The following is a 72089-nucleotide window of genomic DNA, read 5'->3' on the forward strand; positions in this document are numbered from 1 at the left end:
CTGCCACAATCTAAGCAAACCCTGTACAATACCTGAATCCCTTAGCAGGAAGAGGAAAGTAAAGAGGAAAAACCCAGAGATCAAGTAGAACTTCATGCCCGCTTCAATTTGCTGGAAATTCCGAGATCTCACAGAGGAGGGAACAGAAGGTGTTCCTCATTTATAGGTCACTGAACGACAGCAGCGCCTAGAGAGAAAGAGGAGGAGTTTGAGGTACATTCATGTAAAGCAAAGGTGGGGCCACATTTCCTTTTGAATGACTTTCTGGGGGCCAGAAGCCAGTGGTGTGTAGGGGCAGAAACCCTGTGGCCAAGTTGAATTATGTGCTTCAGGACTTGATTTATTTATTTTTTTTAAATATAATTTTATTGATTTTATAATAAAGAAAAGAAGTACAAAGAAATAGACAATCGTAGTTACACTCCTTCTTCCATCCCCCCCCCAAGAGTCCCCTCCTGCCACAAGAAAGACCCATGCTGAGCAAATAGTCGAAGGTGGTTCATTTTAAGTGGCTGGGTTTCTCCCCTACCCTTCCTCCCCTCCCCAACGCCCACCCCTGCCACCGGTGGGCCCCAGAGTAACAGGGGAAGACAGAGCCGGGTGTCCGCCCAGCCAACATTCCATACATTTATCATATGTGAAAAAATAAAAAGAAAAAATTAGAGAAAAATAGAATCCCTAGCCCCCCACCCCAAAACCCACAAAAGAAAAGAATAGAAAAAACCGAAAAAAGCATGAAAAAAAAGAAAAGAAAAAATACATGATTTTTCATTGTCCATAAACATTATTTTTAGGGGACTTCCCCAATCTCCCCCTTCTCCGATTTTCCTTATTTTAAATCATCTTAACAGTTTCATTTCTCCATATCTCCAATCATCTTTCCCAATTATACTAACCTTATTTGAAATAATGATAATTCCTTTCAATTTATCATACAACTTCTAAAATTTACTTTTATCACTTTCATAAAATATCTTACTCTAATATTATCACCAATTCTTTTTCCGCCCTAACCTGTTTTGCCCCTCACTAGACTTTTCTTTAACTTTTAAATCTTTGTTTCATGTCTCAGTTCCAATTTATATTATAATTATTCTCCAACTGCCCTCCCCTCCCTGTTAACTAACACCCCCTCCTTCCAGTGAAATCCAGTTCACAGTCCTGTTTCAAACCTGTTAAACCATCTTAACAATCTCATTTACATTCTCTTCATCCCACCCCTTTTTTCCCATGTCTCATCTTCCAAGCCTCATTAAGACCCCCCTGAGTTTCAGTTCTTCTTTGATTGCCTTTTTCCTTTCTCTTGTGGTAAATCTGAAGTTCTACCAACTCCTGTCGCCCCCTTCGAAGAAGGAGGACAATCCTCTTGTTGTTTTGCACTGAAAAAACTTCTTCTCTGTCGTGGTGGGCATCATTTTGTATTATAATCTCGCAGTTTTTGTCGCCATTTTCTCGAGCATTGTCTTTGTTATTCTCATTCAGTTCAAAGTCCGTATATTCCTCGTCTGCAGAGTCCTCTACAAGGTCCTTTTCACAGTCCACCACCTGAGTATACTGCGTTGAATCTTGTGATTGTAGATACTCTTCAATAATGTCACTCTTTAAACATTTCAAGAGTTCCAGAACAGTCTTTTGGAACTCGGGGGAATATCTTTTTGCTGGCATCGTTAAGTCCTGTCAAGGTCACCGCTTATCTTGCATGGTGGGAAATAGTTACTATTGTTTTTCTCATCCACTTTTAGGGCCAACTGGCTGTCTTTTACATATAAAATTCCAAATGATGTTAAAATGTCTATAATAAAATCCAACTTTCTTATTTTTTATAATCTCAATCCTCTCGCTGGGGCAAATGGGGTGCCGGTCCCCAGGGAGTAATAGGGTTTTTCCAATTTCTTTGCAGGGAATTTTTACTTTTTGTATGATCCGCTCCCCCTTTCACCCTGCTTCCAGGGGGGGTACTCTTTCGTCTTTGAGGTTTTCCTTATTAAAAAGTCTTTTTTTACCCCCGGTTAGGGAATTTGCTACTGTTTCTTCAAACCACCGGCGGGAGGAGATGGCTTCCGTTTTTTTTCTCTCTCTCTCCCAGTTCCGAATTGAAATTTAAAATTATATAGCCGAATTACTTACAGTCCAATTCTTTAATTTCTTATTTGGAAGAATCCAGCGCTCCCCGTCTCCGGCTCGGAGCTTTCCTTTGCTAGAGCAACGATGGCGCTCAAAATGGCCCCCGCGACTTCGACCCTTCTCGCCCCGGTGCACTTACTAGCGCTGCCAGGGGGTCTGGGGAGTCCGGATTTGGGGCTCCGCTGAGCAATTCGCCCCCGGGACTCTCGACCCGAGGTTCTATGGGGCGCAGCGTTGCTCCCGCTGCTCTCCCCCCCTCTAGCGAAGGCAGGCTGTCTCGGAACGAGACAAAACCCCGCCGATCGACGCTGGCGCTGGACCGGAAGTGCCCCTTCAGGACTTGATTTAAGGCGGCTTCCGGTCCGTCGCGCTGGCGGAATAGGACGCAGGGACTTCGCGCTCCGAAGTCCCTGGCATCGCGGAGGGGGGGGAAGTCCGTAGAGTGAGCGGACTCCCTGCAAAAACACCGGGAAGAGCGTCCCAGTGGCATAGTCGCCCAGCTGCTGCTCCGGACGCGATTCCTCCGCTGCCCGAGAGCTCAGTAGAGCGATCGAGAGCCAGCGGAGTGGAGTCGCGGGAGCCATTTTGGGAATCATCTTACCTCCTTGAAGCGAAGCTCTGAGTCCTTAGCCTGCAAGCGGTGGATTCTTCCAAGAAAATAAAAGATTTCTACAAAGTAAGTGAAATCTCCATTTGGACTCTAAAAATATTAATTTGGAAAATAGGGAGAGATTCCAAAAAAACGGAAGTCGATCTCTTCCTAATGGTTAATTAAGAGGTGCACTAAATATTCCAAAGCCGAAAGGAAATTTATTTGCTTTTGCAACCCAAGAGAAAGAATGACGCTTTACCCCTTCCCAAGCCCCGGAGCCGGCACCCCTTGAGGAACAGCAAGAGTGCAAAGGGAGAAAGAGCTTTGACAGCTGTCAAAGCTGTCAAAAGACAAGAAAAATTTACAAAGAGTTTTTGAAAGTTTAATTGGCTACATGAATATGCTAAAGGTAAAGCATTCGGACTTATGATATGGTTTATATGTGGAAAAGTTAAAGACAATGGAAGGATCAGCCAAGATGGAGGAGAGTGTGTGGTGAATGGAAATTTCCAGCGTGCTCTGTCCCCTAATCTCCTGCCTGCTTGTGGTTAAAAGAAGGAATGAAAACAATGTATTCACCAAACTTCCAGGAGGCGGTGTTGAACTATTTGGGAATTTTGAAGGATATTCACAGGACATTGCAACACTCCAGTTCAACATGGACAGAGACTTTGGTTCAAGATCAGAACTTAGAGGACAATGCTGAAAGCCAGTTTAAGATTAAAGAGCAAGAAATTGACACTGCTAAAATTGAGTTGGATTACAAAAAACAGGTTTTGGAGGAAGCACAACAAGGACTTGGAAAGAAAGAAGACGAGATCAAGGAGCAACAAAATGAAATAAAGATTCAAGAAAAGAAGACCCCTGGAGGGATTGAAATTTGGAGATGTGTAATAGAGGGAAAGGAAAGGCAGAAAGAGGGGGGGACAGAGGCCTGGATTGGGAAATGGGAAAGATGTGGGGTGGGGTGAAAATTTTTAGCTAAGAGATATTTAGGCTGAATGAACAATGGTTTCTGAAATCTTAAAGGAATTAAAGGAAATGCTGATCCGATTGGGGGGGAGGGGGGGTGAGTAAAAGTAAATTGTTAAGATCTAGATTAGAGAAAGGAGTAGATACAAAAATGGAGTTTTCTGGAGGGAGAGAATAATGGCTGGGGAAAGGAATTTTAGATTTGTATTAAATGCTTATGTTTTGATAGGTGTCTGGGCAGAGAGCCACCTTTCTTCCTCTCTTTACTCGGAAGCACCTGGTGGCAGGGGGTGCTCTGAGGGGGGGGAGGGGGGGGAGGGAAACCCAGACACAAAAACGGATCTCCTTTGGAAGGCCGCACCTCATGGGTTCCCCTCGTGGCAGGAGGGGACCCGTGGGGAGGGGGCATGAAGAAGGAGGAGGATAAAGTGAATATTTAAAGGAAAAGATTTTAGTCAAGAATAGAAAATCCGCCATAATTATGTTAAGAAGTTAAGAAGACCAGGAAGAAGAGATTCGAGGAACCCATAAGTACAATGTTAAGATGTAAGAATTGGAAAATTTATTTGTATGTTTTATATGTGTTTGTTCAAGGTACAGCTGGGGGAAACCCAAACCATGTTACTCTTCCGCACCTGGCCTCCTGGTGGCAGGGGGGGCTGGGGTGGAGGAGGGGGAGGAGGATGAACTCAGCCTTAAAATGGACCCCTTCAGCTCTCAACACCTACTGGTCCTACTGGTGGCAGAAGTGGACTGGTGGGGGGAGGGAGGATGGAGGGACAGATTATATACATAATGTTGTGTTTTGTTTTTGTCTATATAAAAAACTAATTGTTGTTGTTTAGTCGTTTAGTCGTGTCCGACTCTTCGTGACCCCATGGACCATAGCACGCCAGGCACTTCTGTCTTGCACTGCCTCCCGCAGTTTGGTCAAACTCATGTTGGTAGCTTCGAGAACACTGTCCAACCATCTCGTCCTCTGTCGTCCCCTTCTCCTAGTGCCCTCAATCTTTCCCAACATCAGGGTCTTTTCCAAGGATTCTTCTCTTCTCATGAGGTGGCCAAAGTATTGGAGCCTCAGCTTCACAATATGTCCTTCCAGGGAGCACTCAGGGCTGATTTCCTTAAGAATGGATAGGTTTGATCTACTTGCAGTCCATGGGACTCTCAAGAGTCTCCTCCAGCACCATAATTCAAAAGCATCAATTCTTCGGCGATCAGCCTTCTTTATGGTCCAGCTCTCACTTCCATACATCACTACTGGGAAAACCATAGCTTGAACTATACGGACCTTTGTCGGCAAGGTGATGTCTCTGCTTTTTAAGATGCTGTCTAGGTTTGTCATTGCTTTTCTCCCAAGAAGCAGGCGTCTTTTAATTTCGTGACTGCTGTCACCATCTGCAGTAATCAAGGAGCCCAAGAAAGTAAAATCTCTCACTGCCTCCATTTCTTCCCCTTCTATTTGCCAGGAGGTGATGGGACCAGTGGCCATGATCTTGGTTTTTTTGATGTTGAGCTTCAGACCATATTTTGCGCTCTCCTCTTTCACCCTCATTAAAAGGTTCTTTAATTCCTCCTCGCTTTCTGCCATCAAGGTTGTGTCATCTGCATATCTGAGGTTGTTGATATTTCTTCCGGCAATCTTAATTCCGGCTTGGGATTTAAAAAGTATTATAAAAAAAGGACTTGATTTAAGGCCCCTGCCCATAGATGGCAATCTGTAAACATCCCCTGAGGAAGCCATTACTAATAGACCATGACATTCAGGATAAAGCCTCAGAGATAAGGTGTTCGTTTAAATGTCTGCATATATATACCTATATATCTATATATATGCATGTGTGTGTATTCAAGCATGTTGTTCCTGATCAGTGGAAAGCATTTTGGGAGGGAGCCCATTTGCTAGATTTACCCATTTGGAATAAAACCCATTTGGCCTAAAGAGTTTGAGAAGGAGGCTGCAAGGGCTGGTGCTCTGGGCCCCCAGGGGAGGCACACTGGTCCATACAGTCTGAGGGGCCACTAGCCACCCTCCCTCACAGGACCACAACCAAACAGGTGGGCAAGCAGGGGACAAAAGCAGAGTTCACCTGCCTGGTTACTCACTCAGTAAGAGCAGCTCAAAAGGGAAACACTTGATGAGGTGGAAGAATGACCTGCCCCCATTCCTTCAAGAATTGCAGGGAAGAAAACATGCATGCTCCCGTGTACCATCTTGTGGTAGAATAGTGGGGAATGGTTGTACAGTCATAACTCGGTTTAAATATGCTTCAGTTTGAGTACTTTCAGTTTAAGTACTCTGCGGACCCGTCTGGAACAGATTAATCCACTTTCCATTACTTTCAATGGGAAAGTTTGCTTCAGGTTAAGTACGCTTCAATTTAAGTACTCCACGGACTGTCTGGAATGGATTAATCCACTTTCCATTAGAGTGGTGCCTCGATAGACGAATTTAATTCATTCCACGGGTCTTTTCTTATAACGAAAAATTTGTCTAGCGAATCCCATAGAAATGCATTGAATTTTTTTTGAATTTTTTTTGTCCATAAGAACGCATTAATTGAATTTCAATGCATTCCAATGGAAAACCGTGATTCGCTAGACGAATTTTTCATAAAACGAATTCATCTAGTGAGTCAACCTCCGCTAGAAAAAACCTTTCGTTAAGCGGAAATTTCGTTAAGCAGGGCATTCGTTAAGCGAGGCACCACTGTACTTTCAATGGGAAAGTTCGCTTCAGGGTAAGTATGCTTCAGGTTAAGTACAGACTTCCAGAACCAATTGTGTACTTAAACCGAGGTACCACTGTATAGCTGAAATGGGTTTTAAGCAGGGCCACACTTCAGTGGTAGAGTACAATGTTTGTAAGAGTGAAAGGTGCTAAGTTCGCCCTCTGCGTCTGCAGGTAGTGGTCAGATGAGACTCCTGTTTGAAAATCTGAAGAGTTGACACTATTCCAAGTAAGACAATACTTGTTAGAAATGATAAAGTCGCCTTTTCACTCAAATCTGCAGCTGCTAAAAACCTCAGGCATAATGTCCCTGTCAGTTAAGTCCAGCCAAAGGCGACTATGGGGTTGCAGAGCTCATCTCATTTTCAGGCTGAGGGAGCTGGCGTTTGTCCACAGACAGCTTATTGGGTCGTGTGGCCAGCATGAATAAACTGCTTCTGACACAATGGGACACCGTGATGGAAACCAGAGTGCATGGTAACGCCGTCTACCTTCCCTCCGCAGCGGTACCTATTTATCTACTTGCACTGGCGTGCTTTCAAACTTGGCAGGAGCTGGGGCAGAGCAATGGGAACTCACCCCGTCACAGGGATTCGAACCACCGGCCTTCTGATCGGCAAGCCCACGGCGCCCTGTGATAAAGATACAAGGCTACAGTGACTAGGCAGCCTCAGACATGTAGGGTTGCGTTGGGGGGGGCGCTGCATCAAAGTTCCAGCACCTTCCCCCCCGACTCCTGTCCTGGATCTGGTTGCTCTTAGCAGTACTTCACTTTTCTTTGCCCTTGCTTCCTCTTCTGACAGTCCCTTGGCACCCTGTGCTCCTGTAGTCTCTGCTGCACCTTCACCCAGCAAAGTTAGCTCCATCCGCCTCTGTGCTCCAACATCTCCAGAAAACTTTCTTGTATCTTGCGCTGAACTTCCTCAAGTCAGCCTTTCCCCATCCAGTTTCATAAGGGGAGCATGCAGGATCAGGACAATGCCCCACCTAGTCTAGCATTCTTTTTTTTGTTTTTGTTTTTAAAAATACCTTTATTTCGAATAAGGATTTAAAAGTTATTTACATCAGATCTTTCCAAATGTAAACAAATAAAATATATAACAAAATACATCAAACCAAATTCTCAAAACTGAAATTATACATACCAAAATCATATCTCAAGATGTCTTCCACTTACACAAATAAACAAAACTTCCAACCCTTCTCCATCATATCTGGGTTTTTTTGTTGTTGTTATTGTTATTTCCCACAAGTTGGTTTATGTCGACTTTACGCTAGAATTTTTCCTCTCTTTTCTTGATTTCACTTTTTATATTTTGTAGGGTTGCGTTGCGGGGGGCGCTGCATCAAAGTTCCAGCACCTTCCCCCCCGACTCCTGTCTTGGATCTGGCTGCTCTTAGCAGTACTTCACTTTTCTTTGCCCTTGGTTCCTCTTGTGACAGTCCCTTGGCACCCTGTGCTCCTGTAGTCTCTGCAGCACCTTCACCCAGCGCAGTTAGCTCCATCCGCCTCTGTGCTCCAACATCTCCAGAAAGCTTCCTTGTGTCTTGCGCTGAACTTCCTCAAGTCAGCCTTTCCCCATCCAGTTTCATAAGGGGAGCCTGCAGGGTCAGGCCATTGGCCCACCTAGTCTAGCATTCTGTCCTCGCAGTGATCAACTAGGTGCCCATGGGAAGTCTGCAATATGGACATGAGCCCAACAGAACTCTGCTTCCCTACGATTCCCAGCTACTGGTATTCAGAGGCACAATACCTCTCACAGTGGAGGCACAACACAACCATCCTATTGGGTGCCCCACTGTTGCTAAAGGACCTACATTGGCTCCCAGTACATTGGCTCTGAGCACAATTCAGTGTTGGTGCTGACCTTTAAAGCCCTAAATGGCCTTGGCCCAGTATACCTGAAGGAGCATCTCCACCCCCTTTGTTCTGCCCGGACACTGAGATCCAGATCCGAGGGTCTTCTGGCATTTCCCTCCCTGCCAGAAGTGAGGTTACAGGGAGCCAGGCACAGGGACTTCTCAGTGGTGGCGCCCGCCCTGTGGAGCGCCATCCCATCAGATGTCAAGGAAATAAACAACAACAGTATCTGACCTTTAGAAGACACCTGAAGGCAGCCCTGTTTAGGGAAGTTTTTAATGTTTGATGTTTTACTGTGTTTTTAACATTCTGTTGGGAGCTGCCCAGCGTGGCTGGGGAAACCTAGCTGGATGGACGGAGTATAAGTAAGTAAGTAAGTAAATAAATAAATAAATAAATAAATGTTGGAATGACTTTCCCTCCACTCTATTTCACATATATACTGATGGGACTATGCTCCCTGCATGTAATCCAGATTGGAGTGGTTCTGGAGGAGGAGGAGGAGTTTGTATTCAATATCCCACTTTATCACTACCCAAAGGAGTCTCAAAGGGTCTAACAACCTCCTTACCCTCCCTCCCCCACAACAAACACTCTGTGAGGTGAGTGGGGCTGAGAGACTTCGGAGAAGTGTGACTAGCCCAAGCTCACCCAGCAGCTGCATGTGGAGGAGTGGAGATGCGAACCCGGTTCCCCAGATTACGAGTCTACCGCTCTTAACCACTGCACCACACTGGCTCACTGGAGAACTCAACCCAGTGTGCAATAACTTTGAAAAAATGGTAAAGTCGGGGATGGGGGAAAGGGGTTGAAAATATAATGGCTAAATGTTGCAACAATCACTTCAAATGCCTTTTTATTTTATTTTAATTTAGTTTAAAGATACTTATTTTTTTCAAATAAATCACAAGAAATGGCACAATGTACAGACTTGTGGGAATGCACTGCAAGGAAGGTAAAAAGAGGGGGCAAACCCTGTGTCTTTTTAAATTGGGTGAGCAGGACAGCAGGTGTGTTTTCTGCCTGAAATGTGAACAGGACATCTGTGTGGAAGAGTTTCTCCAGGGCACTTTGAAATAAAGTTGCTCATTCAGCTGTGGGACTGCACAGAGACACAGAGACACAAAGAACAGTAGGTGCTCAAATGCAAGATTTTTAATTAGCAGAAGAAGGAAAACATCCACCATAGAATCAGCTCCATTAAAAGCTCAAATGCATAGCGAAGGAGGCTGCAGAGGCCGGAAAATGTTCAGGCTATGGATGTCCATAATGCTCTGCCCTGACACCATCTGTGAGAGAGAGAAAACATTGTCAGATTCTGCAGTTTTTAATGTTGTATTACATAGAAAATCAGGAATAAAAAGCTGAACACATTCAGATGCAAAACACAAACACACATTTTAATATAAAGAAAAAGAGGAGAAATACATTGATACTTGGCTTATCCTTTAAATCATCCTGTGGCTCGCCAGATGTTTTTGGAGTCCACCTCCCATTGTCCCCAAGAGCCAGCATGGCAAGGGATCAAGGGTGAGGGAGACCTGTAGGCTGGCAACATCTGGAGAAATACAGATCAGCCTTTCCTGATCTGAATAGGTTCTGAGCAGGATAATTTGTTGTTTGCCTCTTAAAAACACTGACTAACTTTGTTGGGTGGTATATTGCAGGCATGGCCAACAGGTAGATCGGGATCTACCGGTGGATCCCAAGGACGTTTCTGGTAGATCCCGGGTAGATTGTGGGTTCTTTAGTGATCGCCAGTGATCACTAACTTTGTTGGGTGGTATATTGGATTGGATGTAGTCAATATATATATATATATATATACACACACATATATATATATGACGGATGAAGAATCAGAAGTTCATTCTTTTCTGAATCTTATTTTTTCTACCTTTGTCTTTTAACCCCTTTGCTACTCTATTTCTTTCTTTTTCTTTCTTTATGCATTTCCTTCCCCCTTTTTGTGTTTTTATTGTATTTAGATAAAGTCTTTGTGTGGTTAAAAAAAGGGAAAAGCATATTCAGTTATGTATTTTTCTCTGTGAATCTTAATAAAATTTATTAGAGAAAAATACAGGATAATTTGAAATACACCAGTGATTTGAATTCGCCTCTCCTCTTAACACAATACAGCATGTCAACATTAGAAGGCCAATTGGTTTTTTTTAAAACCCCCCCCCCTTCCAGTAGCACCTTAGAGACCAACTTACTTTGTCATAGGTATGAGCTTTTGTGTGCATGCACTTCTTCAGATTTTTTTAAGCTTCTCTGTGGCTCTGCTCTTGTCAAGCTTAGTAAGACCAATGCAATCCATTCTGATTGTTTTACTTCCACTACCCTTCACATAACCTAGGTTTTTTTTTTTTTGCAGAAAAACCCTCGATGTTAGCATGTGTTTCCCAAGGATAGTATTAACAACTGCAAATGCTGAGCCACAGCTGGACTTGGTAGAAAAACTAGAACAAAACTGGAGTTTAGAGATGTGAACTATCTCCTGGAAAAGTCCCAAAATGATCTGGACCATTTTGTCTTCCTCTTCTGTTACAGATCATAACTAGAAGAGCAGGAGAGAGAGTTGTCCAGGAGATTGGGTGGCCCACCCAGCCTTACGGCTCTATGCTGCAGCTCAGCACCAACATTTCAGAAAGCATCACCAACACACAGTGGGCCAAGTTCAAAGGCTCTTCCAGCATGGATGGAATTGAGGTGGAAACCTAACAGCCTATGCAGAAGTATAAGAAGTTCTGGATGAGTCATTTCTTTGCCCAAGCACATTCTACAGATCAGGCACATGGAACAGGCACAAGAAGTTGGCAAGCTAATTTTTCACTCTGGTCAGCAGCATTCCTACTTATTGTGCTCTGTATGCAGATATGGTATTCTTATTCTCCTGCCGGATACATTAATATGCCTTAAAAGCCAGCCCGGGTTTGGCTTTGGACTGGGACCTCTCCAAACTGGCTTAGATAAAAAGAACCAATGGACCAAGCAATCCTGACAACAGGGCAGGAGATTCATCTAGAATTCTTACCTATCTTCTGCAGCACCATCTTCTTGGGTTACCACAATGTCCCCTGTGATGTGTGCCTCCTGGGCAATAGCCATCATAGCAGCTGCCACCCATCTTGCGACATTCGCGCTCTGATGTCTGCGCAAGTGCTGTGCAAAAGAAAGAACAAGTTGTCTTCTCATTGTCCTTCCTGCTAATAGCAGACTCAGCTGGTGAGTGTCAACAGGACTGTAGCCAAACCAATGGAAGGGGCTGAGGCTGGAGCATTGGAGGCACCTTCCCCTACTGGAAACCACCCAAATAACAAGAGAATGATTTCCTGGTCTTCTTGGGCAGCCTCACATAAAGGACATTCCATTAACCCAGCTTTGAGGTTACCAATGCATGGAATATAATGGGTTGGCTTTCCGTGTCCAGGAATGACCATAGCTAACAAACCAGGTGAAATCGGTAAAATACACTCCTGGGCACAGGGGGGTATTTGGGGCTCTATTGAAAAAGATACATCCAGGAACATCCCATTCTACGCATTTCTCCTCCACAGGGACTGCACCATCCTGAACAGTTAACCTTTCTTTCTCCTGGACATGGGAATCACCCACCCAAATGAGCCTTCAAACAGCCTACAAAGAAAGTTTATTGCCCCCCCTCCATCCAACCACCATTGAAAGTTGGGTAAGCAAAAATTAGCAACTTGAAAATCGCCTCTGGGCTTCTAGGACTGATGGAATATTGAGTTATTTTGTTGTTTACTTGCACACTGTCCACAAAACTATGCTCTCTGGGTGGTGAATGGAACCATGAAAACACAAACATTCATCTACCGGTATGCAGGATGTTGAAACCATGGGCATTATTAAGTCTAAGGTACGCTTGCTCTTGAGAACGTTAGTCTCCTAGGAATTTTTTCATTGGATTATGGGCTTCCTATTTAGGAAGAGGAAGAATAATAATATTTGTTTGTTTGCCCTCCCCCCTCTGACTAGGTTGCCCCAGCAGCTTTCAACAAATTAAAAGACAGTAAGACATCCAATCTTGCTTAGCTGCCTGGTTCCTATAGAGCAAGTTTTAATAATAATAATAATAATAATAATAATAATAAAATTTTATTTATACCCCACCCTCCCCAGTCAAAACCGGGCTCAGGGCGGCCAACACCAATAAATTACAATAAAACATAAAAAGCAATTAATTAAAATACAATATTAAAATTTAAAATGCAGCCTCATTTTAAGTAGTCCATAAATCCAAGCCATGAGGGAGGAAAACACAGGGGTCAGACTAAGTCCAGCCCAAAGGCCAGGTGGAACAGCTCTGTCTTGCAGGAAATCTATGTCTGGACTACATCTCCAATCACACATGGTCAGTGGTCATGCTGGCTGAGCTTCAAGGGAATTGGAGCCTCAAAACATCCAAGGACTCATTGGTTGCTCACCATGCTACAGAGCATGATAGCAGGCAATTGCATATTCTCCCGAAGTTCCCATTTAGGGATCCACTGTAGAACTGCTTTGAGCTTTACTACAATCAAGTGGCATATAATTTTTTATGAAATAAATAAATAACCTTACCTGGAGCAGCCATCAGCACAAAGAAGAGAATAGCTGTAAGGAAGGCAAAGATCTTCATGACTGAAAGATTGGATGGTGTTTCAAGAGAGGGCGGGATGGAGAGATGCTCGAAATGTCCTTGTATTTATATGGCAAAGAGGAGCATGTTACACAATGGGTTGGACATCTTGTGGGTACTGTGCAATGTTTTGCTGCAGTTGCCTATTACCACAATTAAGATAAAGATTTCCCTAGATAAGTTGGGAAAGGATTCATAAGGAAGTTACAACCTGAAGACAACAGCCTGTTGCCTGGACATTACTTGTGATTACGGAATTGATGTTAATCAAATTATGTTAATTCCTAGTTTTATGTTTCTTTTCCAAGTCTTCCCCACCTTCCTCCACCCTAGAATGCTTAAAAATTGGCAGGCTAAAATTAATCAATTTCAAGGGATGTCCCAAAGAATCTCAATAGAGTTAAATCCTTAGCTAAAGACAATTATGCAAACCTGAAAGGGGGGGGGGTGCGTGCTATGGCAGAAACGACTGGCCCTGGGCTGCTTATCACTCAGCTCAATACAGTTTCATTTAAAAAAAAAATAAAATAAAAAAATAAAATCAATACAGTTTCATGAGAAAATACAAGATACTGCTGTAAAAGCTAAAATGGGATCATGGGAAAAGGCGGCCTATTACCACTTCATGGAATTTTGATAGAAATAATAAACTTGTGCCACTAGAGCAATTGTTGATAGATGTGGGGAATATATCCCTAAGTTGGTTCCAAAAAAGTACAATATATGTGCCTGTTAGAAGATTTAGTTATGAAAGCACGGGCAACCAGAGACCACTAATGAAAGCAAAACAAATTATGCTGAACAAGGGAAGTAGGGGCTCACATGCAATCACCCTAATACCATCATGAACACAAATCATTGTGAATGCCCAATAAAAAGGATACCTGGAGGGTTCAATACCTTTCCTTCACTGAGCATTCATTCTGATTTGTTAACATAGGGTTCATGGAACAATGCACATTGACATCTTGCAATCATCCTGATTTTCTTGAGACATCTTCACATACAGGGCCAGATTTAGGTCTGATGAGGCCCTAAGCTCCTGAAGGTAATGGGGCCCTTTATATGTCCAGCTGTCCTTTGTCAACAACAAATTGCCGCTGTTTTTTGTTGTTGTTGAATATATGCTGTATGGTAATCTATGGACCTAATAGGTATCTAAAGCCATATCGTATAACAAAATATGTATTTTATCAAAATAATTGTTGAACTGAAATACATAAGGAGCAATTGTTTTTTATCTTATATTTTGGAAATGTACATCTAGTTTTTTTTCCCTTTAATTTTTTTGGGGGCCCCCAAGAGAGTGGGGCCCTAAGCTATAGCTTGTTTAGCTTATACGTAAATCTGGCACTGTTCACATATCTTCCATTTTAGGCATTCATTGATACCACATTTTTAAATGCATTTTCCAATCAGTGACAGTCTCTAATCTTACAGTTCATCACATTTCAACATTGGCTTGCAAATTCCTTAAAAAAAAAAAAAGTTCTCATGAAAATTCCTCAACCTTTTCATGAACATTTTTTTCATACAGATAAGATACATTTTCGCATACAATCTGGAATAATAAACTTCCCAATTTGTCTATTGCTTGGTCTAAACATGGCACACGACAGGGGCCTTTTCTGCTTTCTGCTTTCATATGTCATGCCTGTACCTTGTATAGCAGGCATGTCCAACAGGTAGATTGTGATCTACCGGTAGATCACTGGGCGTCTGTGGTAGATCACTGGTAGATCAGTGGCTCCCCCCAAAGAAGCTAAAAAACTTTGGCTCCCCTAAAAAAAGCTCAACATCTTTGCCCTGCACCCCTAAAATGACCTGAACCACCCAAAACAGGGCTTTCCTTCCTAAAAAAAAGCTCAATGTAGCTTTCCTCTTCCCTAAAGAAGCTCAACAACTTTTACATGAACCCCCCAAAACAGGTCTTCCTTCCTAAAAAAAAAAGCTCAACAACTTTGACCTGAACCTCCCAAAAGGGGGTAGATCACTGCCAGTTTTTAACTCTGTGAGTAGATCGCAGTCTCTTGGAAGTTGGCTACCGCTGTTGTATAGGTTCAACAGAGAATGCATCTTCTGCATACAAATGAGATCTGTGGACCTTTGCGTGTGTAGACTTTTTAACCACCCCCCGAAATAAATTCAGACAAGACTCAAATTTTTGGCAGAATTTAGGTCACAACTTTATTGATTACATCAAGTGAGTGATTGCATAGGCTCTGGTTCGACTAGCTCCCTGAACCCTTGCAGGTAGTTCTGACCCAGGGCTCCAACCATAGATCAGCCTTGGGTGAACACCTGGGACAGTGGAAAGCAGGAGCCCTGCTAGTCCTCCACCCAGATGTCCTCTGGACTCAGGCTCAGGGCACAACCCCTCACAGGGAAGACCAACCAGTGAGTCCGTGGATTCCTTTAGTGGAATACCCATTATATAGGGTTGGCCAGAGCGCTCTGCCACTGCTATCACCTGAACCAGAGCCTATCTGCAACCTTACGAGTTGTGACGATTTGCTACGTGGCAGGCGAAACCCAAGTGGCACCAGCCAATCAGCCAAGTGGGGGAAATTCCTGCCGGGCCCCTGTCCCAACGACAGACGACACACGACGGCATAGCAAGGTCAAGCGCAAACCCTAAATATAGGGAGAGGTGGGTGAGTGTTCCGATGCACTGAGCCCAAAAGAGGAAGCTCAGGGACACGTGCATGGGCTTAAATAGAGGTCCCTCGATCGTTCTAGCTGACCTCCCATTGGTCAAATTGCACCCAGGACCGAGGGGCATCCAATAGGGTGTTGCGGTCATCCAAACATTCCCACCCACAACACAGGGTCTGGTTGCCAGGTTGCACTGCAACATGTGCCCTCTTGTTAGGGAGGACCCAATTTCCAGGACAGTTCTGATCCAATTGGGTGAGTTGACATTGGCATTTTTGTAAAATTCACTTCCCCGCTCCTCCACATGCAGCTGCTGGGTGACCTTGGGCTAGTCACACTTCTTTGAAGTCTCTCAGCCCCACCCACCCCACATTGGACGAAAACAACCATTTCTTCAGCTGGGGTACAAATCTTGTTTGGTCAGGATTTTGATGCAGACCTACCTGATCCCCACTTTCAGAAACATGCGTATACAGTATATAGTATTGGTGAAAATGGCATGTAAACATGCATTATTATAGGATATATTGCTTGTAAAAATGTTTGTGTCAGCAAAATTGCACACAGAACGGTGTAGATATATGGGGAGAAATTTGCACTAAAATATTGGTGAATCTTCATGAGGACATTTTCCATTTAAAGAAGAAGCCACAAATAGATTCAGAAATGTGGTGAGTAGAAACTTAAAACTGGAAAAAAATAAGAAACTGAGAGAAATGAAATTGAGAGATTCAGCCATCCTTCGCCTTCCCTAAGGCAGCCTTCCCCAGTGTGATAACTGCCAGATCAACCCTGGTCAGTATTGCCAATGGTCAAGGATGAGGGCAGATGCAATCCAAGATATCTGGAAGTCGCCAGTTTGGGGAAAACTCTCATAAGCAATGGGGTCATAATTGCAAAGCCTTTCCTTCAATGGGCAATAGATTCCACCCACTTGCTGTGTACTGATCAGGCATGACAGGAAGCCGTTGATCAATCTTAGGTGTGCCTGATTCTCATAACAGATTTGCATCCCTGCAGATATCTCACGCTTCCTTCCCAGAAGCAATGTGAAGCAGTGTTTTGAAACCAGCAAAATATCTGCTCTGTATGCCACAACAGTGGCAAGAGTCTTGTTAGCAGAAGGATGGAAGAATGAGGAAGTCCCAATGAAAGAACAATGGTAGAAAAAAATGATGAGTTGTGTGGAACTGGAAAAGGTAACACACAAACTCCTGCCATGGGGACGGAGATATAGAACTATGCAGGCAAGAACGAGCCGTCTCAGGAACAGTTTCTTCTCTAGAGCGATTTTGGCCTTAAATGGAAAGCCTTGACTTTGAAGTCATCTTATTTTACTTGTTATTTGTATTATATTTACTGTTTTTAATTAGGTTTTGTAATTTTGGATTATGCGGAATGCTTTATCTGAGTGGATGTAGCAACTGAGTAATTTCGTTGTTCCTGCAAGGGGACAATGACAATAAAGATATCTTATCTTAAAAAGAAGGACAATCGTGATTTTAAAGAAAAATGGGATATTTTTTTTTACAAACTATTTAAAAAGACAACAAAAGAACTTGGACTCCTTGGCAGGTTTTGAACAAACACCCACAATTTATTAGGAGAACATAGGCTAGACAAAGTAGAGATATGTACAATTTTACAACATGCAGAGAATAACATGTGCAATTAAACTAGAGGGGGGAGCTGAGGGAAGTCTCGGGAGGGTGGGAGGGGGAGGGAGGGGAGGAAAAAAAAGGGAAATGTAATTGGCTATACTGACTGATAATTTGTTCTGTTAAATTTGTTTAATATTTTTTTTTATTTTTTTAAAAATGCTGCTCTGTCAACAGACACAGCACGTGGCTGAAATCGATTGCCAGTCGAAGGAAAGGCTTTGCAAATATGACCCAATCATTTATGCATTGTTAAGTGTTGTTGTCCCCAATATATGAATTTGTATTTACATTTTTCTGTAATAAAGTCAAACCTCAGTTGTCGAATGTAAGCTGTTCCGGAAGTCCGTTTGGCATCTGAAATATTCGACAACTGAGGAACGTCTTCCGATTCATAGAATCATAGAATCATAGAGTTGGAAGAGACTACAAGGGCCATCCAGTCCAACCCCCTGCCAAGCAGGAAACACCATCAAAGCATTCCTGACAGATGGCTGTCAAGCCTCCGCTTAAAGACCTCCAAAGAAGGAGACTCCACCACACTCCTTAGCAGCAAATTCCACTGTCAAACAGCTCTTACTGTCAGGAAGTTCTTCCTAATGTTAGGTGGAATCTTCTTTCTTGTAGTTTGAATCCATTGCTCTGTGTCCGCTTCTCTGGAGCAGCAGAAAACAACCTTTCTCCCTCCCCTATATGACATCCTTTTATATATTTGAACATGGCTATCATATCACCCCTTAACCTTCTCTTCTCCAGGCTAAACATACCCAGCTCCCTAAGCCGTTCCTCATAAGGCATCATTTCCAGGCCTTTGACCATTTTGGTTGCCCTCCTCTGGACACGTTCCAGCTTGTCAGTATCCTTCTTGAACTGTGGTGCCCAGAACTGGACACAGTATTCCAGGTGAGGTCTGACCAGAGCAGAATACAGTGGTACTATTACTTCCCTTGATCTAGATGCGATACTCCTATTGATGCAGCCCAGAATTGCATTGGCTTTTTTAGCTGCTGCATCACACTGTTGACTCATGTCAAGTTTGTAGTCTACCAAGACTCCTAGATCCTTTTCACATGTACTGCTCTCAAGCCAGGTATCTCCCATCCTGTATTTGTGCCTTTCATTTTTTTTTGCCCAAGTGTAGTACTTTACATTTCTCCTTGTTAAAATTCATCTTGTTTGCTTTGCCCCAGTTGTCTAATCTGTTAAGGTCATTTTGAAGTGTGATCCTGTCCTCTGGGGCAGTGGTTCCCAACTGGTGGTCCGCGGACCCCCAGGGGTCCGCGAGCTATGCCAGAGGGGTCCGCAAGACTGGGACTTCCGGCGAGGCAAGATGGCGGCGCGGAGCTCCTAAACTCGACCAAGGGAGTTTACTCCGCTGGCTGTAAAGCAAAAAAAAAAAGCAGCAGCAGCAGCAGCCAGGAAAGCACGGAGGGAGAAACGTCCCTCAGTCAGCCGTCTCCCTCTGCTTGGAGCCCCGCACGCGCACATCGCTCAGAGGCAGCCTTTCTCTCTCTCTCTCCCTCTTTCCCTCCCCCCCTTGGGTTGAAAAAAGGGCAGGCGGCGGCAGAAGAGGAGCACGGGGTGGGGGAGGAGTGTTTGCAAATACTGTATCTCTCAAAAGATCACACTGATTGGGGCATTGGGGAAGCGTCCTGGCAGACCTCTGCAGCTCAGCTGCTTTAACGTGAGAGAGATCTCTCTCTCAAAAGATCACGCCGGCAGAGCTCTGCACCTCAGCTTCGTGTGTGTGTGTGTGTGTGTGTGTGTGTGTGTGTGTGTGTGAGAGAGAGAGAGAGAGAGAGAGAGAGAGAGAGAGAGAGAGAGAGAGAGAGAGATCAAAAGATGGTGGGCTGATTAGGGCAGTGGGAAAGTTTCCCAGACTTCACGTCAACACAGTGATAATGTTTTTACTTATTAAGCAAAATAGAAACATTATCACCCCACCCCACCCTCCCCCCATCTACTTTCCTTCCCCTCTCCTCACCAATGTCTCAACAAATGAAACTGATTTGTAAAAATGCTAAGAGAGACATTGCACATTTCTTTGTAAACCAAGAAAACCCTTAATAATAAAAAAACACAGACAGCCCTTGAGTTTATTCAACACCCCCACCCCTCTATTTGATGCCACAGTTGGTATTAAAGTGGTTCGTTAAAACGACAAAGGCCTACAGATGAAGAGGAAGATAATGCATTTGATGTTCAAGCAAGTAAGTCAGTGACTAAGCTTACTGGAAAAATTAGAAAATATAGCTCTGATTACTTGGAAATCGGTTTTACTTTTACTTTTACTTTTAATTTGGCTCTCACTTTTTAATTTTAGGATTAGGAATTAATGGGGGTCCTTGTCACAATAGCGGCTCGATGAGGGGTCCTCGAGAAAATTTTGTTGGGAACCCCTGCTCTGGGGTATTAGCCACCCCTCCCAATTTGGTGTCGTCTGCAAAGTTGCTCAGGATGCCCTCAAGCCCATCTTCCAAGTCATTGATAAACATGTTGAATAAGACTGGGCCCAAGACAGAACCCTGTGGCACCCCACTAGTAACTACTCTCCAGGATGAGGAGGAGCCATTGATGAGCACCCTTTGGGTTCGGTCAGTCAGCCAGTTACAAATCCACTGAATGGTAGCATTGTGTAGCCAACATTTTACCAGCTTCTTTACAAGAATATCATGGGGCACCTTGTCAAAGGCCTTGCTGAAATCAAGATAGGCTACATCCACAGTGTTCCCTTCATCTACCAGGCTTGTAATTCTTTCAAAAAATGAGATCAGATTAGTCTGACATGACTTATTTTTCAGAAACCCATGCTGACTTTTAGTGATCACAGCATTTCTTTCTAGGTGCTCACAGACCATTTGCTTAATGACCTGTTCTAGAATCTTTCCTGGTATTGATGTCAGGCTGACTGGGCGGTAATTGTTTGGGTCCTCTCTTTCCCCCTTTTTGAAAATAGGGACAACATTTGCCCTCCTCCAGTCTGCTGGAACTTTGCCTGTTCTCCAGGAATTTTCAAACATTATTGCCAGTGGTTCTGAAATCACCTCTGTCAGTTCTTTTAATACTCTTGGATGTATTTTAATACTCTTGGATTTTAATACTCTTGGATGTATTTGTTTGCCCAATGCTGCTGAATAATTCTCTTCTCGGTTTAACTGTTTGCAAGATTCGTTGCAAGAGCTTCCTGTACTCAAGCAAAAGCTGCGTCAGACTTTCGGTTTTGAAAAAGCGTTTGAAAACCAGAGCATCCAGGAGCCGAGGTTTGGCTGTATAATAATTTTTTGTAGACATTGCTTGGCTGATGAAAAGCATCACAAAATTCAGGTCAAGGCAGAAAAACTGCTGTATTTTGGTGGGATATTGTTTCTGAATCAGGTAGATGCGCATTAAAATCTTGGCCAAACCAGATTTGTACCCCCAAGTGAAGGAATGTTTGCACCCAGTGTGAGGTAGTGGATCTTTTGCCTTGTGGGAATGCCTGCTGTTTGCCTCCACTTATGTGCTGCCTGCATATTTGCAAAAAAGAAAGAAAAGAAAAAGCAATTTTATAAAAATGCCATAGGTTTCAAATGTCCTGTCATCCGAAAAAGCCAAAACCAAGTAATGATACTGTTGGAATTCTCACCAAAAGGAAGGGGTTAAAGAATCAACCAAGGCCTGCAAAACATGTTACAGTGGTATCTCATGTTACTGACAGGATCCATTCCGGAGGTCCGTTTGTAATGTGAAAAGCCCGCAACTTGAAGCGCCGTGTCTGTGCAGGTTAATGGCGAGATTTAGAATTTCTGCGCATGCGCGAAGCACGATTTAGAATTTCTGCGCATGCGTGAGTGGCAAAATCCAGAAGTAACCCATTCCGGTACTTCTGGGTTGCTGCGGGACGCAACCTGAAAAGACGCAACATGAAGCGGACGCAACACGAGCTATGACTGTACTAGTTTTTCTGCATAAGGTGAATCTTCCAAGGTTTTTGGACTCTCAAAGAGAAGAAAAGTAGCAGTTTGCAAGTGTTACTCATGGCCACTGGGTGCTGTTGACCAGATAAGTGGCTATTTGGAAGCTTGCATTGAATGTCTTGTTCAGAGTTTGAAATGATTGTAATCATTCATCTAGGCACGTTTTTAAAAAAGGCAAACAAGGTGCTATCCTTATCATATGGATAAAAATGTTTTTCTTTTTGTTATTGTTACGACTATTGCTACCCAGGGGCGGAGGAAGGGGGTGCGGTGGGGGCGGGGTGCCCCGAGTGCCACCACTGAGGGGGGTGACAAAATGCCGGGCGGCACTCACCACAGAGGCTGCAGCTGTCTGAGCCACGCGCATGGTGGTTTGGGCGTGTCCAGGCTCCACGCTGCGCAAACGGCCCGCCTGCTGCCTCCCCCCCAGCTGTAGGGCAGGTGAGTGGGAGGAGGCAGGCACTCTGAAGACCCTGCAGTGCGCCCTGCCCTCACCCTGCCCCTGGGCGCACAGCCCCAGGTGCCCAAGCGGCTTCCTCTGCTGCTGCTGCTACCGCTGCTATTGCTTACATGGTGGTGTCTTGCAAAGCTCAGAAGCAGGCATAGGCAAACTTTGCCCTCCAATGTGTTGGGACTACAGCTCCCATCATCCCTAGGAAACAATGTTCAGGGATGATGGGAATTGTACAGTGGTACCTCGCAAGATGAATTTAATTCGTTCCGCAAGTCAATTCGTTTTTCGAAAAATTCATCTTGCGATTCGCGGTTTCCCATAGGAATGCATTGAAATTTCTTTTTTTTTTTGCCCATAGGAACGCATTAATTAAATTTCAATGCATTCCTATGGGAAACCGCGATTCGCAAGACAAATTTTTCGCAAATTGAATTCGTCTTGCGAGTCACCATCAGATCTCAAGATGCATTCATCTTGCGAAAAATTCATCTTGCAGGGCATTCGTCTTGCGAGGTACCACTGTAGTTTCAAAACATCTGGAGGGCCGAGTTTGCCTATGCTTGCCCATAAGCATGGTGGGTCCATAACTTGAGAAACTTCCAATCTAAATGTCAACATGGGGAAGAAGAGATTTGTAGCTGCTTGGAGCAGCTGCTTGCTGGGGTCAAGAAAATGTTTTTAGCAAAAAACTATCTGGAAATGGTAGCAGTTTATGCAATGCCACCAGTTGTGGAGAGAAAATGCTGGTTTCCCCCTGTACCATTATGGGGCAGATTAGGCTGAAATAGCTCATGCTTGCTGCCCCAACCACACCTTTATTTGATGGTGGGTCAGTGGTGGGGTACATTCGTTGCACAGGGGAAAGGTCTTAAATTCAGTCCCTGGTTTCTGCAGGTAGGGTCTGAGAAGTCTCCTGTGTGGAAATCTGGACCGCTGATTTCAGTCCAACTAGGCAGTACTGAACTAATTGTAAGATCAACTAGGACGTAAGGCATCACCACCTGCTACCTCTTCCAGGTAATTACATGTAATATCTAGATAACAGGATGTTGTCTTTGGGCTGTAACTTCCTTATGAATCCTTTCCAAATCACAAACCACACCCCAGTAGAAGCTTCCCAGCCCTATACTTCCCCCTGCCAAGGAGGAAACACCATCAAAGCATTCTTGACATATGCCTGCCAAGCCTCTGCTTAAAGACCTCCAAAGAGGGAGACTCCACCACACTCCTTGGTAGCAAATTCCACTGCCGAACAGCTCTTACTGTCAGGAAGTTCTTCCTAATGTTTAGGTGGAATCTTCTTTCTTGTAGTTTGAATCCATTGCTCCATGTCCGCTTCTCTGGAGCAGCAGAAAACAATCTTTCTTCCTCCACTACGTGACATCCTTTTATATATTTGAACATGGCTATCATATCACCCCTTAACCTTCTATTCTCCAGGCTAAACATACCCAGCTCCCTAAGCCGTTCCTCATAAGGCATCGTTTCCAGGCCTTGGACCATTTTGCTTGCCCTCTTCTGGACACGTTCCAGCTTGTCTGTATCCTTCTTGAACTGTGGTGCCCAGAACTGAACACAGTACTCCAGGTGAGGTCTGACCAGAGCAGAATACAGTGGTACTATTACTTCCCTTGATCTAGATGCTATACTCCTATTGATGCAGCCCAGAATTGCATTGGCTTTTTTAGCTGCTGCATCACACTGCTGACTCATGTCAAGTTTGTGGTCTATCAAGACTCCTAGATGCTTTTCACATGTACTGCTCTCAAGCCAGGTGTCTCCCATCCTGTATTTGTACCTTTCATTTTTTTGCCCAAGTGTAGTACTTTACATTTCTCCTTGTTAAAATTCATCTTGTTTGCTTTGGCCCAGTTGTCTAATCTGTTGAGGTCATTTTGAAGTGTGATCCTGTCCTCTGGGGTATTAGCCACCCCTCCCAATTTGGTGTCATCTGCAAACTTGCTTTCATTTCACTTTAAATTTGTATGCCACCTTTCTATATTGCTATACAGAAGGCGATTCTGAAGTTGAAAAAACAACAAAATAGACAGCAAAGATCACCTGATAACGATCTGATCGAATTCAAAGAAGTCTTAATAAAAGCATAACTTTGAAATAAACAACTTCTATCAAATAAAGGAATATTCAACAATCCATTAGAATGTAATAGTAAATAGACACTGCCCTGCTCCAGAGAAATTTCCTGGCACAATGGTTCAGTCATAGCCTGAAGGTTTGCAGGGCGTTGTTTTTCTTCAGCTTGATTTCCAAATATGCAAAGCAATGCTCACTTTCCTGGCATATCCTCCCGCGGTGAAATGATTATGATTTTGAAACCATCCCATCAAATGCATTCAAGGGCAGGTTGAGCATTTCAATGGAGGGAGGAGAGCGATTCATGTTTTCCCCTCCTGTGTATCTTGTTTCCCTGCCTGACAGAAGCAAAGTCTAATGCCATAATCTTCTAATTAAAGCCCAAGCAGCCGTACACATCCGTATGACTCACCTAACATTTCATCCTCAACATCGATTTCCACTTATAAGAATTAATTCCCATGCTCTATCGTAACTCAGACTATAGCTAAGCCTAGGGATGTATGTACAGTCATACCTCGGTTTAAGTACGCTTTGGTTTGAATACGTTCAGTTTAAGTACTCCACGGACCTGTCTGGAATGGATTAATCCACTTTCCATTACTTTCAATAGGAAGTATTGTATTTTGTTTCAATAGGAAAGTTTGCTTCAGGTTAAGTACGCTTCAGGTAAAGTACGGACTTCCAGAACCAATTACACTCATACTTCGGGTTAAGTACGCTTCAGGTTGAGTACTCCTCGGACCCGTCTGGAACGGATTAATCCACTTTCCATTACTTTCAATGGGAAAGTTTGCTTCAGGTTAAGTACGCTTCACTTTAAGTACTCCACGGACTGTCTGGAATGGATTAATCCACTTTCCATTACTTTCAATGGGAAAGTTCGCTTCAGGTTAAGTACACTTCAGGTAAAGTATGGACTTCCAGAACCAATTGTGTACTTAAACCGAGGTACCACTGTATTTGTGTTGTGGTCCGGGGGGGGGGGGGTACAATGTGTACATGGCAGGGTATCTCCAGTTGCATAGACTACCTCTGTTAGAACATTTTGTTTCTCATAATCATTCAGACATGGATTTATTATTTATAGTTTTATGGGTGAATCAGAGTACAATTGGTATCAGAAAAGATTATGAGCAACAGTTACAGCAACAAGAAACCCGTTTTATCTTTATGTTTAAAACCATTCATCCAGGGGGACTTGTTTCTGAATTAGACCTCAATTGTTTTATTTGATTATCTGTATCTTTGTTGTTACTTTGTACTGTATCTTTAAACTCAGTTTCCTTGTTATTAGTAACACCTGGGGTCAGCTATTTATATTTTTCCAAAAGTGTTGTTTGTAACATAATCGCATGAGCACTGTTCCAGAGTATTTTCCATTCTCATGTATATTACATCTATTCGAAAAAAGATTGGGTATGTAACCTTTTTATGTTACAGTTTATAATTTCCACGCTATTTGAAGTTGTTGTTGTGCATGTGAGGTCATCGTTTGAACATTTTATTTTCAGTTTATGAAGAAATTACATATCTTTCTACTTACAAGTGTTTGTTGAACTAATTGGCTGGTGAAGAATTCAATGAAACAGTAGTTGCTATCTGGAAACACTGTTCAGTAGAGTTCAGAGTTGGACATCAGAACTGGACATTGCCGATTACAAAGCTTCCCAGCTTGTTCTCCGCCAGGTAAAGTCTGGCACCGTGATTCATTCAGTACTTTCAGAGACTTTCAGAGACTTTAGTTTGTTAATCTTTATGTTTTGAATTATTCCATAAAGTTTCACATTGTAATTGTTTTTGGCCATCGTGTCACTTTCGATATAGCCTGAAGGTTTGCAGGGTGTTGTTTTTCTCCAGCTTGATTTCCAAATATGCAAAGCAATGCTCACTTTCCTGGCATATCCTCCCATGGTGAAATGATTATGATTTTGAAACCATCCCATCAAATGCATTCAAGGGCAGGTTGAGCATTTCAATGGAGGGAGGAGAGAGATCCATGTTTTTCCCTTCTGTGTATCTTGTTTCCTTGCCTGACAGAAGCAAAGTCTAATGCCATAATCTTCTAATTAAAGCCCAAGCAGCCACGCACATCTGTATGACTTACCTAACATTTCATCCTCAACATCGATTTCCACTTATAAGAATTAGTTCCCATGCCCTAACATAACTCAGACTATAGCTAAGCCTAGGGATGTGCCGGTATGTATTTGCCAATTTCATTTTCTCTTAGTTGCATTTTAAGTTTGGTTTGTCGCATTTCTGCATATATTTGCCTTTAAAAAAATCTTCATGAAGATTTGTACATTTTTGTGTTTCTCCTAACAGATGAATTTTTGTACACATTTTTTTTGCCTTGTATGCACATTCTCGCAAAATTTCCCCCCACTAATGTGCGAATAATGCACGTTTGTGCGAATTATGCACGTTTGTGTAGTCTACTTTCGCAGCAGACCATTTGTAGACTTGCTGTGATGAGCTCTTGAGACGCTTTGAGGGGAATAAAGGCCTCTGACTTCATAAAAATCTCGATGCCATGATTTCCCAGTTTCGGTGGCCTGAAGATGCTGCCCAGCATTCAATCCCTAGCAAGGAATGAGGTATGTTGTGGTGCAGGGGGTACAATGTGTACACGGCAGGGTGTCTTCAGTTGCCTAGACTCCTGGAGCCTATTCCAGTGAACATGCAAATATTGGGACTGAGCTCCCACCCACTGTGCCACTGACAGCTGGAACCAACCAACCGGATAGGACATCACCATACCCATATGGCCTAAATAATGCACGCATTAATGACATGGCCCTTAACAGCCGTAGCTTCCTGGTACATTCTGGAGTTTCAGTAAATGAAGAACAAAACATGTTCAACTGGAAAGGCGTTTAAGAGTCCGGGATGAACAAGTGACTTACAGGAAGAGGAGTAAAGATTTCATTCAGCAAATCAGGATGAACACAGGATATGAAAGCTCATTGTCATACAACCACTCTGCTAATAAATCAGAATGAAAACTCAAGCAAGACCAGGTTATCAGACTATTTGGGTGTCCTTTTAATTATGAATTCATGGTGCTGAGGGTGGTATCAGGGCAATTATACTGTATGTGACCCTGATTTCAGGGCTGTTCACGTCCACTAAAATATAAGGGGGAAATGCTTTGTTCTTTCCAATCAGTGCATGCCCTGTGGCTTCTTGCTTAAATCCTCTTACTTTCCATACCACAAATGCATACCCTCCAAGTGTCCTGATTTTTCAGGGTGTGCCGGGATTATAAAACCTACCCTCCCAGCTTCTGATTTGACCCCGGAATGTCCCTATTTTGGGAGTCATCATCAAAAACAAAAAACGCTTTTTTGTGTCTGTGTCCAATCTTGCCCCATTTGAAAATTTATGCATTGGTCTCTCTCTCTCTCTCTCTCTCTCTCTCTCTCTCTCTCTCTCTCTCTCTCTCTCTCTCTCTCTCTCTTAAATAAATAATTTTTATTAAAGATGTTTTTGGGTTACAGAAGCGCATGCATCACCTCTATTTTCATGTCTTTTCAACAAGATCAGTTACATTCGGTGCGAGACATTAATGTTGGATACTGTATAAGATTGGGGGAGAAGAGAGATTGGGGAGAGGGAACGAATTTCTATTAATTTATTGTTTTTTCCATGTGTTCTTTTCTTCTTGTAAATCTACGGAAGAATAAAATAAAATAAAACCAGGATTAAGGGGGTTTCTCCGAGGGGTGGAGGGCACGTGGTCTGTGCCCCGTTGGTATACTGGGGGTGGCACTTGCCATCCCTCTGGTAGGAAATACTCTGTGGGGAACAGAGAGCCTATTGTGACGCCATAAAGGAAAGGAATGAACTGATTGTCTGTGACTTTTTTGTGACTCCTACGTTTATAACAGAGGGAGAGCTGAAATAAGTATGAAAACTGACAGTGAATCATTAAGATTTGTAACAGCTCTCAATTCTTTTGAAACAGTTTCATAGAACTGAAAGTAGCAAGATTTTGAGAGGATACATGGCAGCCAGCTCTGAGAAAATATTAATGGAGACATAAGTAGCAACCACTTCCTGTTTTTCTAGCTACATATTGTCCTTGAAAGGACTTGAAAATGTCAACAAAAGACTATGCACCTGGATTCCAAGAAAATGTTTTGAAACTCCTGTGGGAACTTAAAATTGGAATGCTTAAGAATGATTTGCAAATTGAAGAAATGAATCAACTTCTTCAGAAAGAGGATATATATATAAGAGAACAGTGGAGCAAGATATTAAAGATAATGAACTTAATGACAATGCTACCAAAGAACAGGAGGAAGCACACCATGAAGAAAAAGTTTCAACAAGTTTGGTTCTGGATTATCCCTCTCTTGCAGAGGGGAGAACAATATTGTTTTGAGGAACAGAATACCCACAAGGAATACAATATGCAAAGAAGAGGACAGAAACAGGGGGGAAGCAGGGATTACTGGGTTGCAAAACATTGCAGAAAGGGAGTGGGATGAGGGAAAAAGGAGGTTTTGAGTTATAAGGATGGATAAAATGGTTTGAAACTGGTCTGTTAAAACTTGGAGCTCTCTGATCTGGAAGGGAATTGTCATGAACTGGGGAGGTGGAGGTATAATGGAGGGTGAAAAGATTTAAAAACGAAAATGGGATAAAAGGAAAAAGGAATATTGGAAATTAGGGATATTCTTGGAAGAAAATTTAGCCAAGGGAAGAAAAAAAAGATAAATAAAGTTAGAAATGAGAAATATGGTGGAAATGGGAATATTAGAAATATAATTGTAAAAGAGGAATTGTTAATTGGGGATGGTTGGGTGGTTCTTCCCCTCCTGGCTGTCGCCCACGCACTGGGATCCCTTGGTGGCAGGGGGGGATCCTGAGGTGGGGGGGGAACGGGGAGGGTGGAAGAGCTCAATCGGAAAAAGAACCATCTCTATTCGCCTTTCGACTCTGGGAGACTCCTCGTGGCAGGAGGAGTCCTAGGGGTTGGGGAGCAGAAGGGATGGGAAAGGAGAATTAAAAGAGAATTAATAAAAAAAAATGGATAGTATATAAATATTAGGTTAAAGTGTATGGAAATAGAATGGTGAAAATAAAATGAAAATAAAATGAAAACTGTTAAATAAGGTTTTAAAATGAAAATCTGAAGGGGGGGGGGAGGTAGGGGAAGTCCACATGTCAATGTTTATGAAAAGTGAAATAGAGACAATTTTTTTAGTGTTCGTGTGTATTTGATCTATGTGTTTTTTGTATTGTGCATGTTTTGTTGTAGTTGTGGTTAAGTATAAAATTTAATAAAAATTATTTTTTTAAAAAAAGGAAATACTCTGTGGGGAGGGGCTGGGGGGGCTGAAAAAAGGGGGGTCAATGAGAGTCCGTTGGAGGGGCGAGTGAGAATGCCTGGGGTGGAGCAGAGGCAGAAACACAGGCATCAAAGGGATAGCATACCCTCCCTATTTTGACCTGAGGAACGTTGGAGGTTATGCAAATGTTCCAGGGAGGTGTTCTCATGAAGGAGTGATTCTGTAAGCAAGTATCACTGGAAGGTGATAACATCCGGCTCAGATATTAATCTGATAGTTTCTTAAATTACCCAGCCACCCAGACGGAATGTCAATAAGCCAAATTCTTAAGCACCACTCCAGTCATATAGACAACAGTGCAAAGTCGGGAAAACAAGGGGAGACATAGGCTGATTGGTGTCCCTCCCCAAAATCCCCCCCCCCACCGCCAAAGGCCATTAGCAAAGCCCATACAGCTAGAACAGGAGAGTGGCTGTCACAAGAAGAAGGGCGAATGCAGGGTGGAGAGGCTTAAATAGTCTGGTGTCCACATCTCCCCATAGAACAAAATGCCTCATGTGGAGCCCATGCTCCTCCTCTTTGGGAGAAACCACCTTGCTTTTTCTTCCCAGGGGAGCAGGGTGTGGCACATGCCTCCCTGCAAAGGTGTGTGTGTGGGGGGGGGAAGCAGAAATGAAGCAACATTCAGGAAGTATGAAGTGGAATGATGCATGGATGGTCTAGTATAAACCCAACGCTAATGAACTATTGACATGTTGCAGGATATATCTGCAAAAACAGAAAACAAAACCAAGCCAATGTGGAGTGGCCAATACTCTAAACCAGGCACCCCCAAACTGCAGCACTCCAGATGTTTTGGCCTACAACTCCCGTGATCCCTAGCTAACAGGACCAGTGGTCAGGGATGATGGGAATTATAGTCCAAAACATCTGGAGGGCTGAAGTTTGGGGATGCCTGCTCTAAACTCTGCTTTGTGCAAGCAAATCTGCATGGTTGTTGAATCAATGGGTCAGCTGGAGGGAAGGGGAAAGAAACCAAAATCGATCGATTTAGTCCTCCCTCCCATCCTTTGCACAATGTTGTAGTGGGGGGGAGTTGTGGGGGAGATGGGGATGATGCCCCCCCCCAAGAACAGGGAGTGGGTGACAAGAGATCTCCCCTGGGGGTGGGGAAGAAACACGATCCAGTCCAATTTCTGATTTGGTTAAGCAACCAACCAAAATGTTACCAGTTGTTCTGCTTAAGGTGAATCTTTACATCCCTTTGGGCTACAAAAGAGAAGAAAAGCAGGTTCTTTGGCAAGTGTTCCTTGTGGTTACTGGCTGCTGGTGATGGAAAGCTATGCTTAGCACAGGTGATGACCAGGTAAAGGGGCTATTGGGAAGCTTGCATTGAAAGGTTTGCTCAGAGTCTGAAATGATGGTCACAACTCATCTACGCCTGCTTTTAAAAATTAAAGGCTAACAAGATGTTAACCACTTGTTATCTCATGTGGATGAGAACTGCTGATGTTGTTACTGCTGCTACTATTAATGCTGCTGCTACAATTTTTCCATCTTTGCAGCATTAAGCAGTTGGTCCCTTACCTCTCCCGCTCCGACCTGGCCACAGTGATCCATGCGATGGTCACCTCCAGGCTTGACTACTGTAATTCTCTCTACATGGGGCTGCCCTTGAAACTGTCCCAGAAACTCCAGTGGGTACAGAATGCTGCAGCGAGGCTCCTCACGGGGTCCCTGCCATGGGAGCATATTCACCCAGTGCTTTACCAGTTGCACTGGCTCCCGGTGGAGTATAGGGTCAGGTTCAAGGTGCTGGTTTTGTGGCTTAGGGCCCTCGTATTTACGGGAACGCCTCTCCTGGTGTGCCCTAAGAGGACCTTAAGGTCCATGAATAACCATAGTTTAGAGGTCTCGGGCCCTAAGGAAGTCAGGCTATCCTCCTCCAGGGCCAGGGCCTTTTCAGTGATGGCTCCGACCTGGTGGAATGCTCTCTCCCATGCGACTAGGGCCCTACAGGATTTAACTTCCTTCCGCTGGGCCTTTAAGACAGAGCTATTCTGCCTGGCCTTTAATTTGAACTCAGCCTGATCTTTTATTTCCCTCCCCTTCCCTCCCCTCCCCTTTTTATGACGATTACCCGCTCTGGGACCCCACAGCTAATTCTCCCCTGGCCTCCTCGCTGTCCCAAGTAGGTCTAATTCAGCCAGCTAGCCCTGGTGACTATCTAATGTTTATTGGATGGATTTCCCCCAAATTGATTTTTGAACTTTGAATTTTATTGTTATCCATGCTTTTATACTGTATTTTATGCTGCTTTTATTAAGCATTTTAAATTTGTTGTTAGCCGCCCTGAGCCTGGGTTTCTGAACCGGGAAGGGCGGGGTATAAATAAAAATATTTATTATTATTATTATTATTATTATTATTATTATTATTATTATTACAATGCCAACATGAATGGGACCTTACACAGCTCAGGTGCATAAACTGAGAAGCTTCCAATCCAAATATCAACATGGAGAAGATGAAATTTCGATCTGCTTGGAGCAGATGGAAAGGGAGGTGCTTGTGGGGATTGGCAAAATATTTGTGTGTGTGTGTGCACACAAAAACAACAACAAACCTCTCTGGAAATGGCCACCGTTTATGCCATGCCACCATTTCCTGTGTAGAGAGAAAAAGATGGTTGCCCCCAATTTACGATTATGGGGCAGAATCAGGAGAAATGGACTTTAGGCTGAAATGGCTCCTGCTTCCCACACATACCTTTGTTAGATGGTGGGACTGCAGGTCAGTGGTGGAATACAGTCTCTGCCGTATCTCAGTTTCCCGAAGGACCATAGACCCTGGGTGAGTGCCTGGAACTCCTTGGAAACTTGCTGCTGCTCAGCAGGGAGTGGAGGTGGCACCCAACTATTGCTGCCTCATCTCCATAATCTATCAAGATAATTACATGTAATTAAAGGATTTTTTTTAAATATTGTTTTCGTGCATGAGGATAGATAACTACATTTAATGTCAATAACTGGCTGTTGTATTGGGGCTATGCGTTCCCCATAAATACTTTCCCAAGTATCTAGGGATATGCTTGCATAATGATACCATCATTAGATTGAAGGAAGACGGCAAGCAGCACCCACGAGATCCACGTACCATGATGTCATACACTCCCCTTTGCCCTATAAATACAAGGACCTTTCCGGCACCTCTCCATCCTGCCGTCTCCTGACACCACATCCAGTCATGAAGATCTTTGCCTTCCTTACAGCTGTTCTCTTCTTCGTGCTGATGGCTGCTCCAGGTGAGTTTTCAATTGATGATCCCCGAATGTGGACTTCGGGAGGGTATGTAGCTGCTGCTTCCATGCTCTGCTGCATGGTGGGCCAGCAATGGGCTCCTAGGTATCTTGGGACTCCAAGTCCCATCAGGCTCAGTTGGCATAGCCACAGCCCAGTCCGGGAGGGTGGGAGGTTGGGATAGGCCAGAAACAACTGGAGACCCATAGATTGCCTGTACCTGCTCTATAGGAACCAGGCCGGTAAGTATTATTTCCATGTCTTAGATAAAGGTAAAGGGGCCCCCTGACCATCAGGTCCAGTCGTGTCTGACTCTGGGGTTGTGGTGCTCATCTCGCTCTATAGGCTGAGGGAGCTGGCGTTTGTCCGCAGACAGCTTCTGGGTCATGTGGCCAGCATGACACAGCTGCTTCTGGCGAACCAGAGCAGCACACGGAAACGCCATTTACCTTCCCGCCAGAGCGATTCCTATTTATCTACTTGCACTTTAATGTGCTTTCGAACTGCTAGGCGGGCAGGAGCTGGGACCGAGCAATGGGAGCTCACCCCGTCGCAGGGATTTGAACCGCCGACCTTCTGATCAGCAAGCCATAGACTCTGTGGTTTAACCCACAGCGCCACCTGGGTCCTTCCTCCCATGAGGACAGTCCCAGGAGATCAACATTCTCAAGTGCAAGCATGCCTTACAGTTAATAAATTCCCACTCTTTTACCATTGTGCGTAAGACAAATCTTCCTAGTTCTGTAAACCACCCAGAGTGTAGTGCTTTGATTGACCGATTGACTGATTTGATTGATTTGATTTACATACTGCCCTTTGTCATAAGATCTCAGGGTGGTTCACAGAATAAAATACAGGATAAAAACAAGTAAACCTGTACAGGAAAGTTTTTTTTAAAAAAAAAGTTTAATGTTTTATTATGTCTTTATGTATGTTGGAAGCTGCCCAGAGTGGCTGGGGCAACCCAGTAAGATGTGTGGGGTCTAAATAGTGAAATTACCATTATGGAATAAGACATCCCTATTTGCATCGGAGAAATGTTGGAAGGTATGGGATTGGTGTAACATGTACCACCTTATCTTTCAAGTTGCTTAAGTGATCTTCAGGTTATTGTTTTCTTATTAGGAAAAAAAATTCTAATCTGCATATGTGTGTGTTGCTGAAAAGTCCCCTGAGTCCAGGGGTCAGCAAACTTTTTCAGCAGGGGGCTGGTCCACTGTCCCTCAGACCTTGTGGGGGGCTGGACTATATTTTGAAAAATATATATGAAAGAATTCCTATGCCCCACAAGTAACCCAGAGATGCATTTTAAATAAAAGGACACATTCTACTCATGTAAAAACACACTGATTCCAGGACCGTCCGCAGGTCGGATTTAGAAGGCGATTGGGCCGGATCCAGCCCCCGGGCCTTAGTTTGCCTACCCTTGGCTTAAACCATTCCTGTGTTTGGGGTGGTGGTGGTTTCCAATAGGGAAGGGGGCACTCAAGTTCAGTATGAGAGGGAAGATGTGGGGCTTGCACCCACATGTTACAGGCTGGTGTACCCCTGTTCAGTTTTCTGGCCAGCCAGCTGTGGCCCCTTCTATTATTTTGGCTACTGTCCTGTTGGCACTCACCAGCTGAGTCTGCTATTAGCTGGAGTGGTGATGAAAATGCCGTTCTTTTATTCCTTTTGGTTATAGCACTCGCGCGGCCAAAGACACATGCTGAATGTTACCGTGCCCATGGCAGCTGCCACCATTCTTGCCCACACCATACAAGACAAATTGGAGAGTGTGCACGTTATGTACGTTGCTGCAAATAAGGGGTAAGGATTCTTTGTACTATTGTCAACATTGTTTTGTCTGTTGGTTCTCTCTCTATAAGCCTCTCTATATAGCTTGGTGTGTTCTTGTGCCTGTAACAGATGTTGAAGATATCAAATATTGTGCAGTCTGAAGCGACTGGAAGCAGAAGAACTAACTCCTTTGGAAGTGAGGCCCCATGGCGTGCGCCGCCGCCGCCCATAGGACGGCCTTAGCCATCCTACAGCTGGGGGGGGGAGGCAGCAGGCGACCAGCAGAACAGCGCGGTTCTGCCCCACCCCACCCCGGGGGCTGTTTCACCCTGCCCCCGGGCATGCTGCACCAGGTGCCCGGGAACTTCCTCTGCCGCTGCATACATCTAGCTTTTTTGGGTCATAGTTATGGGCTGTCTGAAGGGTAGTGGAAGTAAATTGTTTCAATGAACTGATTTCACTCTTACTAAATAACAGCAAGAGTAAAGAACAGAACCACAGGGCAGCTTTTTTTAGCCATCAATATCCTCCCCAATTAACAAATCCATTCTCTTGTTAACATTGATATTACATTTCAAGGAGGGGTGGGGATAAAAATGACTGGTATATTTCTAGCTATTCTGTATTTTTAATGAGGAAGTGACAAATTACCTTGCTCAGAAGTTGTCCATGCCAAGAAGTTGACATTGTTCCCCCTCCCTTTCAGCGGCGGCGAACGGGGGGCGGGCTCTCTCTGCTTGAACATATGTTCTCCAGAGCCAGCCCTAAACCCCCATACATTCTGGATAACCCCGAAGCCTCCCAGAACCCTGGCTGGGGCCTGGGAGAGGATAGCGCCCAATGCCTGAGCCAAGGTCTCCCTACATCTGAATGTGGCCAATTTTTAATCCCATAGCACGTTGTCTTGCGCCATTATTCTGCTCAGGGGTCGCATGGGGTTTGGGGAACTCCGCCTGTCCACGCAAATTACCTCACCCAGAAGTTATTCAAATCAGGAGATGCTGATTTCCAAGCAAAGGGTCTGCTGGTTTCTCTTTAAGGTTTCCAGACTCAAAAGAGAGCAGGGCAATTAAAGGCACAGAAGTCCTGTCCTCTATTGAGTCTGGCAACCCTAGATGCTGATATGTGCTTCTCCAGATGTCCTCAGCCTACAGATCTCCATCACCTTTGACAATTTCTTATGTTGGGGCCAATGGGAGGTGGAGTTGAGTTCAACAATATCTGGAGGGCCACAGGTTCTTGACCTCTGATTTAAATCAAATAACTATGTGTTTCCACACCCTTGCTTTATATTTAAGTATGTGCTTCTGGTTTTGATTTGTTTGCATTAAGTTTTTAAATCTTTATTATCTACACAATTCCACATACTGTAGAAGACTGCGGAATCTGACAATGTTTTTCTCTTTGCTCCAGATAATGCCACGGCTACTCACAGCGGATTTCAGCATTAATTCCATAGCTTGAACCCTCATAGACCCAGCTTATTTTGCTCCGCAATCCCTTCTCCTGATTTTCTGTGCTTTTGTGCTTTTAATGGAGCTGATTCTGTATTGAATTGTCCATGTGAATTAAAACAGCATGTATCCTAGCAGCTATTTTATTGGTGCCTCTGTGTTTTGGAGAAGTAGTTTGTGGAGGAGATTTCTTCATGGTGTATCCTAGAATGACCCAGTCAGTAGCGCATGAGATTCTTAACCTCAGGGTTGCGGGTTTGAAACCCACATCAGGCAAAATAATCCTGCATTGCTGGAGGTTGGACTAGATGACCCTTGTGGTACCTTCCAACTCTATGATTCTATGAGTTTACCTAAGGGACCAGCTACTTTTCCAAAGTTTGTCTGGCTAAGGTAGGGATGGACAACACTCCCATCATCTCTGATCATGTGCATGTAAGCATCACTTTTCTCCGATGAAAATAGGGACGTCCTATCTAACAACAACAACAACAACAACAACAATACCCTGCCCATTTGACTGGGCTGCCCCAGCCACTCTCGGCAGCTTCCAACATATGTAAAGCATAATAAAACATTGAACATAAAAAACTTCTCTATTCAGGTCTGCCTTCAGATGTCTCCTGAAGGTTGGATAGTTACTTATCTCATCACAACTCTCAGCACACTTAACAAACTAGTGTTCCCAGTAGGGTTGCCATATTTCAAACAGTGAAAATCCGGACAGAAAATGTTTTTTGCTTTTTGCTTTTTGGGCAAAGCCGCTTTGAAAAAAATGCTATTTTTGAGCTATTTTTATGGGGAAAGTGGCAAGAAAAGGCACTGCCAGATTTTCCTGGACATTTTTTTTACTGATTTATGTCTGGACCTTGCTGCCAACTGCAGTATTCTGGATATGTCTAGGAATATGAATATGGATATGTCCAACTGCAGTATTCTGGATATGTCCAGGAAAATCTGGACGTATGGCAACCCTAGTACCCAGGATGGGAATGTTGCAGAAGAAGTTAACCCTCAAGGTGACCTCATCAAAGAGTTCAGAGCCAGTTTCTTTAGGAAGGGTCACCCACTGCCTCTTTCAACGTAGACCACCCTCTCACGCAGCAAAGCATTAACCACACTCTGGACCCAACCAGTCAGCTCTCCCTCTGCTAGATTTGATATGCCAGGAGGGACAGGGGTCAAGTGGGCATTTGCCACCAACATCTTGTTGACATCAGCTGATTGTGTCAGATGAAACTGATCTCACATGAGGTACTTCAACAGGAGCTGTAACAAGTGCAGAGTCTAGAAGATCATGCCAAAGTCAAGTGACTTTATCCTCAAAGTGTGTAGCCAGTTGGTCACAGTGGGTCTTCAAAGGCTGCAGAGGTCCCTTCCCCACACTGGGAGTCAATAACCTCCAGGCCATCCAAAATAACTCCACTGACCACTACTAGAGGATGCAATGTGAACTGCAAAATCTGAAGAAGTGTGCATGCACATGAAAGCTCATACCAAAATATAAACTTAGTTGGTCTTGAAGGTGCTACTGAAGGAATTTTTTTATTTTGCAAAATGAGCTTTTGTGTTTCTACCAGTGTTGGCTTGGCTTCAGGGCAACACTTGCACTCCAGTCTCCATCTGGCTTGTTTCATAGTCCAGAGTTCCTCCAAGTACCAAGGAGCTGCTTGGGCTCCAAAACACTGCAGAGGACATTCAGGAGTGATCGTGTCAACCACCCATTTCATCTCACCATTCCATAGCGAGACCAAGGCTTCAATGGAATCACCACCTTTCTCTATTGGAAAATTCCCCAGAGCATCTAGGAACATATCTGGTTCCACAAGTCTCTGAGGGTGAGCCATCCAAACAGGCCCACAGCCCTTACAGGGGGGAACTGCCCTTGTCAGTCTAAACTTAACCAGATTATGGTCTGACCATGGCACTGCATTCTTGGGGCAAATATCACAACGAGACCGTGACCTTCCTGGTGTGTTGGACCAATGACCACCTGAGAGAGACCCATCGTTGTCGTGGAGGCCATGAAGTCTTGAGCTGAGTGAGGTTGTTCTAGTCACATAATTTGAGAGCAGCACAGTAAGAAACTTGGAACCAGCAGGTGATAGCAGGGAGACTGCAGCAGCAACTGGGTAGTGCTTGAAGAGCAACTGGGTAGTGCGGCAACAGCAGATGGTAGCTGAGATGGTACCTCCTGCTAAAACTGTTAAGAAATGGAACCCTGATTGCCATCCTCAGGCCTGGTTTGAATGAAGAAGATATCTAGCAAATAGGCCCCCCCTCTCAAAATGCTTGCAGGTGATCAGGAACAACATGCTCGAATACACTATAATGCATACATTTTAAATAGTGGCTATTTAAGAGAACACTGTATCCTTTAGGCTGCATCCTGATCGTTCATGGACTATTAGCAATGGCTTCCTCATGGGTTATTTACAGATCGCCATCTATGGAGAGGGGCCTTATTTCAGTGTCAGAGAGCATCATGTACCAGCCGAAGTTCCTGGGTTCCACAAGTGGTGCCATCAAGACTGGGCTTTGGGGCAGAAGTCCAAGACTCTACTCAGCAGCAAAGTGACTAGGAGGGCCTAAGAGGCAGCCAGTTTTCCACACTGGGAAGTAAGTGAAGTAGTAGACATTACAAGTTAAATAAGTGGGGCCCTGTGGGGGCATTAAATTGAGGGCAGGATGCCTCTGGATGCCATTTCCAGGGACTCACAAGTGGAGAGAGTGATGTTGCAGTCAGGTCAGCCTTGTGGGCACCGGCTTGGCTGCTATGAGATGTTGGGTAAGATCAGTGGTGGACTTGGGGCTCATTTCAGCAGCACCCAGTGCGATAGTAAAATTTGGCACCCCCGCCTCTTTTGCTCCATTCAGCATCATTGTTGTGGCACTCCCCGTGGCACCGGCACCCAGTGTGGCCAAACTGGTTCCACTACCCTCAATCCACCTCTGGCAAGATGGGTCTTTGACTTGACCAAACTATGGGGTTATTCTGTAGGTCCTGAAAGACCTACATTGGCTCCCAGTACGTTTCCAAGCACAATTTGAAGTGTTGGTGCTGACCTTTAAAGCCCTAAATGGCCTCGGCCCAGTATACCCGAAAGAGCGTCTCCACCCCCATCATTCTGCCAGGACACTGAGGTCCAGCGGTGAGGGCCTTCTGCCGGTTCCCTCATTGTGAGAAGCGAAATTACAGGGAACAAGGCAGAGGGCCTTCTCGGTGGTGGCGCCTGCCCTGTGGAATGCCCTCCCATCATATGTCAAAAAGGAAAACAGCTACCAGATTTTTAGAAGACATCTGAAGGCAGCCCTGTTTAGGGAGGCTTTTAATGTTTAAGAAATTAGTGTATTTTAATCTTTTGTTGTAAGCTGCCCAGAGTGGCTGGGGAATTATTATTATTATTATTATTATTATTATTATTATTATTATTATTATTATTATTTTATTAAATACCCATGGCACCTTGGAAAACCTCTTTCACATTGGAAGAAAGCTTTGGAGAACCTGGAAGGCCAGTTTTAGCACAACACTACTGAATACAGCCCTCTGGCAGAAAATGCGGCCCTCTGGCAGAAAAAAGGCCCCTCCCCACCCCAACATTACAGACTCTTGCACTTCAAACTCCTCCTCTGTCCCTCGATGGGCTGCTGTCCTTCAATGGCCTATAAATTAGGAGCACCTTCTGTTCCCTCCTCAGAATTTCCAGCAAATCGATTCAGCCATGAATCTCTCTTGCCTGATCTATTCTTTCTTCTTCATCTTCTCCTTCTTCTCTCCCTTCCTAGTAAGGGCCACAGGTATGGTACAGGGGCATATTGCTTAGACTGTGACATGCACTGAAAGAGCTATGGGGACAGTTCAAGCTTGCTTTCCATAGGGGTCTAGTTGACCCCCCTCATATAGCAGCACCCAGCAATGTGTCCTCCTTCTTACAACCCATCCCGGGCTATATGTTTAATTAGGTTTTAAAACACTAATTAAGCTTTAGTGTTGCCCCTGAATTGTTCTGGGGTGAGGATCCTGGTAGAGTTGGCCTCATATCATTCCATATTGGATTAGGGCTGATCTAAAGTGCTGAATTAGACCCTGGATTCATTTTTAATGTGGGTGGGTAGGGGGAGGGCATGTACAGCCCTAATTTTTTTAAAACTGCTATTTGCTTTTAATAGAGCTGGTATAAAATAGCTGAAGAAACTGAACTAAGTTCCTAGTTCAAATCTCTCAGCCTTATGCGCCCCACCCACAATATGGAGCATCATATGAGTGACTTAACTTTTATTGTTAGAGCCAGAGGCATCATGAGGAGCCGGGGGCAGAGCTGAATGTGGCAGCCATGTGGCTCAATGGCCAGGGGCTTCCCCCCCTTAACACTGCCACCAGCAGGAGTCTGCTTCCCCCCTTTCCCTCTGCAGCAGCAGCAGCAGGAGAAGAAGGAGCCAGCTCTGTGCTTCGGCTCCAGGCTTTTGGGACATGGGGGTGGGTGGGTGTGCCGGCCCCTACCCCAAAAATATAGGGGGCACCAAAGCTAAAATATTATACAAGAATGTGTATGAGAAATGTGTGCTAAAATGCTGATATACAGTGGTACCTTGACATCTGAATGACTCGACTTCCGAAGATTTCGACTTCCGAAGTCAGCAAACCCGGAAGTCTTGTCGCCGCGCGCACGTTCTGTGCCTGCACAGAAGTGGTGCACGTGGTCCGCACACGCGCAGAAGTGCAAAATGGCGCTTTGCACATGCGCAGAACGGGCGCTTTGGCAACCGAAGACCTCGACTTATGAAGAGCACCGGATCGTCTTCGTAAGTCGAGGTACCACTGTATTCTCGTGACATCTTCAAAATGGTGATATATTCTCACGAGAGCTTAAAGAAAGATTGCAAATTGATGGAGAGGTGTGGTGAACTAAATTTAAGGTAGGGAAAGCAAGAAATTTTGGGTGCCTGTGGGTTGCTGGTATTTTGGAAGAGGGGTTCAAATGCATAATGGGAGATTGAGGTTTGCTCAATTAAACTGGATAAGTTATTTGTTGTCCTGCTTGAACAAATCCATGTTAAAAGTGGAAACTGACTTTTCGAGGTTAGGAAAAGGATGGGATAATGCATGGAAATGTGGGTCGGATAACAGATTAATGTGAAATCATATTAAAAAAAACCTTTCAAGCAAGTCAGGATGAATGTTCATGGTGTTCCAACAAACGAATTGGAATGAAATCCAACAGCTTCCAGCTCACCATCCTTAGCTGCTCATCTGACCCAACCCTCTCTTTTTGAAATATATACGCAGAACCGTTTTGTCACAGCATTTGTAAGGCGAGGTGTGGTGAAGATGAAAAGCAATGGGCTGGAAAAGTGATATGCCAAGCTCATGACGAAATCTACTGCTGTAAAAAGTAAGGTAAGTTTTCTTCAAGTGTTCATTTGTGATCTGCAAGATCAGTTTGGATTAAATGGAATTTGCAGATTGGAGCTCTGGGCTGGGAGGATGATGGGAACTGTGAAGAAGAATCTGAGAGGATGCCCGTGTAGGAGTGAGTTTGCTGAAGCAAACGGGCATGCCAATTTCTTTGCGCAAGGACAGTATAGTAGCATCTTTAGCGATGCTCAGAACATGTGGGAGTTAGGATCCAAAAAAGGTGAATGAGAAGGAATGGTGGCGCTCTATGATTTGAGTTGTTTGATTCCAGTAAAAGGCATATAACACCCTGCTTGCAGGATTTGCACTGCCGCAGACCCAAGTTATAAAAATATAATAATAATTTATTATTTATGTCCCACGCATCTGACTGTTGGTGCTAAGATACAGGTCTACTGAAAACCGCTGACTGAAGAGAGGGGAATCTTTCTAATTTCAGAGGCCCTGGTGAGAGGACAGAAAAGAATAATGAGAGTTGCGGAGGAGGTGGCGAAGTCAGCATGGCAGTTAACTGTCTAGAGAAGTGCGCCAAACATCCAGGCATTTGCGATAAGGTCCCATGTGACACTAAGACCCAAAAAATTGGGACATGTGATACAGGGCTCTATTGCTGCAGTAAATCGCAAGATTTTTCTCTGTGCCAAGGATTCCCTGACCAAGCTGCTTCAGGTCATGGCAGATGTTCTGCCGGAGACACCTCGTTTGGTTGTCCTAGGGGATTTTAACATCCATGCTGACACAACCTTACAAGAGGCCGCTTGGGACTTCGTGGAAAGCATGGCCTCCGTGGGGCTGTCCCTGAATAAGTTTGGCCCAACTCATAGTCACGGACATGCCTTAGAGCTGGTGTTCTCCTCTATTGACGTGGGTAATCTGACATTAAGTAAAAGTGAAACAAAAGAAGTGCCATGGTTGGATCACTTCCTGGTGCAACTGGACTTCTCTGTGACCCTTCCCCGCTGCAGGGAGGTGCAGGGTTGGAGCTACCTGCCCCGGCACCCAGAGCAGTGTAGGGGCGGGGCTAGCCAGCTGGCACGGAGAGCGACCCTAGAGTTTCGGGAGGGGCGCCACTAGCCACCTGCTGCAGCACCGTCCCTAGTAGCCTACTGCCTGCACAGTGAGCGTCTGGGGAGGGCACCCATGTAGCGAGCGTGGGGTGTGCCAGCGCGGTGATGTCACCCGTCCTCACGGCTGACAGCCGGTGGGAACCACACCCCCTGCACCCACCTTCCTCCACCAGTGGGGATGTGTGGGACCAATTCAGATTGTCTGCCCCCGCCAGTTAATGGATCCAAATGGTTTCCAGAGAGTGGTAGGGGATGCTTTATCCCATGTCGATGGCCTTTCAGATGATTCCCTGGTGGCCCACTGGAATGCGGAGTTAACCAGGGCTATTGACTGTCTGGCTCCAAAGCGCCCTCTCCAATTGCATGAAACTTGGACAGCCCTGTGGTTTTCCCCAGAGCTGAGGGCGATGAAACAATCGCTGAGATGGCTAGAGCGCTGGTGGCGGAAAACTCATTTTGAATCGAACCAGACATGGATTAGAGCTCAACGTTGAGCCTACCAAGTGGCAATAGTGATGGTGAAGAGGACTTTCTTCACCACCTCTAAGAAAGCCCGACTACCCTCCACCAGGGCCAGGGCCTTCTGAACCGGGAAGGGCGGGGTATAAATGTTATTTATTTATTTATTTATTTATTTATACAACATGAAATTTTTTTTACACAATTGCAATCTGAACAGATAGGTAGTTGTGTTGGTCTGACGTAGTCGAAACAAAATAAAAGAATTCCTTCCAGCAGTACCTTAGAGACCAACTAAGTTTGTCATTGGTATGAGCTTTCGTGTGCATGCACACTTCGACTCAGAAGAAGTGTGCATGCACACTGAAGCTCATACCAATGACAAACTTAGTTGGTCTCTAATGTGATGCTGGAAGGAATTTTAAAAAACTGAACAGAATCAGTCATAAACAATAAATACACAATCCAATTGAGCAATTTTCACATAAATCATGAATCATCTAAAAACAAAGATACAAAGAGATCATATAAATAACAGCAAAACCCCCACTCTTCTACAACCCCCACTAAACAACATCCCAGCCCAAGGATCTGTAGCCTCAGCTTTTGTAGCTGGAGTCAGTCCGGACCCCACCTTCCTAGTCCAGGTGGGAAGAGGCCTGCAAGGCAGGGAGCAAGTCTTCCAGGACTCACAGATGTCTTTGGTGACTCCTCAACCTGTCTTAACAGTAGAGCTCTATTTGACGTTAGTGATAGCTATGGGGAAAAGGTCCCTCCCATCTTTCTCTGGGCAGAAAAAAAAGATGCAACTGACATTTGAATTGTAGGGGATTGCTTCTTCTCTAGCCCCTTTGGGTTGGCTCTGACTCCATCTGTTGTCAGTGGGACTTACTTCAGGACAATGTACAGTTATTGTGGCATGAGCCCAGATTCTAAATTGTGATGGCAGTGACCCCTTCTGAACTAAGGAAAGGCATTTTGGTACCCAGTACTGATAAAGGTGGGGTGGGGAATCTCAAGATGCTGTATTCAATTTTAATAATTAGCAATTGTAAATGCTAATTGGAGTCTCAGCTTCCTGAAGCTGAGGCTCCAATACTTTGGCCACCTCATGAGAAGAGAAGAATCCTTGGAAAAGACCCTGATGTTGGGAAAGATTGAGGGCACAAGGAGAAGGGGACGGCAGAGGACGAGATGGTTGGACAGTGTTCTCGAAGCTACGAACATGAGTTTGACCAAACTGCGGGAGGCAGTGCAAGACAGGAGTGCCTGGCGTGCTATGGTCCATGGGGTCACGAAGAGTCGGACACGACTAAACGACTAAACAACAACAACAACAAATGCTAATTGAGGGCCAGGGTGGCAGTTCAGGCCAAGTAGAGTAAGTTCAAATCTCAGCTCGGCCATGATGTTTACTGGGTGACCGTGGGCCAAATTTATCTCACACGAGTCTAGTATTTTGTTATAAACTCTTTCAATGTGTTCTTTGGTTCTTATTCTGATGTTCTGTTTCTCACGATTATAGATGACCGAAGAGCGTCAACCAATTGTGTGCAGTGTATCAGCCAATCCAGAGGTTCTGAGTCCCTTCATGATGCCCCCCCCACAGCCAAGCCTCTTCTAAGATTATACAACCATCTGAGATTATACAATAAAAATTGGCTTTTAGTCTCGTACTTTGTTTGAAGGTCTGTTGAGTTATGAATGCCAGAGGAGGGTACAGTATGTCTTTTTGAGGTTGTGGGAAAGAAGGCAATGATAACTTATTGAAGTTCCATCCCATCACTCATCATCCCAGGAATACATCTTGTTATATATATATGCTCCCCACAGCATTGACCACCTGCAAGCTCCTACATTATATTGACTGTCTAAAGGCAAATCTTTAAAAATGTAGTATAAACACTGACAACTGGGAAACACTGGCCTGTGAGCGCTCCAGTTGGAGAACAGCTTTTACCAAAGGTGCCATGGGCTTTGAAGAAACTCGATCTCAGGACGCAAGGCAGAAATGTGCTAAGAGGAAGGTGCGATGAACCCCCTTGCCGACGTTGCCAATAGATTATGAGACGAAAGGGTACAGGGGTAAAGCAATCCCCACTCAATTCCTTACACCTTAAAATAAACCCCTCAATTCTGGGCTTCTCAGTAAAGAGAGTCTAATTCTAGCTTTCGTGGTCTGATCTCACAAACACTCAGGGCTATTTGAATGAACAACCTCTTGCCTACAGAACAGACCCTCCCTCAACTCAGACCCCCAACTGTATCAGTCTGCCATATCACCCTGGCAAACTTGTGGCACTCTAGGTTTTCACCATACTGCCCTTCCTGTGTGACTCTAGGACACAAACTATCCCCTTTTCCTTAGGTAAGTTTTGCCCTTTTCTGAGTCTCCACCTCTGTGAGTTTTAATACGCTGCTGGAATAACCAAGACGATACTCTTTGGCACAAAAAAGAAGATGAATTTTATTTTCTTGAGAACATAGGTTTTTCTTTTCTTAACGATGCATGCACACGAAAGCTCATACCAAAATAAAAACTTAGTTGGTCTTTAAGGTGCTACTGAATGACTTTTTTTTATTTTGTATCAACTCAGACCAACACGGCTACATACCTGTAACTAAAGCTTAGTTACAGTTATACATTAACTCTGTCAGACTTTAACTTCAAGTTACCCTAAGCCTAACCTAAACCACCACTATCCTGGCCCCACACCCTTCTTCTCCCCTCTTCGTTACCACACACTCCCTCTTCCAACTGCCAAAACGGTTATTCCCTCCTTTTTAAACTGGGCACTGTCCCACCTCCTAAAGATGCGCTGTCAGTTAAGCTGGAGGTGGATTAACTCTTTCTAATCCAGGGTGTAATAAATCTTCCATCCTGGGGCTAATCCGTTACAGAAGGCACGCTTGGCAAATCCACACCGTGATCAACTCCCGCCTGGAAACCAATGTCCCCACTGTGGAAGGACGTGTGGATCCAGAATTGGCCTCCACAGTCACTTATGGACCCATTGTTAAAATCGTGTTTATGGAAGACAATCTTACTCGGCTATGAGTGATTGCCAAAGAAGAAGATATTGCCACCCCAACAGAAACATCCAGACTCCGTTCTAAGTGGAGTGAACTATACAAACACACTTCTTCTTACCCCAAACTTATTCTCTTTTTTCCTCTGTTACTACTGGGTTTGGGCTGGAACAAAACAATACTTCTTTCCTCACACATCTTCCCCACTTTGATTTTGGTGTTGGGATTCTTGTTAAAAAAACCAACCAACCAGAGGAAGTACAAGGAGAGAGAGAGAGAGAGAGAGAGAGAGAGAGAGAGAGAGAGAGAGAGAGAGAATGCTTAGTTATGCTGCCCCATCCAAAAGTTGGGCCAACATGCACCTAAGGAAAGTGCATTATAGGCCTGGTGTGTCTGAATGCAGAGGCACCTGCACCCTGCCTCACCAGATGCTGAACCCATTGGTCTCCTGAAGCTGGGTCCTGGAGCAAGGAGAGGCAGCAGCCATGAAGCACCTTCAGCCCAGGTTCTCCTATCTCCTCCCTCCTTTTCCACTTTCACTCGTCTCCACTGCCTGCTCCAAACCCCTCTGTGGTTCCTCCTTCACTGGTATCCTCTTTGTTCACCGCATCCTCCTCCTCTTCCTCTCCTTCCTGCTGGCTATCATGCTGGCTGTTGATCCTCTTTCTTTGCAAATTCTGTCAATTGCTTACTTTCTACCCATCACCACCACAAGTCTGCACTCCTCCTCGGTGTTCGTACCACGCCTGCCTTCTCCCACAACAACAGCCGTCCCTTAGTACCAACCAGCATGAAAGGGTAGAAGAAGAGTCTCCTCATTGGCTAACTCCCCGCCTTCCACTCTGATTGACTTCAAGCAGCACAAGAGGACAAGGAAACATGTCAGCCAAGTGAGAAGACTCTTCTCAGCGGTCAGTGCAATCATCTTTCATGCTGATTGGTTCTCCAGGCCATGTCCTCTCAACAAGACTGGCTCTGCTCTGCACCCTCAAGTGCTTTTGCCTGGCAAGAATATGTCATTGAATTGTGATAATGTCTCTTGCTTAGAAATGTGCCTGCTGGGCTAAAAAACTCCCCCCACTTCAGTTACATGTATTGCAGCTATCAATATTGCGCATATGGAACCCATTGGATAAATAAAAACCCACTCTTCTTTGAAATAAAAAAAATTCCAGCCCAAAAATATGGTTCAAAAGCTTTGCTTATGGAACTCAACTCCAAAACAGCTTAAAGCAATAAAAGTTGCGACTTCCGGTTCACCGCGGACATCTTAAGGAGCGCGGGATAGCCTCTCGGGGAATCCCAAGCTTTTTGGGGCGCACGGAGGTACTGCAAAGGCTCTGCGGACCTCCTAAACCTCAGGGGGGGTTACCCTGAGGGTCGTGGCACCCAGCGGCGCCCAGCGTGCTCTCCTGCACCCTGGCTTTTTATCGTTAAGAGCCGAGGAAGGGATCGAGCTGCGGGCGCAAAGGGGAGAAGACCACTAGCCCCATTAAGCGCAGTCTCTGGCTCCTGATGTAAAGCGGCAAGCTTCCAAAATATAAATAATTCGTGGTGTATATTAAAGGAAATTTAGGATTATCTTAAAGATTTGGCGAATTTGGATGGCTGAGGGCGCAAAAAGGGAGTCCGTCCCAGCAGCGGTGTGGATAATGGCGCAGCAGTGAAATCGCAGGAATGGAGAATCGAAAAGTGAAACTGCCTGCTGAGTGAGGTACGCTAAAGTCCTTTGGATGCCAACAGATTAGCAAATGCAGAGATTTAGGGACACCAACCTGGATTCCTGTAGGGTTTATTCCTTAGCCCTTTTCTTCTCCTGAAGATATCCCAAAAGGCAGTGGAGGGTTAGGATCAGAGTTTTCCTTCTCCTAGATGTGCTACCTTCCCAGATTAATGAGCCCCATGTGGCATTATCATCACCACCACCACCATCACCACCACCATCATATAAAAAATAGGAAGGCAGTGTGTTGGCTGCAGGAGAGTTGCCCTTTCCACAAAGCCTAGTGCAGGCACTATGTCATGGGTGGGGAACCTCTAGCCTCTGGCCCTGATTTGTCCCACCAGACCTACCATTTTGGCCAAGCCAAGCCCACGTGCCCTATACTTGATGACATGCATGATGTTTTAAGCTCCCAGTTGTTGCTTTGACTGACAAAGGCATGCTCCCACCCAGCCATCAGCTGGTAGATATTTTGCCAAATGCAAGAATTATTTTGAAGTCAAGGGCAATCACAGCAAAAGTGAAACAGTCTTTAAGCAAACTAACAGAGCATGCACAAGATAAAACACTTCCCCATTCAGTCCTCAGGAGCGCCAAGCATAGATAAAGGGGAGAGGCCAGTTGGCCAGTATGCAGTTCCATTGCAGCCAAGGTATATGATGAATCTCCAGGGGTCAGACCCCATCTGACTGGCCATTGAGATGTGATGATGAGAACAAGTAGCACCATCATCTCCAGTGTGTTCTTTTCCCTGTGAATGCCATGACATCCTTCAGCAATGATCCATAAATAAAGGGAAACTTTTGTTCTCTTTTGATTATATCTTTGAGCCTCATGGAGAGTGGAGCAGAACTAGTGCTCAACCACAGAAGTCTTCTCCGATTCCATTATCTCCATCATTTCTGAATCAAGCTTCCATTTGAAGACATAGGTTTCCTTATGTCACTATCTGTTGGTGCTTTCCTTGTTTTAGAAAGCACACGGGACCCAGGTGGCGCTGTGGGTTAAACCACAGAATCTAGAGCTTGCTGATCAGAAGGTCGGCGGTTCGAATCCTTGCGAGGGGGTGAGCTCCCATTGCTCGGTCCCAGCTCCTGCCCACCTAGCAGTTTGAAAGCACGTCAAAGAGCAAGTAGATAAATAGGGACCGCTCCGGCGGGAAGGTAAACGGCGTTTCCATGTGCTGCTCTGGTTCGCCAGAAGCAGCTTTGTCATGCTGGCCACATGACCAGGAAGCTGTCTGTGGACAAACGCCGGCTCCCTCGACCTATAGAGCGAGATGAGCGCCGCAACCCCAGAGTCGGACACGACTGGACCTGATGGTCAGGGGCCCCTTTACCTCTACCTAGAAAGCACACAATACTTTAGAGGAAGAGATAGAATGAGAATTAATCAATCAAAACTAAAAGGGTACATAATAGACATGAATATCTGTCAGGGGGACTCCTTACAGGGAGCCTCCCCCCGTCATCCTGACCAGCACTTCACCCAGCAACAGTACAAGCAGCGAGTCGGGAGGAGGGAATGAGGAATGGAGCGGTTTAGAGAGAGGGCTCAGTAAGGTGTCTGAGCCGTGGCAACGCTATGGAGAACAGAGAGTGCAGGAAGGGCTCAGAGATGTGTCAGAGCCCTGGCACTGCTCTGGTCGAGGGTCAGTGGATGAAGGACTCAGTGAGACGTCGGAGCCCAGGCGCCGCCCCAGCCAGCAAGAGGGGAAACCTTTCCTTCCAGCGCTCGAATTGAGGCATGCGTATTCTGCTCTGGTCAAACCTCACCTGGAGTACTGTGTCCAGTTCTGGGCACCACAGTTCAAGAAGGATACTGACAAGCTGGAACGTGTCCAGAGGAGGGCAACCAAAATGGTCAAAGGCCTGGAAACATAGCTGCCAAGTTTTCCCTTTTCTCGCGAGGAAGCCTATTCAGCATAATGGAAAATCCTTTTAAAAAAGGGATAACTTGGCAGCTATGCCTGGAAACGATGCCTTATGAGGAACGGCTTAGGGAGCTGGGTATGTTTAGCCTGGAGAAGAGAAGGTTAAGGGGTGATATGATAGCCATGTTCAAATATATAAAAGGATGTCATATAGAGGAGGGAGAAAGGTTGTTTTCTGCTGCTCCAGAGAAGCGGACACGGAGCAATGGATTCAAACTACAAGAAAGAAGATTCCACCTCAACATTAGGAAGAACTTCCTGACAGTAAGAGCGGTTCGGCAGTGGAATTTGCTACCAAGGAGTGTGGTGGAGTCTCCTTCTTTGGAGGTCTTTAAGCGGAGGCTTGACAGGCATATGTCAAGAATGCTTTGATGGTGTTTCCTGCTTGGAGGGGGTTGGACTGGATGGCCCTTGTGGTCTCTTCCAACTCTATGATTCTATAATTCTACGTAGGACGAAGGGGCGGTGTTTTGGGGTGCCCAGGCTTTTATGCTGGCTGAAAAGCAGGAGGCAGCCATTGCCAGGTTCTGAATCAGTCTAGGAGGTCATGTTCTCTGTTATCTCTACACTGTAAATAGTATGCACAATAAAACTCATAAAGACAGTGCGGCCTTTACTCGAGATTAGCCGCATCAACCCCCTGACAATATCATTAGCAAGGAGCAAGAATTAATTATCCAAGGGAGCAAGAATTAATTATCCAAAACTGAAAGGGTGAATGGTAGCTATGAATATCATTAGCAGAATGTTTGGAACACACAGTCCTTTCCTCCCCCCGAAAGCTTCCTCTCACCATTCCCTTAGGAAGTACAAATAGAGGAACCTTTCTCTCTCTGCAATATCTTTGAGCTAGAAGGCAACTCTGGTGGCTCCAGCATTCAGCCATGAAGACCTCTGCCCCTCTACTTCTCCTTTTGGTGCTGCTGTCAGTCCCAGGTAAAATCTAAAGGGCTGTCCATCCACAGAACTCCAAGAAGACCTCCCTAACTAGCCCATTGGCTGATTTGCACTGCCTGAAATATGTCATCTGTGTAAGATTGAACTTCTATTTCCTGATTAAGTGGGAAATGGAATGGTCTGCTTTTGCTGAATAGAATCGTAGCATTGTAGAGTTGGAAGGGCAGTATCTAGCCCAACCGCCTGCAATGTATATACTTCTGTTGATGCAGCCTACAATAGCACAAGCTTTTCATTTTGCTGCTGCGTCACACTGTTAACTCATGTTCAGCTCATGCAACCCTTGGGGCCCTAGCTCCATTCACATATACAATAGGGAATGCATAGAGATTTTGGTAATCTCTTTTCACCCGAGGGATTGATTTATATCTTCATAATATTTCGCCAGGACCAACTACCACCAGAAAACGCCTTTGTAATGGTGTCTGCAAGCGACGCTGTTCAGCTGGAGAATATGAGTCTCCATTGGACCCCTGCCCGGACTCTGGTCACGTCTTCTGCTGCGAAGAGTTCGGTAAGGTGCTAAAGTGTTATTATGAGTTGCAATAATTATGATTCGGATAAGTGGTGAAAAGATAAGAAGCAGGGTTTTGTGTGGCTCTGTTCAAAGCAAGTGGAAGAGCAAATTAGGATCAGGGGCTCTTTGTGGAGAAGGCAGAGAGGTGCTATTGTGTGACGGAGGGAAGGTGAAACTGCTCAACACCCATTAGAAAAGATAATAAAACAGTGGATCTGTGAGCATATTGAAAAGGATGCCATCGTTACTGAAAACTGGCAGGGGTTTCTCAAAAGAAACAAGTCATGGCAGATGAATCTTATTTCTTTTTTGGCAATAATTTTTTTTAAGTTTTCCCATTTCTATGTTCATTGTATTTTCCATTTCTATATTCATTCCTTATTCCTTTAACATTTATCATGGCTTTACATATACTTAAAATTCCAATTGAATAAAAAAGAAAAAGAAAAAATCCATAAAGCTAGAAACAAAAGTAAAAATACTATTAAGTCCACTTTCTTTTCAACTTTATATATTGGACTTCCATTCTTCTTTCGTCTGTCTTCCTTCTGTCAGCTTTCCCTTTTTCGCAGATGTTGTTTTCACAGTTCGTTTTAATTTGCCTCTCTCTTTCACGAATTATAAACATAACATTGAATGTACATATGTAACCTGACTTGTAATCAATCATATATTTACTGTACCAAATTAATAAACTTCCTCCATACCCTATGTTATGTTTTAAAGTTCATAGCCTGTTATCTTGTTATAATTAAATGTTTTCTAAAATCTAGTTATGAGGTTACAGTAATACCTCGGGTTACGAACGCAATCCGTTCCGGATCGCAGTTCGTAACCCGAATAGTTCGTAACCCGAACGCGACGCGCAGCGCCATTTTGCGCATGCGCAAAGCGCGATTTTTGCAATTTTCACGCTTTGCGCACGCGCGGGCGGCGCAAACACTTCCGGGTTCGCGCAGTTTGTAACCCGAACTGTTCGCAAACTGAGGTGTTCGTAACCCGAGGTACGACTGTAGATTCATTTTGCTAATATTCATACATTCAACATATCTTACTAATATACTTTACATATTTGTTTTCGGAATGTTTCTTCACCCTACTGTCGGATTTTTACTATTAATTTAGCTGTTTCCTTATATCCAATTTTTTCATCCACTACTGGAATTTGCTACAGTTTCCAAACCTGAAAAATCTATCCATTTCAATAGAAGGAACCCCGTTAGAGTCTCCCATCATTGGAATTTATTATCCATATAATCTACCAAATTTTCTTCCAATTTTTGCAAGATTTCTACGTTCCTCTCAATCGGGGCATGAGTACCTACTAAGATTAATTTTTCACTCTCTTATCATTAAATATATATTTTCCCCCTGTTCAATTTCTTATTCATCTCCATCAGGTTCCTCTTCCGCTATTTGTATTTTCCCCAACTCTTTATGGCTTTTTCCAAATTCCTTCATCTCCTGCTCTGTTTTGATCTTAAATTTTTCATCCTTATAATAGAATAATACACCTTCAGGGTATTCCCATCGAAATCTTATTTTTTTTTTCAGTCAATTTTTTTGTCAACTATCGTTTGATACAGTGGGAAGCTTGGTAGATCAGAGGAATGCTGTGAATAGAGTATGTCTTGATTTCAGTAAGGCTTTTGACAAACCCCTTGCCATCCTGGGAAAAGTGATAAGTGGGTTCTTTCCTAGGCCTGGTGTTGCTCAGCATGACTTGGATGAAGGCATAGAAATCTTCATAGAAGTTCATGAAATCTGCAGATGACACCAAATTGGTAGGGGTAACTAACACCTCAGAATATCGAATCAGGATTGCAGTTGACTTCTACCATTTGGAGAACTCAACCAAAAGACTTAAATGAATTTCATTAGGGGCAAATGTTAGGTTCTACCCTTAGGCAGGAGTAATCCGATGCACAAATATAGAATTGGTTACATCTGGCTTGGCAGTAGTACATCTGCAAAGGATTTAGGGGTAGACAACAATTTTTTTCTAGTAGACAACAAATTTAACATGACACTGTGATGCAGCAGGAAAAAAGCTAATGCAATTCTGGGCTGCATCAAGAGAAGTCCAGTGTCCGGATCAAGGGAAATAATAGTCCCATTACATTCCTGCTTCCCTGCAGGCTGGCACCTGTCAAGGTTGCACTGATTTGCCACTTTTGCCAGGGCTCAAGGGTGTAAATTGATCCATATTTCCTATGGTGTGAACTGCTGCATGCTTACTTGGGAATAAATCTCACTGACTTCTAGAGGTCTTACTCCTGTGTAAGTATGCCAAAATTTGCTGTGTGACAGCGCAATCCTGACACGTCTGTTCCAAAATCAGCCTGACCGACTACGTTGGTGCCCCAGGCAGGTCACTTCAGTGCTGCTAACGGAGCAAAAACAGTGTGGGAGGGAGCAGTTATGAGTCATAAGCTCAACCTGATTAGCCTAAGGTCATTGTGTCTCATTGGTCAGCTACTGCTCTCCTTAAGCCAGGCAGCCCCTGGTCAATAAAGTGCTGACCCACCACTGTCTGCTTGCTTTAATGGGCGCTTGGAGCTCAACAAGTTGACCCAACCCATAGCCCCTCTGGTTCTCTTATTGATGTTGCCGATCTTTCTGGAAAACTATAAAGGGCCATCTACCCACAGGACTGTAGTCAAAGAACGTTTGTCCAACTGGCCATTTGGGTGTCCTTTGTTTGTTCTGGCATGCTAAATATATTAGCCCGTTTGATACTATGTCATATAGTGGTACTTCGGGTTACAGACACTTCAGGTTACAGAAGCTTCAGCTTACAGACTCCGCTAACCCAGAAATAGTACTTCGGGTTAAGAACTTTACTTCAGGATGAGAACAGAAATCACATGATGGTGGTGCTGCGGCAGCGGGAGGCCCCATTAGCTAAAGTGGTACCTCAGGTTAAGAACAGTTTCAGGTTAAGGACAGACCTCCAGAACGAATTAAGTTCTTAACCCGAGGTACCACTGTAATGGATTGCTTTCACTGATTAAGAAATGCTTAGAGATGTTGGTGGTCTCCTCTCATCTGAAGAATTGATTTCTCTCTTCATAATATTTCTCCAGGATCCACTCCCACCCTGAATGATGACTGTGAAGGTCGCTGCTTACGATCATGTTCAGAAGGGGACTATGTGGCTTCATTAGACCGCTGCAATAATCCTGATGATGTCTACTGTTGTAGTAAGATAGGTAATTGTTGGGAATATGAGATGAGATAAACACTTTGTGGAAGTTGACCCCAGTTTCAGTCACCACACAGAGGCAGCATAAGTTTACTGCTGCAGGAGATAAGGCTTCAGTAATGCAGTTCAGTTGATAACCAGACAGAAAGAAAAGGATGTTGTGATTACTAAGAGCTTGCAAGGATATCCTTAGGAGACACTTTCCTTCCTCCTGAAAACTTCTCTGCTGCCTGCCCCTAGGCATATCATCATTCCCTTAGGAAATATAAACAGAGGATGCTTTCATTCTCTTTCTGCAATATCTTTCAGTCAAGATGACTTATGTGACTCTAGCATTCATCTATGAAGACCTATTTCCCTCTAGTTCTCTTTTTGATGCTGATTACTGTCCTGGGCAAAATATAAAGGTTTGTCAAACAACAGGGCTGCAGTAAAATAAGAAATATATGTTGTTGTTGTTTAGTCGTTTAGTCGTGTCCGACTCTTCGTGACCCCATGGACCAGAGCACGCCAGGCACTCCTGTCTTGCACTGCCTCCCGTAGTTTGGTCAAACTCATGTTCGTAGCTTCGAGAACACTGTCCAACCATCTTGTCCTCTGTCGTCCCCTTCTCCTTGTGCCCTCCATCTTTCCCAACATCAGGGTCTTTTCCAAGGATTCTTCTCTTCTCATGAGGTGGCCAAAGTATTGGAGCCTCAGCTTCACGATCTGTCCTTCCAGGGAGCACTCAGGGCTGATTTCCTTAAGAATGGATAGGTTTGATCTTCTTGCAGTCCATGGGACTCTCAAGAGTCTCCTCCAGCACCATAATTCAAAAGCATCAATTCTTCGGCGATCAGCCTTCTTTATGGTCCAGCTCTCACTTCCATACATCACTACTGGGAAAACCATAGCTTTAACTATACGGACCTTTGTCGGCAAGGTGATGTCTCTGCTTTTTAAGATGCTGTCTAGGTTTGTCATTGCTTTTCTCCCAAGAAGCAGGCGTCTTTTAATTTCGTGACTGCTGTCACCATCTGCAGTGATCAAGGAGCCCAAGAAAATAAAATCTCTCACTGCCTCCATTTCTTCCCCTTCTATTTGCCAGGAGGTGATGGGACCAGTGGCCATGATCTTGGTTTTTTTGATGTTGAGCTTCAGACCATATTTTGCGCTCTCCTCTTTCACCCTCATTAAAAGGTTCTTTAATTCCTCCTCACTTTCTGCCATCAAGGTTGTGTCATCTGCATATCTGAGGTTGTTGATATTTCTTCCGGCAATCTTAATTCCTGCTTGGGATTCATCTAGTCCAGCCTTTCGCATGATGAATTCTGCATATAAGTTAAATAAGCAGGGAGACAATATACAACCTTGTCGTACTCCTTTCCCAATTTTGAACCAATCAGTTGTTCCATATCCAGTTCTAACTGTAGCTTCTTGTCCCACATAGAGATTTCTCAGGAGACAGATGAGGTGATCAGGCACTCCCATTTCTTTAAGAACTTGCCATAGTTTGCTGTGGTCGACACAGTCAAAGGCTTTTGCATAGTCAATGAAGCAGAAGTAGACGTTTTTCTGGAACTCTCTAGCTTTCTCCATAATCCAGCGCATGTTTGCTATCTGGTCTCTGGTTCCTCTGCCCTTTCGAAATCCAGCTTGCACTTCTGGGAGTTCTCGGTCCACATACTGCCTAAGCCTGCCTTGTAGAATTTTAAGCATAACCTTGCTAGCGTGTGAAATGAGCGCAATTGTGCGGTAGTTGGAGCATTCTTTGGCACTGCCCTTCTTTGGAATTGGGATGTAGACTGATCTTCTCCAATCCTCTGGCCATTGCTGAGTTTTCCAAACTTGCTGGCATATTGGGTGTAGCACCTTAACAGCATCATCTTTTAAAATTTTAAATAGTTCAGCTGGAATATCATCACTTCCACTGGTTTTGTTATTAGCAGTGCTTTCTAAGGCCCATTTGACTTCACTCTCCAAGATGTCTGGCTCAAGGTCAGCAACCACACTACCTGGGGTGTACGAGACCTCCATATCTTTCTGGTATAATTCCTCTGTGTATTCTTGCCACCTCTTCTTGATGTCTTCTGCTTCTGTTAGGTCCTTACCACTTTTGTCCTTGATTATGGTAATCTTTGTACGAAATGTTCCTTTCATATCTCCAATTTTCTTGAACAGATCTCTGGTTTTCCCCATTCTATTGTTTTCCTCTATTTCTTTGCATTGCTCATTTAAGAAGACCCTCTTATCTCTCCTTGCTATTTTTTGGAAATCTGCATTCAGTTTCCTGTATCTTTCCCTATCTCCCTTGCATTTTGCTTGCCTCCTCTCCTCCGCTATTCGTAAGGCCTCGTTGGACAGCCATTTTGCCTTCTTGCATTTCCTTTTCCTTGGGATGGTTTTCGTTGCTGCCTCCTGTATAATGTTACGAGCCTCCATCCATAGTTCTTCAGGCACTCTGTCCACCAAATCTAAATCCTTAAACCTGTTCCTCACTTCCACTGTGTATTCATAAGGGATTTGATTCAGATTGTATCTTACTGGCCCAGTGGTTTTTCCTACTTTCTTCAGTTTAAGCTGGAATTTTGCTATAAGAAGCTGATGATCTGAGTTACAGTCAGCTCCAGGTCTTGTTTTTGCTGACTGTATAGAGCTTCTCCATCTTTGGCTGCAGAGAATATAATCAATCTGATTTCGATGCTGCCCATTTGGTGATATCCATGTGTAGAGTCGTCTCTTGTGTTGTTGGAAAAGAGTGTTTGTGATGACCAGCTTGTTCTCTTGACAGAACTCTATTAGCCTTTGCCCTGCTTCGTTTTGAACTCCAAGGCCAAACTTGCCAGTTGTTCCTTTTATCTCTTGATTCCCTACTTTAGCATTCCAATCCCCTGTAATGAGAAGAACATCCTTCTTTGGTGTCATTTCTAGAAGGTGTTGTAGGTCTTCATAGAATTGGTCAATTTCACTTTCTTCAGCACCGGTAGTTGGTGCATAAACTTGGATTACTGTGATGTTAAAAGGTCTGCCTTGGATTCGTATCGAGATCATTCTGTCATTTTTGAGATTGCATCCCATTACAGCTTTTGCCACTCTTTTGTTGACTATGAGGGCCACTCCATTTCTTCTACAGGATTCTTGCCCACAGTAGTAGATATGATAGTCACCCGAACTGAATTCACCCATTCCCTTCCATTTTAGTTCACTGATGCCCAGGATGTCGATATTTATTCTTGTCATCTCATTTTTGACTACATCCAGCTTACCTCTATTCATGGTTCTTACATTCCAGGTTCCTATGCAATATTTTTCTTTACAGCATCGGACTTTCCTTTCGCTTCCAGGCATATCCGCAACTGAGCGTCCTTTCGGCTTTGGCCCAGCCGCTTCATCAGCTCTGAATCTACTTGTACTTGTCCTCCGCTCTTCCTCAGTAGCATGTTGGACGCCTTCCGACCTGAGGGGCTCATCTTCCAGCGTCATAACTTTTATATGCCTGTTGTCTTTGTCCATGGAGTTTTCTTGGCAGGGATACTGGAGTGGCTTGCCAGTTCCTTCTCCAGGTGGATCACGTTTAGTCAAAACTCTCCACTATGATCTGTCCATCTTGGGTGGCCCTGCATGGCATAGCTCATAGCTTCTCTGAGTTATTCAAGCCCCTTCGCCGCGACAAGGCATTGATCCATGAAGAAATATTGATCCAAGAAATATATAACTAGCCCATTTGGGTGTCCTTTGCAGCTCTACCTTGATCGAAGTATTATCTCAATTGATACAACAGTGGTACCTTGGTTCTCAAACGCCTTGGTACTCAAACAACTTGGAATCCAAGCACTGCAAACCTGGAAGTAAGTGTTCCGGTTTGTGAACTTTTTCTGAAAGCTGAATGTGCTCTGTTTTGAGTGCTACAATTCCGATTTGAGTGCCATATTTCCGTTTTATGTTGGGTTTCTGTCTGTTTTTGCTATTTATTTTGCTTTTTTGTTTTTGCGCCTTTTGTTTGTGTGATTGTGTGGAACCCAGTTCAGCTACTGTACTGATTGATTGATTGATTGATTGTGTTACTGCAGTACATTGTTTATTGCTTTCATTTTATGGATCAATGGTCTCGTTAGATAGTACAATTCATGTTAAATTGTTAAATTGCTGTTTTAGGAGTTGTTTTTATGGGAATGTTCAGGTAGGCAGGAGAGGATATATTGTTTAATTATATCCTTCCTGTGAGCTGAGAGGGTTAATATTTCAGCAGTCGCCCTGCATCACAGGGCCTATGACGTTTCATGTTTCTGGAAATGATGAGTGCTATTGTGTTTTCTGTGTAATGTGAAACGCTGTATTTTTCCTGTCTGTTCCGTTGCTGGCTTCAGCCGGGATGGATCTAACGATCCCTGGCTGAAGGCTCTTAAATGAATTCTTCTGTGTTTTATGAGCTGGGAGTCGCTCGGATTTATTACAGACGCAAGAGGCTGATAATCGCTATTTCGCTGCTTACACTCTGCTGTTTGAACTGAGAGGGAGAAAGCTTTTATTACAGACTTTTTTGATTTTTATAATAATTTTTATTAAAGATTTTCCATTTAAACATTTATCACAAATTGATACTCATAGTCAATTAATCAAGGGAAAAAAGACAAAAAAGAGCAAAGGCACAAAAAAGAAAAAAGAAAAAAATAGAAAAAAAAGCGAACAAAAAAGAGGAAAAAAATTAAAAACCCACAAAAACAAAGCACAAAAATATTCAATCTTATCTAATATTCCTTAACATAACATCGACTTCCCTGTCCCTCCCTTCCTGAGTTCATTTTAAACCCAACTTCTGCAGTTTTCCCAATTTGCATATTTCTGATCTAAACAATTACATAATTAATTAATATCTTCTCCTACTTACTTTCTATAAAAGGAAAAAAGAAAGAAAAGAGAAATAAGAAATATACTCCATCTACAAAAAAACCCTTAGCCTCTAATTTCTCTAAAAAATATTCCCAATTAATTATCCATAAAGATATCACCTTTAATTTAATTCACCCTATTTTTTAACACCCCCCTCCTTCCCCTGATTGGCAATTCCCTGCAAACATTGACCAGTTTTTGTACCAGTTCGTTGTCCATACCAGTTAATCCATCCCCTATTTAAAATTTCTTTTAATATTCACCCCACTCCGTCTCTTGCCCACTCCATGCCTCCCCCCTCTCCCCCCTTCTCTTTCTGCTGTTCCAGTCTCTGTCTCCAACTCCCTTTCCCAACATTCTTCTTCTTGTCTCCCCCAAATCTACTCTTGTACCAGTCCCCAGTCTCTGTCTGGATGACCTTGATCAGGTTCCGGTCTCCCTCTCCCACTGAGAGCATCCCGAATATTTTCTTGGGCTGAAGTCTTCTGTGTAAACTCAATGTCCTTTACAACTTCTCCCACAAGTTGCTTGGGTTCTGTGGTTTGCAGCTCATCTTCCTTCTCATCTTGTAATTCTAAAGTATCCTTTGGGAGAAGCAATTGTACCTCTTCTTTGAGACTTTGTGTCAATTATATTCCTGTACGTCCTTGCCCAATTCTTGAACTAAATCTAGCAGATGTTGCATACAGTTTTTGTCCAGTTGGAGACTCATTGTTTTGTCTATCAAGTTCCTTTGTGTGCTCAAATTTCACTGGAGAGCAAGCATTTTTAATTCTAAAAAAAACCGATACAATATTAACGTCAATCCTTTTATTTGATATTTTGTCCTTTGATCTATAATCCAACTTTTCTTTTTCCTCCTGTTATTTCCACTTCTAATTTAGAAATTTAAGAGTTCTTTTGGTAAATAACTGCTTTGTCGGTGACGACACAATGGCGGCTGGTCTTTGTTCCCAGGCTCCTGCCCCCAGGCTTCGGAGGGTTCGTTCCAGATAAAACAAGTCTTTTGCAGAGATCCACAAACTCCAAGTGCCTTCCCTTGGCTCTGCCCCACAGGGAAGGGGTTCAACTTAATTTTTAAAAGAATTTTAAAGTCCCGATCCAGCAGCTGGCTGCGGGTTCTATCACTGCTTATATTTTCTCGGTGGCGGGGGACGACGACCTCCGTTTCCTTTTTAAATTCCCTCTCCCCGGACCAGATCTTTGTTCCAATTTGTTGTTCCAATAATAAATTTACTTACAAGTCCTTCGTTTGGAGGTATTTAGCGCTCAGTTTGCTGCCGGCGCGGGGCTTTGCATCCCAAAGGTAGCGATCTCCCAAGGCTCCATCCCGCTCATCCTGCTCTTGGCGCGCCTCAAAAAGGTGCTTTCCGGGCAGCGAACGGAACTCTACGGGGCTCAGCTGGATTCTCTGCACCCGGAAAGCTCAATCCGGGGGTTCTCTGGGGGGTCGCGGTGCCCTCGTGACTCCCCCCTCCTTTGGGTCGCTGGGGTCCTCGGAGACCGAGGAATCCCCCGCCGACGGCTAATGGCGCCAAACCGGAAGTTCGCTTTTATATCCTTCCTGTGAGCTGAGAGGGTTAATAGCTCAGCAGTTGCCCTGCATCATGGGGCCTATGACGTTTCATGTTTCCGGAAATGCTTAGTGTTATTGTGTTTTCTGTGTAATGTGAAACACTGTATTTTTCCTGTCTGTTCCGTTGCTGGCATCAGCCGGGATGGAGCTAACGACCCCTGGCTGAAGGCTCTTAAATAAATTCTTCTGTGTTTTACGAGCTGGGAGTTGCTCGGATTTATTACAGACGCAAGAGGCTGATAATCACTATTTCACTGCTTACACTCTGCTGTTTGAACTGAGAGGGAGAAAGCTTTTATTACAGACTTTAAAAGCAAGAAGGCACACAGCAGAAACGCGCTAGACATTTGTGATGCAGCTAAGAATTGCTAGTGGGCAGAAAGGTTTTTTCACCCTATGCCCCAGCTGCTGCGTGGATAACAGTACATGTTATCCCAACACTTCCCAACTTGTGTTAACAAGTTCTATAATTTAGCAGAGTAACATTCCCTTTTAAAACTTGTACAGTGGATAACATCTTTGCCAGGCTTGTTTAAGCCTCTAAAATAAGTTTCCTGGTAAATTCCCCTTTATTCCCTCTTAAAAGATTAGACATGACACAGTCTTGTATAAAAGTATTAAAGAGTTTACTCACACACATTCTGTTCACAGATGGATCCCAGAAGGCAGACTTAAGTTACAAAATATATACAGCTGGAATCTATCCCATAAGGAGATAGCTCCTTTGTCCTCTCTTGGCTGGAAGCTGGAAGCCAAGAGAGCATCTCAGGCTAAGCAGATGTTGCTTCTTCGAGGAATGGTGTCAGAGAGAGAGATGGCTGCCTGCCCTGAGATATTTTGTTATCTGCACAGGTGGGGCCACGCCCACCTCTGCTCACATGCAGAGGAAGTCTGTCCCAGCACAAGAGAAAACAGGAAGTTCCGACTGGCTGGTCCAGACATCCCCTTTTTATGTCCACTCTAGGAATGTTGTATTTGACTGCTCTGTGTTTCACACCCCACAGTTTTTAACAGTCTGGAATGGATTAATCCATTCTGCATTACTTTCTATGGGAAAGCACGTCTTGGTTTTGGAACGCTTTGGTTTTTGAAATGACTTCTGGAACGGATTAAGTTTGAGAACCAAGGTACCGCTGTATGCCATTTGGGCAAGATTAAAGTTGTATTTGTTTAGTGGAAAATGTAATGGACTGCTTTCACTGAATAGGAGATTCTTAGAGATGTTGGTGATGTCTTCTCATCTGAGGGATTGATTTCTATCTTCAAAATATTTCTCCAGAACACATTCCGAATCATTACTGTGAAGGTAGCTGTAAACTAGCTTGTTCAAGTACAGAATATGTGGCTTCAACAGGCCGATGCCACCCTATTGATATGGTCTACTGCTGTGACAAGGAAGGTAACATGCTTATTTTTTGTTGTGCTTTGAAGCCCCCAAGCCCTTCCCCTGAAAATAACTTCACACTGACAAGTAATTTTAGTTATTGGGCAAAATTTAGGCCACAACTGTATTGATTACAGCAAAGTGAGCGGTATTGGCTTAGGCATTGGCAACAGACTATAACTGACTCCTGCCTCTCTGGCTGGAAATCTGAAAGGGTAAAAACCAAACGAGGGAGCAACATCGATGAAGACCAACCGAAGCACACCCTGGGGTTCCTGTGGTCCTGTCATGGCGCTAGCCCCTCAAACGGACTTTGGACGAGATCCAGGACCCCTTTACTGGAATACCCTTATTCATGGAGGGGCAGGTGATGGCCGCACCTCCCCTCTCACACACTTCAATAAGCCAATGCCTAACCGCCAAACCTTACAAAGTTCCGAAGATTGCTAAGGGGGTAGGTGAAAACCAAGTGGCTACAGTAAATCTGCGATATGGGAAAAATTCCTACCCAGCCCCTGCTCCAAAGCAGGTGACCCAATCCAAAGCAAGGCCAAAGCAACACCACCTAAAATTAGGGAGGGAGGGAGGGTGGGTGTTCGGCAGCGCAAAGCAAGTGCTCCCAGTGACAGCACGCTGCTACTTTTATAGGCCCCAGGAATCGCACCAACCACCCCGATTGGCCCAAACAGCTGGGCGCCATCCTGGGGCCTAACAGTTAAAGCTTGGTCCACGTCCAGCAACAACTCTCCTAGCGGGGGTGCCTTAGGGGCCTGCATGCAACCAGGACCTTAATTAAGGAGGATCCCATTTATGGGCCTCAATTATTTATGATTTGGAAAAGAGGTTAAAGATAATAAACAGTAGTATTCAAAGCAAGAGGAAGAACAAATAAAGAGCAGGTGGTTTGTGTGGGAGAAGACAAAGAGATGCTATTGGGTGATGGAGAAAAAGTGCTACTGCTCAGCCCCTACTTTGCCTCCGTCTTCACCCATAAGGAAAACAGTGTACAATGTGGTGATAATAGAATGAATGATGCAGAGAGGGTGCTGTAACCCAAGAGAGGAAAACAGGTGGTAAGGGAACTCCTAGCTTCTCAGAATGAATTCTAATCTTCAGGGCCTTATGATCTGCACCCAAACATACTAAATGAAATTGCCGATAGAATCTCACAGCCTCTGTATATAATATATGGGAATCCTTGGAGAACAGGTGGTTTCCTTGTGGCTGGGAAGTGGACAAACTTTGTTGCCATCTTCAAAAAGTGAAAAAAGTGGACCCAGGCACATTGCAAGAAACGTGATTCTGACCATAGGAAAGCACTTTTTGATGATAAGAGCTGTTTCATAGCTGAATGTACTGCTTTGGAAAGTGCTGGACTTTGCTTTCATTGGTGTTCTTTAAACAGAGGTTAGATGGCCATCTTTCAGGGATTATTTAGTGGTGATTCCTGCATTGCAGGGGGTGGAGTCCCATCTCCCACAAGCCCCACCCAGAATCAAAGGTCAAGGATGATGGAAACTGTAACTGAATAACATCTGGAGCGAAGGAGGTCTGCCAGCCCTGGAGTGAAGAATGACATATTCGTTCAGATATACCCATGGATTTAGTTCATAAAAGAAATTTCACAATGGGCTCTTTGATGATGTGATTCGTCCACCCTCCCTCTGAAAAACATAGCCTTACTTTTTGGGAAGCAATTCATTGCAAATGGTTCAGAATGTCTTTTAATGAATTTGAAACTTTAAGAAAAGGAGAACTAAATTGTATTCAGAGCAGAGTCATCAGCATTAAAATTAATGAACTTAAATGAGTCATTTGAATTGATTTTAGTGGGTTTATCTGTAGTATAGCTAACTTTGGGTACTAACCCTTGAGAATGAATCTGGAAATTAATCAGCAATGTGGACATCTGACTATTCTTCTTTACCTTACAAGATATTTCCTTTACAAAACATTCCTGTTAGAAAGTTGATATAGGTTCAAGAATCTGGCTTTTCCATAAGGCCATACATCTTATTTAATTATTCTTTCTTCCTGAATGTGGCCTATTGCATGAGATTTAACACGTTCTCTTTTCTTCAGCAGGGTTAAAGTAGCAGATAAAAAACTGGTGTAAATTCCCAAATTGCACCTGTGCCTCTGTAAAGGAAAAAGCTATGTCCTTTGCCCAGTATAAAAAATCTATTTCTTTGAAATGTAATGGGCTGCTTTCTCTGTATACAAAATGCTTCAAGATGCTGATGATCTCTTGACTGAGGGATTGATTTCTTTATTCCTAATATTTCTTCAGGATCTACTCACACCCAAAAGAAAAAATGTAAAGGTCACTGCAAGCCACGTTGTTCAAGAGATGAATATGAGGGTTCTGGAATGACCTGCCATAATACTGAGGATGCGTACTGCTGCAAAAAGACAGGTAGCATCCGTAATTTTTGCTATGGAACACAACTGTTTTGATGGGATTTTGGAGATGCTCAGAGGGTGAGACATTTTCATTACTGTGAAGCAGAGTGGGAGAACGAGAAAGTAGCTTTGAAAAAGCAATTATATTTCAAACATTTCCAGTTGCAAAAGAGCAACACCTTAGTTAAGGTTTCATTCTTTCATTCTTTATGGAATTCAACACAAGAAGCGTTTCATGGAAGAGAGATAATATCATATTGGCCCAATTATAAGTCACACTCTGCCTCCCCCAATTCTGATCTGGAAAATTTGAAGTGCGGCTTATAATCGCGACCTTATGATATGCTGCTGGAACAGCTTCCCAGGAGAGCCATTGGGATTGCGAGACAATGGCGTGCTACCCACCCAGGACTCCCAAGCCGTCTCCCCCCCCCCATCATTTCCCAGTGTCGACCATGTGGTCACTGCCAATTTTAAGGGAGCATCTTAGATTTGGTTCTTGTCTCACACCCCTTGAATTTTAAAGGTGTGGCTTATATTTGGGTGCGTCTTATATTCGAGCCAATATGGAAAATAGTGAGAAATGAGAATAATCAGGAACAATTAAAGTGGAACCAAAGAACCTGTAAAATGAAAACAAGGGAACAACTTAAGAGGAGGTTGCAGTCTTCAATGGTTTGTTCATTGGTTGAGGGATTTAAATTGGATAAAAAAAGAAGTTTGGTACAGAAAGAAGGACAAATATTGAAGTACAGTTATGTACAGATTGTTGTTGATGTTTAGTCGTTTAGTTGTGTCCGACTCTTCGTGACCCTATGGACCAGAGCACGCCAGGCACTCCTGTCTTCCACTGCCTCCCACAGTTTGGTCAAACTCATGTTGGTAGCTTCGAGAACACTGTCCAATCATCTCGTCCTCTGTTGTCCCCTTCTCCTTGTGCCCTCCATCTTTCCCAGCATCAGGGTCTTTTCCAGGGAGTCTTCCCATCTCATGAAGTGGCCAAAGTATTGGAGCCTCAGCTTCAGGATCTGTCCTGATAAGAATATATTATTGCAAAATTGTATAAATTATTGCTGAATTATGAAATGCAGGAAGAACAAGTTAAATGGGCAAATTTTGGGGGGATAATATAAAGATAGCACAGCGGGAACATGTGTGGACCAAAGGGTTAACATATACACTGTGTTATGACTTAATTTTTTTTTAAATAAAATGATGTATCATTGGTAATTAAAAATATTTAGAATATACAAATTTTTTCCAAATACCTGTTGGAAAGGCATCTGAGTTATACAGCTAAGTTATGCTCAGAGTGTAGCATTAAAATTAACAGACTTAAGTTAGTGAAGTCTATTAATTTCAGTGGATCTATCCAGAGCAGGACTAACTTTGGGTACAATCCTTGAAAATGGATGCATAGATTAATTGGCAATGTGGGGATACGAAATCATCTTCAGAGGCAGCCCTACATATAAGGCATTGCGGTAATCTAACCTTGAAGTGGTCAGAGCATAGACAACAGAAGTTAGCCTATCTCTACAGAGATGGGTTGCAGCTGGGCCACCTACTGAAGATGATGGGAGGCCATCACCACCACTGAGGCCACCTGAGCCTCAAATGACAGTAATGGACCCAGAAATACCCCCTGAGCTGCGTATTCACTCCTTCAGAGGGAGTGTGATCCCATCAAGAGCAGGCAACCTCCCACCCACTAAGTGCCCCCGTCTTATCTGTATTGAGCTTTTCTTTGTTGCCTCTCATCCAGTCCATTACAATCTACTCCAGAACTCTCAATCACCCCACTCAATGCTTTCATGTAGATGCTTAACCCCCCAAAAAACATTTATTCAAAAAATACAATAAATTATTGTCCACTGGCATAATATCACGGAATGATCAATCCAATCCTCCATCCCACAACATTGACATGTTGGCTTGCCGAATATCCTGAATAGGAACCCAACTACGGATCTGGTTGTGTAGACATTTTCAATCAATATAGCCCCTCAACAGACACCTCTGTGATTGTGATGGCATTAAAACATCCTGCTCTTCAATGAAAGAGAAAAAGAGAGACCAGATTTCATGTAGATATTAAACAGCATGGGGATAACACTGAACGCTAAAGAACCCCACATTGAAGGTTCCTTGGGGCTGCAAGCATCACCCTTGGGAAACAACCCTAGAAGTATGATGTTAGTCACCACAAAGCAGTACCACCAACCCCTAACTTGGACTGCTGCTCCAGAAAAAAATGGGCTGACAACTTTAAAGTTTTGGGAAGGAATATCTATGTAAATTATATAAAAAATTATTTTAATTAATATGCAAAATGATGATGCAACTTTAAGAAAAGGACAACCAAGTTGTATTCAGAGTGGAGCATTAAAATTCATGGGCTTCAGTTAGTCAAGCCAATTTTTAACCAGACTTGGACTAACTTTGGGTACTAACCCTAGAGAATGAATGCATAGATCAAATGGCAAGAAGGGAAGCTAACCATTCTTCTTTATCTTTCAAGATATTTGCTTTACAAAGCATTCCAGTTAGAAATATATGCTCAAAAATTCTGGCTTTTCTAATTTTCTCATTTAATATCCCCCCCCCCCCGAGGGTGGAATATTGCATGAGATTTAACATCACTTGTTCTCTTCTCTTTGACAGAGCAAATAAGGCCGATAATACATTATTGAGAGTGTGACAGGAAATTCCTAAGTTGCACCTGTGTCTTCGTAAAGAATGGAGCCCGATTTCTATTGCTATTCTGAAGCATTTGATAGATGAACCATCTTTCAGGTGTTACTTTTGGTTACTGAGAGGCTTTCCAGGAATTAACTATCTCATTCCTTTGTGCTCCTAATAAAACCATACCTGTTCTGCAGACCAAGTCCTTTGTCATCTTTTTCTATGCAAACTGGGAGGCAAAGTTACCTTGCTTATTTCATTGATATATGGTAGAATTAAAAATCTCTTTGGCTTCAAAGGAAGGGAACTCAGCTTGAAAGGAACTTGGACAAGGCCTGGTGTGTGTTTGTGTTTAATAGTCCCCTGTGGCTCTCCTGCTTCCTCCTTCACTTCAAACTGAGCTGGCACACAATCCCAGGTGCAAAACACTCCTTCTTCCCCAGTTCCCAGACACAAACGCAGGTTTCTCCCTCCCCTGTCATAAGAGGGATAATATGATGAGCAGCTGGAGAAGCTCAAAATTGTCCCAAGCAGGCAGAACAGCCACAATGAAAATGTTAGTAAGTATAATAGTATGCTATTTAGATTTCAGGTGTTGCCAATTTAATTTGCAGCAAAGGTTCTTGGAAAGCCCCCAGATTCCACAATTTGGAAATATAATGAATGGTTCAAGTGTCCAGGGAATTCTCACAAGTTGCTGTTGTTTATGGTCCTGTCTGCTGAACAGGATAACAGCAATGTTCTTTTTCTACATTATACAGTACTTGAAACAGGAAGTTTTAATGAATGTTTGTAGCCGCGTTCTAGAAAGGCAAAAAGAGCTTGATGGAATGGGCTGCCCTCAATGAATAAGCAGTTTCCTCCCCCCCCTTTTTAAAAAAATATTTATTAAGTTTTCCAATTTGACAATCCAATAAAAACCACATTAAATACATTCCGAATTATGATACAATAAAAAAGACCAAATTTTATGCCAAATTATATATCTTTGCTGACTTCCCATGCTCTGAAGTTTGAAGAGTGATGATCTCGCATTGTACTGCATTCCTTGAATAATTCAAAAAATCCCAATAAAACATTTCTGATGTTAATCCTTCATTTATTTTTAACAGGCTCAGAATTCATTGAGCAAGTGGCTTAATCCTTTATAATTCTGTGTGAAATAAGTTTCTTCTCCTTTATTTTCCCTTTGTGATTCTAATTTCATCGACTGCTTTCTTTTTCACTTTCTACACACTGTAGCCTTATTAGCTACCAAGGGTCCTTTAAGTTGCGCCCAGGCAGGATCAGAGACAGCCAATAATGGCACCGAGGGTGGAATTCAGAGAAAGAATTTAATTTCTTAAATTTAAGAGACTCTTGGTGAACAAGCTTCATGACAAGAGTAAAGAAACACAAATTTGCAAAGCTTCTTATACACTTCTTGGGCTCCTTTCCCCCTCCTCTGTAAATGTGCGCACGCAAGGGGGTCACAGGTTACAAATCCATATTAGGAAAATCCGTATCCTGTCCTTCTCATAAACACAAAGGGGGTCACAAGTACATATAAGGAAGATCCATGTCCGGTCCTGTGCATAAACACATGCTGACTCATGCTACCCCGGTAGCATCCTCACTCAGCCTTGAGTGGGGGCTTGAATTTCTATCTATCTTGCCTGCTCTTTGCCTGCTCTTCGCGTCAGACTGCTAGCATCACAAAAGACAGTCATCCAGCCTTGATAGCTTAGCAGGGCATTCTGTCTTGTTATCAAATGTTTTTATTACACTTTGGCGCACTTTGGTGCACAGACGCAGAGGCAAAGAGGAAAGCATTTTAAGAAGCATTTTAGGGATATGGGGGGCTAAGCCATACAATCAGAATTATACAATGCAAACTATATGATCAGATTTAGCTGAATAACACAATTGACAAATCTCTCCCTTCAACACAAAGTCAATTCTCAATGTGTCACAATTAAGACAAAGACCTGGCCCTCTGTCATTTCTGGTCTCATTCCAACTGCTAATAAACCGATGTTTCAGCAAGAACACCATTACTCCTCTGGTAAATTCTTTTTTTTCTCTCCATTGAAAGTGATTGCGAAAATCATAGTCCAATTTCATACCATCAGCTATAGTTAAACCATAATCATAATGATAGTTAAATATTCTTTCAATCCCGCTTGTGTATTTTGAAAAGACAGGGAGTCAGTCTTTTGGGGGAGCTTTGCCAGAGAAAACAGCAAATGCAATATATATCAAAGAGAAATAATGGAGGGTCATCTCCTCTCCTCCATTCCAACATACCAATCCAATTGCAATAATAGTCCTCCTCCACTTTGAATCTTTGGCACCCGGTGGCTGAATCAGTTAGCAGAATACTTTAGCTCCTGTAGACCAGAGCATACCTGTCAATTAAGTCCGAATTTCATCTTAAAAAGCAGGTGTCCTCTGCTCATGGCAACAACTTTGGAGAGTTGCCAAAAACGCACAGTGCATCGCACCGAGCTCCCCCTGCCCTCTCGTTCCTTCCAGATGGGCAGCAGGTAACGGACGATCTGCGGGTGGAGCTGCCCCCACAGCCCTGGTTGGGAGGTTAATTACTCCCATATTTTCCTCGAATTCCACATGAAAAGGCTCAGATGTAATGGACACAGCCGTTCGCCATGGCAGCCAAACAGGAAGTTGAATAAGCAGTTTCCTGTTGGTTGTTTATGGATGTAATGGGAAGCGGATGGACAATGTTTTTTCAAGCAAAGGAGGCCTCTTCTGCTCCTTTGGGTCCAATGAGGTTTTTTGATGTTTCATGTATTTTCCTTATGTTTTTCTCTGTTGGTGCTTTCTTTGCTTTTTGCACATTGACTTTCAGAACATGGTGGGGTTTTTTGGGGGGGGGGATTGAGCAAGCAAGAAGGAAGAAAATAGCTGGTTTCTTTTCAGATTTTCCTGGGTTTCCCCTCCCTCTTACAGGGATACTCTGTATGTCCTACACTTGATGACATGCATGTTGGCAGGTGTGGGGCAGGCAATGTTGTGTCTGGGTTTGGCATGGCACTGATTCTCAGCTAATTGTCAGGGATGCAAAGTGCAGTGCAGGTACCTCTCAAAGCACAGGTGCTCAGCTTCAAAGAGCAGTCTGGGATCAGCTGCTCCAGAGGTTCTCCATCAGGGAATCCCAAGGGCAGCTGACAGGATCTGGAGAGATTAAGTTGTCTGCAAAGCACCTGAGGAACAGCTTTGAATCCAAACTGTTTTCCCTGCAGAGGTGCAGGTGCTCCTTAAATGCAAGCAGCAATAAGGAGATTGTTCTTTCTGTGCAAGCATTTAGGAAGCCGCCTTGTTCTGGTGCAGTATTCTTGACTGTGACTCTGAAGTGCTCCCTTACATCTCAGTTTTTCAAGTCATCTGCTCTCTGATCCTTTCAGCTGCAGATTTTAGGCCTCAGGGATTTAATCGTGTGTACCAGAGTAAGCGAGGACCCCTTCCTCTCATAATATACTGACATGCTGCTAAAATTGTAACACCACATGTTAAGATGGCAATAAAACAACAACACAATCCAAAATGCACAAAATAAACTCAAAAGGGGTTTTAAAGGAACAACGTGTTTCTTGAATCAAGACAACAGAAACAACATATACTATAAGAGCTGGCCTGAGGCATTTCTTTGTCAGAGGTAAAGGACAAAATGGCACCCTATGATGATTCCACATCAATGTGTTTACTAGATGGGGGAAGTCATTGCCAAATTTTCAAATTTTCAAATTTTCAAAGCAACACTTGAAAATGGTTAATATTCAAACAATTCAATGATGCTGAATATGAACTGGGTGCCAGACGTATTGTCTAACATAATGTGGCCTAGAACAGAATAAAAAGGAGGGTATTATTGTTGAGAGATTCAGTCCCCGTATGCAGTCCGTCATGGGTTTGTTGTCTATCACATGACTGGGTATGTGTTTTGATTCCACAGAGTGGGAAGTGACGTAGACAGGATGTTTGTCTTACTGTGTTCCTAAGTGCAACTGTTGTTCCTTTTCTCTTTCTCTTATCTGTCTGATGCTAGAGAGAGAGGGAGCCATGATGAAGAGCTCCGTGTGTGTTTATATTTAAATAAACTAGTTTAGCCAAGATGTTGTGCTACTGAGGTCTGTTACGCAACTGTGCAACCTCTGCGGGTTCCTAAAGTGTGCTGGTGTCTTCTGGCACCAGTTGCTGTTATGTTCGGGCTGGAGAATGCTTAAGAAGCTCCCGAACGATCAGCCAGGAGGGGGAGAACATGCCAGCCGGGCATGTGTCTCTGCCAGGGTCCTACTTGTGAGTAGGCAGCCTCCTGGACATCCCGACAATTATAAGAGTCCAGCCAGGGGCCGTCTTAAGCATACCTGGCACCGTGGTGTGACGGATCCCTCCGGCGCCCCCCGCCACGTTTCATAGCGGGGCGGGCGGGCGCAGCGCACAGCGCCGCTGCCGCCTGGAGGGCCAGTGCCCTGCACCACCCAGCCTGGCCATAGGGCTGGCCCTGGGCCAGGGGGCACTGCCCGCTCCCTGTTGCGACGCCCCTGCACGTGGCAGAGGCGGCCCCAGGATCGCGCGCGCCTCTGGAGAGCGGCCTGAAGCCGCTGAACAGTTGAGAGGCGCGCCTGGGGCTGCATCCACCGCCCCTGGGACGGCCTCCGCCGCGCCTCTCAGTGAGCGCAGCGGCACCCCTGGTTGCCTGGCGCCCTGGTGCCACGCAACACCACACCTGGGCCTAGAGACGGCCATGAGTCTAGCTATACTTTTGACAAAGGTTTGATTCCATTATGGCAGGGGGGGGGGGTGAAACTCAGCCCTGTAGAGCAAACAAGTCCTTCCAGAGTTCCCCATTAAAAAGCCCCACAGTCTCATGCTGTCATACGTGATAACATGTGGCTCAGGATGGAACTTCAAAGAACAACTGGGAGCTTTAAGCTTTACTTTGATTGAGAAACAAAATACAAAAAAATTCCTTCCAGCAGCATCTTAGAGACCAACTAAGTTTGTCATTGGTATCAGCTTTCGTGTGCATTCATGTTTCAACCACGTCAGGCCAACACGGTTACCTACCTGCAATTTGATTGAGAAAGACATGCTCCCAACCACTCACCAGATGGCTGGTATTTTGCCAAATGCAAGAGTCATTGGGGAGTCAGGGGAACCACAGCACAATTCTACATTGGCGGAGGAAGGGGATGCGGGGCTTGTGGGCCTCCCTGGGTGCTATCCCTCAGGGGATCACCCCATCCCTGGGTGCACAGCATGCATGTGGAGGAAAGCATGAAATAGCA

General features: G+C 44.1%; 2 long non-coding RNA genes across 2 annotated transcripts; one reads left to right on the plus strand and one right to left on the minus strand.

Annotated features, from left to right (window-relative positions):
* Window positions 1–9412: 9412 nt before the first annotated feature.
* On the minus strand, window positions 9413–13025 carry LOC118079539 (uncharacterized). Its single transcript, XR_004691846.2, has 3 exons — window positions 12868–13025; window positions 11318–11445; window positions 9413–9569 (listed from the first exon to the last, which is right to left on the minus strand). It is a non-coding gene; the product is annotated as an uncharacterized LOC118079539 (long non-coding RNA).
* A 19164-nt stretch (window positions 13026–32189) lies between these two features.
* Window positions 32190–35708, plus strand: LOC132591923 (uncharacterized). Its single transcript, XR_009557397.1, has 3 exons — window positions 32190–32346; window positions 34026–34150; window positions 35534–35708. It is a non-coding gene; the product is annotated as an uncharacterized LOC132591923 (long non-coding RNA).
* The last annotated feature ends 36381 nt before the right edge of the window (window positions 35709–72089 follow it).

Source organism: Zootoca vivipara, chromosome 3, assembly GCF_963506605.1.
Source record: "Zootoca vivipara chromosome 3, rZooViv1.1, whole genome shotgun sequence".
Taxonomy (NCBI): Eukaryota; Metazoa; Chordata; class Lepidosauria; order Squamata; family Lacertidae; genus Zootoca; species Zootoca vivipara.